General features: G+C 43.7%; 1 protein-coding gene across 1 annotated transcript; it reads right to left on the minus strand.

Moving 5' to 3' along the window:
* Positions 1 to 4,596: 4,596 nt before the first annotated feature.
* On the minus strand, positions 4,597 to 58,099 carry LOC147612953 (chromophore lyase CRL, chloroplastic-like). The gene is made up of 9 exons (XM_086782227.1): positions 57,798 to 58,099; positions 42,392 to 42,441; positions 42,137 to 42,197; positions 41,952 to 41,987; positions 41,717 to 41,767; positions 41,456 to 41,548; positions 27,755 to 27,859; positions 5,157 to 5,249; positions 4,597 to 5,053 (listed from the first exon to the last, which is right to left on the minus strand). The coding sequence occupies exons 1-9, from the start codon at positions 58,017 to 58,019 to the stop codon at positions 4,931 to 4,933; spliced, it is 834 nt and encodes a 277-aa protein (XP_086638353.1). The 5' UTR covers positions 58,020 to 58,099; the 3' UTR covers positions 4,597 to 4,930.
* Between the last annotated feature and the right edge of the window lie 13,990 nt (positions 58,100 to 72,089).

Below are 72,089 nucleotides of genomic sequence, written 5' to 3' on the forward strand. Positions count from 1 at the left end.
CAACAATTCGCGTAAATGCACTACGCCATTACCTTGAAGGTGATGACACCAATGCAGCCTTGCCCATTTCCTATAACGGACATGTGGTCAAAGGCATCCTGGGTGGAGGTGCTAGTGTAAGCATCCTCACAAGAACATACTGGGAAAACTGGGGCCAATCACACCTTGATCATACCACATTGGTGATCAAGCTTGCCAATGGAAAATCTACAAAACCCCTAGGCCTAGTTCATGACCTCAAGGTAAAAGTCTATGACATGACATTCCACCTCACATTTGTAGTCATGGACTTTCGTAATGCCACATATGATAGCAGCTTGGGTAGACCCTTCATATTCGACAAACACAACTCATCCATGATTGGGACACACATCATGTCTACCTTCGCAAAGAATCTCAAACACTCAAAGTCAATTTATATACCTCATGGCCAAAGCTCCCTTTGCCAAAGATTCTATGACCACCGCCATGATCTCTTTGTTTGTGATTCTTGTCATCAAGCCCTTGATGATGCACCGGTGCCATGCACGGTTTCTTCTATCTCAATAGTGTGACGAAGTCGACAATGTCTGGCTGAAAATCCTTGCTAAACTTGGAAGCTGGGTCCAGAATGCTACAAGTACAATCAACCTAGCTGACAACACAGCTATCCTCAAGCTTCCCCAGGGCAAGGTAGCAATGATCCGCTATAGGAAGGGGAGTGCTTCGAAGTTGATCCGCTATAGGAAGGGGAGTGCTTCGAAGTTGATCCTCTGCCCCCACCAGCTACTTCCACAAAGGGTATTCTCACACCCCCCATAATAACTAGTATGTCTTCCACTGCCCTTGAACTACCACCAAAACTCAACCCACCAAGAATCTGGAAAGGGCTCCCGACCAAAAATGGTCTACAATGGTGGCAAGCACACATATATCCTATGGTCCACACCAATCTCATATTCTTGGAGGCGTGGAAAACTCTTGGGAAATGCACACTATCAAAATAAAACACTTAAAGTCAAATCTTACATGAAATGTGTCTTATGAGTATTGGGTATTTCATTCCTAAAATTTCTATAGGAAATAACCAGTTGGAGTGCATATTTCATGTTATCGATGCAGTAGAACTCCACGCTCAAGTCCCATCCTCCTCACTGGCAGTCTCCCTTGTTACCACACTCCATGCCTCACTAAAGCCGGTTGAAAGGCCACTGTTGACACCATCTAACATAAACAATCAACCTTCTTTTCTTTACCAAATCATGTGTCGTTGGATCTTGCCTTTGAGCTGTAAATGCAACTTTTCCATTGTGGGTATGCTAGCTCGTCCGTTACGTCCTTACTCCATTGTCACACCAGAATGCTCCTTGCTAAAGCGGTGAAGGGAGATCTCTCAATGCCTAGATGGAGGCAAGAAGAGATGTTCCTTCACGATGGTTCTCTCTCACAAAAAGCAAGGGAAGAAGAAGCTAATCGAAAAGGGAAACCTATAATCAAACTTGTTCAAGCATGCATCCATGTAGCAAGCATGAATTCGAAACTAGACAAACAAGTAAGAAGAGGAAAGAAGGAGAGCTCACAAGAAAACTATTACAAGAGAACGATTGTGTATTGCTGATTATCAAAAATGACTTATATATAAAAGACTAGTTTTTGCACTAGGTCTGCCAAACTTAAAAATAGTCCGGCCTCTATTACTAGTCTTAAGCAACTAGGTACACTAAGTCTATAGACTTTCTCTATTAAGCATGTGGTAAGACTGCTTTATATGTTCTAGCCCCGTCTTATAAAAGTTAAGTACTCATTCGTGCGGGTAAGATAGCAAACACCTTATGGTAGGTCAAGCGAGTGAAACCCTGTTAACCAACAGAGTGGTTAACAACCTATTAGGATGCTCATGGCTTGACTTTAAACATATACTTGAGGAAAGTAGAATCATCCCACGTGACTGCATGAGAGACCAAAGAACTTTAGATTGCAACCTTAACCTTTCTTGGCATGTCTGTATGACGACACGAAGGCCTTAGTGGTATTAAAACTTTAATTTTAAAAAAGAAGAGAGATAGCTTGACTATTTGGTGGAAGTTAAGCTTCATTTCTCTAGATTACAAGGCTCTACTTTTTGTCAATGTAACATATTAAGTCAAGTTAATTTTTCCTCATTAAACCTAGGTCTAATATATTGTCTTTTCACCTCTCTCTCTCTCTCTCTCTCTCTCTCTCTCCACACGCCTATACCAGAGAGAGATGACAGAGATCAGAGCTCAGTTTCACAGAGAGAGTGCGGAGCTACTGGCTCGCTTCAGAGCACACCCAAGCATGTTCTTCAGGGAGCTGTGGACACCCCCTTCACTGATGTATACCATTTTATACCCCCAGTATGGTACAGGATGGAGCTAGCTAGGTTGCATATCATGATTGTATACTCCATGCATATAGCTTTGCATTCTCCTAGTAGTAGAGCTCCATCCCCTGCACACCCAGATTCAGCTTTTTTATTCAGTACTTTTTCGTTTTGTTGGGATGACAGAGGATACCCCATACAGGTACTCCGATTTGTCTCATAGGCCGAGTTCGGTCTTTTGGAAGACGTTAATAAAATCTTTCTTTCTTTCTTTCTTTCTCTCTCTCTCTCTTCATGTGTGTGTGTGTGTGTGTGTGTGTGTGTTCAAAAGGAAAAAGGGAGACATACCTCCATTGCACTCTTCTAGCATATTATCATGGTCTGAGGTTTGTAAATCCCAACCATTGAATCAACAAGCTTTATTTTACCTCATACTAATACAAATAAAACAAATGAATTAAGGACACATAAGCATTATGTTAAAACAATAAAGGGCTAATTATGAAAACTTGACTATACACTTTATTTTAAGTTCTACTCTCTCATACCATGGCAATCTACAGAGGACAAGGGTGTCTTTTCTGTTCGGAACTCTTGATGACATTGCTCCCAACCATTCTCATCGTGAGAGAATACCTCTTGCCCTTTCCTTCCTACTCTGTCTTTTCATACCCCTCTCTCTCTCTCTCTCTCTCTCTCTCTCTCTCTCTACACACACACACACACACACACACACACATACATACATACATACATATATACATATATATATATATATATATATATATATATATATATACATATACACACACACACACACACACACACACACACACACACACATATACATATACATATACATATATATGCATACACATATATGCATATATATAGGGATGGCATTAGGTGTTGGGACTATCACTTTACTCTCTTTGTCTTAGGATGGTGTTAGGGTGTGTTATGGTGAAAATGGCAAGGTTTTAGGGACCTAAATAGAATGGTCTCCCTCATAGAAGCCTTGAGATTCTAACACCTTGCTAGGAATCCAATGGGGCTTGGGTTAGGGATACAACACCAACACCTTTTTCTTGAGACCCCTGCTTGTTGGCATATTTATGCTCATAGGAAGGCTTCAAACTAAAATCAACCATGGAGTCACAACCATTGTAGCTACATTACCATTTCAATTGGGTGTGTGTGTGTGTAGAAAGGCAAGCATAATGGAGAACCCTTCTCTTGCACTCTTTCTTTAACAAAAGAAGTCTATGTAAACTTTTAAAGATCTTCTTCTACATTATTGCTTTAGCTATTATTATTATTATTGCGACTCCTAGCCCTTGATAATGGCTCCTTTTTTTATTATAATAAGTAAAGCATGGAATAGGGTGACTAATCTCAAAGGGTATACCTTAGCCTTGGGCTAGGCAATTGACCTTTGAAATACCTTAGTCAAGTTGTTAAAAAGTTGTTCACCTTTCTTTAAAAAGTGGTGCTAAATGGGATTTGAACCACCATTAATATGTTGTAATAAAAGCTACACAATATTGGTGTAAATATAAAACGTTTGTTTCTAATTAGGATTGATTTCTTTACTAGAGCAAATGATTTTTGTTGTCTAATTTAGTGGAACAAGGCAATGTCATAGCTGTCATCATCATTGTGCATGTGGATAGAGTTATTGATGTGTTTTTTTCTTTCCACAATCTTGTTCCCTTCATTGTACCATTGCAACATTTTGTTGGTCTCATAGACCCTAAGGGTCTTTCAAAGACATTTAAAATAGCTATCTTTTAGGTAGTCTAGAAATCTAAAGGGCTCCACCCTCTAGAATTTGCAAGAACACCCATACGGCAAGAAAATGGCTAGTGATGCATGAGGGGTAAGCACATGTTCAGGAGTTTAAGAAACCAAAGCTAGTGGATCTTCATCGTTCAAATGAGTATATGTTTGGCTTCAATGAGCTTATCCTTTTCCATTACAATCCTAATGAAAGTAAGGTGAACCAACATGGTATTCTGGATAAAAATAACTTCTTTCAAAAGCCCATGAAGCATAGCCCCCTCTACCTTGACCTCAAACTATTAGTACAAGGTGGGTGCAACCCTACAGTGGGATCTTGTATGGAGCCCATGAAGCATAGCCCCCTCTACCTTGACCTCAAACTATTAGTACAAGGTGGGTGCAACCCTACAGTGGGATCTTGTATGGATATCATCATAATGGATTTAAACACTGCATCTTGGTGACACTGTCAATGGTAAGCAACAAGAACAACAATATAAGGTTCATGTTTGCTTTGATTTCCAAGATGCTTGGAGATCAGCTTGTAGACATCTAAATTTCTCATACACCCACCACATTTACATGTATTCGTTTCACTTATTGGTGCACATTTTAGTCAATTTTTTACTGAGTTCTTTCAGCTTGAAATGAAGGTCAAGTATACTACTGATGGAACCCAAAACTCAAACAGCCATTGATGCAAGCGCCACTTCAAAATACACTCAATAAACATTTCCAAAAGGTGAGATGCTGGCCCAATTTACACCCTTCTATTTCCTTCTATACATAGATGCTTTCCTGTATCGATATGGGTTGCAAATATCTTTAAGTAGTGTTTTCATCCAGCTTTTTGCCACTGTAAGAGAGCAGTTCGGAGTTTTGATATGAGCCAAAAGTTATTGAAGAGGTTGGTTTGAACTCGTAAGGTCCTTCCCTTACCCCCCAAATCTGTCTTGGCCACAACAAGACAGTGAGAAACTAGAAAATTGCAGCAAAAACTTCTTGACCCCTGCAGAAAACATCCAATCCATTTGCGTGAATATGATGTCACCTGGTTTTCTTCATCATCATATCCACGGTCCCAAGAATGGACTTCGCCATTTCTCAAAATTGAAAGCTCGGAAGTGCAGTGTGTTGCTCCATTCTGTGCATGTAATAGGCCAGCAAACATGTTAATCAAGTCGACCTTTTCCAGTGTGTTTGTGAGTGTGACTACGTGTAAACAAGCCACTATATTTCGTGGCATTGCATTGGTTTATGTGGGGACTAAAAAGAAAATCTGACAAATAAAAAATCTAAAATCACCCTAAAACCAGAGCGAAGATTCACTTCAATGTCCCTTGCAGGAATGAGCCTTGTAGCTCTTCTATGGCCTTCTGTGCACTGTTAGGAGTTAGCCACCTCACCTTCTCTTTTCTTGGAGCAGTGTCAGTCCGTACTGTGAGTCACCCTCTGGAATGATAGACAGGTATTCCGGGCATTGATAGGCTTGTAGCCAGATGCAAGGGCACCTAGGAAGCATATAGCCGCATGTAGAAATGCATAAAGTGTAGGGGCAAGGGTTTACCCATGCTGCCCCACACTTGGTCCACCTAGGGCAGCCCATGGGCCATGGCATTGGCCCACAAGCCCCCATAGCATTATTGGCCAGCCCTTACAGGGCATAGGCCCAATCAGCCAGCCTCTAGGAGGCATGGACATGCTGTTAGCCAGGCCTAGAAGGCCTGGGCAGCAAGGTAGCCACCCAAAGATGGCTGGGCATGCAGTCGGCCAGCCTTCTTGGGCCTTCACAGCAGTCGGCCAGCCTTGTGGGGCCATACCATAGGCGGCCAGCAGCCTGAATGGCCACATAAGAGAAGGCGCCTCCTTTTGGTGCATATGAAAAAGGTCGTGGGAATAAATCTTCTGTATAACTCCCTTGTAGCAAACCAACCAGCATATATTTATGCCTATAAAAGTATGGGCCACTCTAGGGTTTCCACCATCTCATAATTTCACAAAGTGCTGAAGTGCTTCAAGGGCCAGGACAGCCAAGGGAAGTCTAAGCAAGGTGAACCTGAAGGCCAAGAGTCAGGTCACTACAGGGTGCAGATTTACAGCCAAGAAGGACCTACAGAAACAGTCTTTTTCTCATCATTCAATAAAGCAAATACACCAGTCTTTGGTGGGGGCCCTTCAGAGGGTATTTGGGACCCAATCGGGTGTACTTTATCTTTGTTCTTCTCTCTCTCTCTCTCTCTCTCTCTCTCTCTCTCTCTCTCCTACATTGTGCAATTGTCAGGAACCAAGGTGCCGAATATTCCTTATCCCTTTTTTTTCCCCCTTGCAGAGAGATCCTACTATTAGTTAACGTTACAACTCGCTCATCATCCCAGCCAAGCTGGTGACAAGAGCTACGAAGTCCATCCACACGGCCTCAGAAGAGAGCGATGGCCGCACTCAACCACGGAGAGCGGAGTGGCTGCACGGGAGTCCTCCTGGAGGGAAGGGGTCAGAACACGAACGACGTCGACAATGAGGCTTTGGAGGGCACGGAGGAAGATGCCGCTGAGGGGTCCAAGCAGGGTTTGAACCCAAGGCCTCTCGGTCCTAGGCAAAACACTTTACCGCTTGAACTACCACCTCATTGGCATATTCCTTATCAAAGTATAATCCTATCTGTAAGCTTCTGCATGTTACAACACTAGACATATGAGCTGTCCACAAGAGGAGGGGGAGAAGAAGAAGAAGATATATTAACGTCTTGCAAAAGACCCAATGGGTGAATGTAGATATGTATGGATCATCATCATCATCCTCCTCCTCATCATGGAGGAACACCATTGTCACATGCACTCTACACTATAGTGCATGGTGACAAGATGGCTCATCATCAATGCTTCATTGTACAACAATAGGACCCTTTAGATATGATATTGTCGAATGCCGTGGCCCCATTGTAATCCTCAATGTCAGTTAGTCAGTCAAGTCCCTTAACCCACTCGGAGAGAATCATTCATGCATATAGAGTCAGTAGAAGCCTTAGGGTTTGCATTAGAGCATGGTTGCATTTGCATGGCATTCATCCCATATGCATATAGACCATTGCAGAAGCCTTAGAATATTATTCCGCATTTTTACCATATGTTCTAGCATTTTATACACATTATTTCAGCATTTATCACATAAGAACAAGTCATGTTGCATTAATGATGCAGTCGGCCAGCTTTGTAGCCAGCCGACCAGCATCAAGCTCATATAAATAGCATCATTAGCTCCATTCCATAGCATCTCATCATTGGATCATAAGCGATACAGCCCTCAGCCTTGGGAGCATCATCGCTTGAGCATACAAGCCTTCATCAGCATAAAACGCATCAACTACAATCCACCAAGGAGGAAAGCGCTTCAGTCCCTTGCGTTTTTCAGCCTACAACAGATTTCAGCATTCATCCACCTCATCGTTTTCTCCAACCATCAAGGTGAAGGAAAATGCAGCATGTTCATTCATTCATAGTGCATATTCTCAGCCTAGAACAGTCCCAAAACAGCCCATCTCTCAGCCACAGTTTGCAGCCTTTCTACATTCCCTCGGAAGAGTGCATCGGCCTCAAGATTGGACATCATTGGTGCTTCTACAACCGTGTACAATTCAGCTCGACTCTTGGTCTTTCGAAGGTCTTGTGTTTGGCTTATGATCTTATCTACAGTCCCAAGTTAGTCATGCAGTCATTCTCTTCAAAGTAATAAAAGTAAATACTCCTAGCAATAGGAGGGGACCCTTCAGTGAGTAATTTGGGACCCAATAAGGTGGACAGACCTATCTCTCTCTCTCATCTCTTAACGTGTGAAGTGATAAAGTGGATTGCTAAAGACTCGTGAAACTCAAGATAAAGAAGGTAGTGTGAGACTTTGTGTGACAGGATCCATCATCTACACATAATTCCGTTGCATGTTACATTGGTATCAAATTCAGATTGTCCACACACACCGTATCCTAGCATGAGAGCATCCTTGGATGGTCATACTTCGCTCCGGCACGACCACCGACTTCAGTAAAATGTCTATAGAGGAGAGTACACATCAGCAGGAAGACATCTACCTCGAAGAAGACCATGCTCTTCCACCAACAGCAGATACCATAGCTCTACTCCGAGCACAAAACCATCTTCTCATGGAAAGTCTCCAACTCTTGGAGGCAACAATAGCAAAACCCACTCCACCAACTACCCCAGCTTCGTCTCCCTCTTCTTTTAGATGGAACAACAAAGACGAAAGGATGACGCCAGATGGCGGGAAGAAAAAGTTCAAGCAGAAGTAAGAAAACAATAAGAAAAAATAGACAGACGGGACTATGAGGAAGCTCAACGCACGCTTGAAGAAGACAATTTTAGGTTGAGCTCGCAGCTCAGGAGTACCAATGAGAGCTCGATCGAGAGTGAATGTTACTCGAACACCAACGGGGAAAAGGAGGCTATGCATCTAAAATTTCAGCACACCCTCTCTCCAGTTTCCCCACCCATAGGTGCCACCAGCTAGACTCCCACGACATCAACGACCGTCATCCGAACTCAACCAAATTTCAGTAAGTATGATGGTAAGTGTGATCATTTAGCTGTCAATCAATTTATTCATCAGTTTAATGCATATTTTCCTTTGGCTCCCCACCTTACGACTGAGGCAGTCGCTTGGTGGCACCATTGGTCTAGTTTACATGCAAACTAGATCACAAGTGTCCCAGAATTTCCACTGGGATACCTTTAAAGACCAAATTTCTCCCTTCCCAGTATTTGACCAACCTAGCAAATGAGTTCTATGGACTCAAACAGAACGGGTCGCCCGTGCTTCAGTTTTCCAATAAGGTTATCACTTTAGCACAACAGTTAGGGTTATCTGAGCGGGCCAAGATGGATCGATTCATTTGTGGATTAGATCCTAACATCCGGTTCACAATTCGCAACTTTGAACCCAGCACACATGACCGGGCTTTGACTCTTGCTCAAAATGAAGAAATGAGAATGAACGGAGGCAAGCCAAAACAACCGCAATCTAGTACCAAGCCCAAGCCGGGGAAGGGTAATTTGTCTTCTAAAGATGCTAAGACAGACAATCGTTCTAGCTCTAGTTCAAGGGGTAAGGAACCCAAGCCTAAGAAAACCCTTCAGGAAAAGGCTAAAGCAGGCATCATTGGAGGATATCTTCCTCCAGAGGAGCAAAGGAAGTACCAGAGAAGAATTGTCAAAAATGGCAAGCAGAGAAAGCCTCCAAAGAGCCTTCTGCCACAGTGTCTCCCACTCCTCGAGCACATCTACTCCGCCAAAGCGGTTCAGCTCTTACCTTCTATGCATCCCATGCCATTCGTGGTGCTCTGCCAAGGGCTACCAGTTTGTAGTTTGTAGTCTTATTTGACATGGGCAGTTCTGAGGACACCATCTCTCCCCAGTTGGCTACCAAAATGAGCTGTACATTAGTGCCCTATCATTTGGAGGTGGACGGGTTTACACTTAGTCTCCGCACCCACATATCTCAAAAGACACAGCAGTTTCCTTTTCAAGTTCAAAAGGCCTCATTCCAGCGAGATTTCATTGTCTCACCTCTATAGGGGTGTGACATGATTTTAGGAATCTAGTATGAACCCATTCCCAATTGGAGGTAGGACAATTTCATTATCTCTAAAGGTTTTCCTGAGCCTGTCATGATTCGGGGGGATAGGAACATTCTTGGCATTCCTTTGATTTCTCATCTCCAGGCTCGACGAGCTATCCGCAAGGGAGCGGAAGGGGCATTGATTTATGTTCATGCTCAGACAACTTCTATCTCATCGATAACAATTGTCTCATCTTCTTCTTCAGTCCCTCGGTTGGCAAATCTCCTTTCTCATTCAGACATTTTGTTTAAGGACGATCTCCCACCTAGTATCCCACCCTCTCATCCTGAGGATCATCATATTGATTTGGTCCCTAGGACAGAACCTCCTAGTAAGTTTCCCTATCATCTTTCCAAGACTTTCAAGGACAAGCTAGAAAAGCAATCAATGATCACAATACTCAAACATTGGAAGCCTATTCTTTATGGATGAGTTTTCATAGTCAAAACAGACCACCAAGCACTTCAGAGGCTCCAGACGATGCCAAGTGCCCAGTGGAGTGATCAACACACCTGTAAGACCAGCGGGGCGTGCCGTGATAGACTCAACCACATGTCCAAGAGATAAAGATATAGAGAGAGAGAGGAGAGAGAGAAGGGAATAGGGATCTTGCACAATACACCACATTGAGTGGGGAACAGGCCCTGCCCCCTTTCAGGAATTTATTCAGGAACAATCCACGGGCACACTGGCCAAGATCAATACAATCAATGAATACAAAACAAACAGATATACCGATGTAGGATATCCAAGTTCAAGTAGTCCAAGTTCCCATGAGTTATCTCCACAACTCCTACAACCTTGTCGATGAAGAAAACCATGGAAAAGCTCTTTCTGGCAAGAAAACTGATATAAAACCTGTTTTAATCGTTTTTGGGCGATAAAAACATCCAAAAAGCAGTTTTTAGGGTTTTGGAGCAATTTTAGGGTTTCTGAAATTTCTGTCAGTACAGCTCTATACACGCGTCCAAAAAGCCTTCATGCTTTTGCTTTGTCTTTTTATGCTTTGCTTTTCTCTTTTTGCCTTTGCTTTTGCTCTTTTTACTTTTATTAATAAAATATTACTCAACTTTTGGTACTTTGCTTTTCTGGCTTTAGGACCTTAGAGCTACTTTTTGAGAAAGCGCCTTTCAGCTTTTTGGTCCGGCTCAGTCTCCTCTTTCCAATGGTGCTCTTGGCTCGCAGTCAAACTTGTTTGACTTTTTACTTTTTCTTTCTTTTTGACCAAGAATGGTGCTTTTTCTTAATCAAACCTTATGGACCCTGTCCCCATGTCTTCTTCCACATGTCTGATATCCGGGCATGGGTTTCATCATGTGAAATAGAGCTAGGAGGGCCAAATAGTGACATTCCCTCCCTCTGGTATCGCAGTTGTCCTCAACTCCAGACTGCAAGTGTTCCAAGCACCTCTATGTATTTCATGTATATCCATGTGTTCCAAGTACATCATGAACATCCATATGTTTCAAAGTACATCAAGTACAATCCATATGTTTCAAGGTACATCAAGTACATCCATATGTTTCAAACTTTCAAGATACATCAAGTATATCGATATGTTTCAAGGTACTAGCCCCATTTGGTGAGCTTGTGCATCTGGTCTTTCCCCATATCTATGGTGTCATCTACTAATCTGGCAACATCTCAATGCCTTTTCTTTGACTGATGTCCTTGTTCTTGATGGTACATCTTCATGGCCTATCACATGTGTTAGATAAAATAAATGCATAACTTACCTCCTACAAAAACTAGACACAAGCTAGTCAACAAACAAGTATGCATCATTCGCGTCTACTAGGTACTCCAGGTACTGTCCAAGTAGTCTGGAGTCCAGGAGACTATCACATGCCATAAATCTAAGCATTGTCCATACATCAAAAACAGCACACAAAGTCAAAGAAATTCAAACATACATGAATATGCAATGCACACGTAATGATCCTCCTGCTCATGGATTGTCCTGTTTGATTTCATCGAACTAAGCCATCTAGCCACTAAGACTGCTCAGACTATCCTCAAGGCCATCTGGTCACTAGGACCACCCGAGAGTTCATCAATAGTCATCTGGGTCATCTGGTCGCATTGACCGCCCGACTATGAAATCCAATATAGTCATCTGGGCCATCTGGTCGCAATGACCGCCCGACTGCGAAATCCAATACAATCATCTCGGCCATCTAGTCGCAATGATCGCCCGACTACGAAGTCCAATATATCTCGCATCGTTGCCGTCCAATGGGTCATCTGGCATCGTTGCCTTCCATATAAATCTTGCTCCTTGGGCTATGGGGTAAGTATCTAGCCCTATAATACATCAGTAGGGAGCATCCGGAAGCAGCAACTAGGGAGAGTGGGAAGCTAATGCTACTAGTCAAAATGGGGTACATGAGTACATGGATACATGAATACATGAATATGGGGGGGGGGGAGTACAAAAGTGACAGTGAGTACAACAGTATATGGCTGGAGTGGTAATCATCCTAGGAGCTCTAGTATGGGTAGATAGGGCGCAGGTAGGGTAGCGAAGCGAGATAATGTCACTGATGAAAGAGTGCACAAAGCGGAAGCATACAAGCACTAGAGTGTGATGAGAGAGAGTGCAAATGCACTCCAGCACACAAGCTCTATTATCATTTCATAACAACCTCCCGTTCCAAATAAGATACTGACCTCCAACCCCTTGACAAGTGAATGATCCTTGAGCTCTAGTTTGTAATAATGGAGCTCCATGCCTAGACCATTGTCACATCAAAGAAGAGTAGATCCGGTAGAAGAAAAGCCAAGTTTTCCCAATAATCTCCGCAACCAAATCGCCTCACATGTAGCATAACAAACTGTACGATACTCCGCCTCTGTAGAGGAAAGCGCCATAGTAGGGTGCTTTTTACTGCTCCATGGAATGGCTCCTGACCCAAGTGAAAAAACACAACCAATGATCGAATGCGGAGTATCTGGAGATCGAACGCCGAGTATCTGGATCTCCAACCCAATCTGAATCAGACCATCCATGAAGAGTGCACCCTTGGCCATAGAAGATGCCAAAGTCCAAAGTACCACGCAAGTACCGAAGAACCCTGAGAGCACACGCCAATGCTACTGATGGGTTTGGATGTGAAAGAACTCAATAAGCTGACTGCAAAACAAATGTCCAATCGGGAGCAGGTCAACCAAACCAAACAACCGACAAGAACCCGATACTGTCCCTGATCAATCCCTGGAGAAGCATCAAGAAGAGAAAGCTTCTCACTAGTATCCATAGGAGAAGATATTGATCTGCATCCACTCATCTCAAACGTGTCAAGTATCTCCTATGTACTTCTGCTCAGAGCTCAAAAGGAAAAAAAAAACGCACGATCTTGGAAGAAGTGTCCATCACAGGTACCGGATGCCACCAATCCTCAAATCAGAACACCAACAACTACAAGAAACACCTGTAGAGGAAAAAACGCAGCACAACAAGTGCTGCTGCCCTGAAACAGATCAGCCAACAGGGGTACAGGGGGTCTCAATGGTCAAAACCAGTGATGGACGAGCAGAGGCTGCAGTGGAGAAGCACCGGAAGAAGCCAGCCGACCGGCAGTAGAGCTAAGAAGAAAAAGCGCAGAGATAAAGGTGCTGAAAACTGAGGAGAAAAACTAGGGCAGCAGAGTCACTCTGAACCCAGAGCGATGATACCATGAAAGAGTGCACGGAGCGTAAGCATACAAGCACTAAAGTGTGCTGAGAGAGAGAGAGAAATATGAAGCAACTATGCTGAATATACTGCAATGAAACAGTCCCGAGCAAGAGACATAAAAGGTCTCATCAGTGAGGGATACAAATCAAGACTACAAGATGAAAAAGAGGAGGCAAGCCTGCCTATAAGTAGGGCATGAGTGGGCTGGCCGACTGGAGAAAAGGGAGCTAGCCGACTGGGGACATGGAGCTGGCCGACTGGACATCAGTCACCCAACCTGGGAAAAATGCCAAAAAATAATAGAAAAAGGGGTGGCCAGCCCACAACCAAGGGCCATCAAAAGGGACCAAAAGGGAACTCCAACCATGAGTAGAATTTGGGGATGAATGTGCTAACAACTAAAGCATCAAAATACAGGTTGCTGATATGCAAAATGCAACACGCAAAACAAAAACCCCCCCAAAAAAGTGACATGGTGTTGATGACATGGCAATGGTGACATGGCATTGACACGTGGCACGATAGCAACACAAGGCCACCTTACAGGCTTGGAATGATACAACTAGCTTTTGGAAAGCAAAAGATAAAAAGATAAAAGAGGAGCTTTTATTATTAAAAAGATGCTTTTTGGACTATGAGTTTTAAAGCAATTTTCTTAAGTGCTTTTGGGCAAGAACTATAAATTCAACTATTCTCTCATTGTTGAGACATGTAAAAAGACGAGAGCGCTCTCTAGCTCTAAGAACTTGTACTCAAGACTCCTCCAAGGGGTTTTATATAATATAACTCGGAAGGGGGGCGCCGGGGGGGTGTCGGCCCAAGGCTATTCTGACCCCTAGTGTGGTGTCTTCTCTTTGTACTCTCTCTTTTGTTTATTTTCAAAGTTTCTCAAGGTTTTACATGTGAATTTGTTGTTTTCTTGAAGATAAGCTAAGTACCCATGCCACCGTCCTTAGGAAGGCCTGTTACAGTGGTATCAGAGCGAAGGTTATATCTCTCTCCTACGAGGAATAACGATCTTTACACGCGGTGCTTTTTGCTTTTTCTTCAAGCGATGGGGAACACTCACCACCAAGAAGAGGACCAAGCCACCAAAAGTGGAAAGCCAATCCAAGAAGACCCAAGAACCCACATGGTCAAAGAAACTATGACCAATTTGGACACTATTCTTCAAGATCTCGACTTGATGAGAATTTTTGAGCAACTATCTAAGAAGATCGAGTAAATGAAGAAAGGGGATGGGCAACCAACAAAGAAGGATGCAGCTGAAAATCAAGATTCTTCATCAAAGAGATCACCCACTCCTCCACCTTCTCAAGGAAGGAAGAGGAACCATTCCAAATCAGCCCACTCTCATCGTGGGAAAAGCCGACATAGTCGGAAAAGGTCCAGGAGCCCACCTTCTTCATCAAGTCTTGCATCTTCCTCACATTCCTCTTCTTCTTCTTCTTCCCCTTATAGGTCACCCTCTCATGGCATGGAAAGAAAGGAAAGAAAGGTAAGCGCAAAGCTAAGGAGCTCAAAGGAGGAGGAAGGACGATGCTGTTTACACCACATGATGGAGCTTATAGTTACACAAACAAAGCCCTCACTTTTATCCGCCAATTTGATATTGCTTTGGTTTCGAAAACTATTTGGAATCATCTAAGATTCACATGGCTAGTTTACATCTTACTGAGATAGCCAATGCATGGTGGGGTGCACTCATGATTAAGAAATGGAAAGACTTCAAGAAGCAGTTTTATGATCAGTTTTTACCTAAGAGGTTTGAAGATGATGTGCACCTTGGATGGAAAAGATTGTCGAAACAGGTGAGATAGATGATCACTACAACAAGAAATTTTGGGATGCATATCTCAAGATTACTTCTCTTAAAGAGATTCCTGAAAAGTCTAAGTTAAGAAAGTATCGACCAGGTTTGCATGACAACATTCGAGATTTTCTAAACGTATGCCCAAATGATACCATCCAAGATTTGATGCATTCAGCTTCAGTTGACTGCCAGGGTCTACATGGTAGACGAACCAAAGAAAAAGACAAGTATTGGAGATGAACAATCTTCGGTACTTGAGAAGCATGAGAACTCCAAGGATAAGTTTCAGCCTATCACTATGAAGCCGAGGGGTATTCCAAACTCCTGCAAAGGAAAACACAACTTGACCAATGAGCAAATAGAGGTCTACCGCAAGGAAGGAAAATGCTTTAGATGTGGCAAAGAGGGACACATGTCGGCCCAATGTTCGGATCATCCTAAGGGACCTAGAGAGCAAGTAAAGTCCAAGGAAAAATCTAACCTGGTGGTTGGTGAGATTCCTGATGTATTGGAAAACACTTCAGAACCCGAGACGAGAGAGTTATGCCTCTCTTGAGGCAAAGTGCGGGACAAGAATGCTCTAGTGTTGTTTGACATGGGAGCCACAGATAATTTCATTTCCATAGAGCTTGCGGAACAGTTGGGTATCAAATCAGAGATGGGACTAGCCTTGCATGTGGAACAAGTGTTTCATGGTGATGCAGTGGCAGAACACCTATCATTGGTAAGTTGAGGATTCATGTCCAGGGTTATGTGGTGTCACATAGCATGACTCTCCCAAGGCTATGGTAGCAGATTTAGGGCACGATCAGCACGTAGAGCCAGTCGGCCAGCAGATCTAGAGCATACAGATCAGGTTGGCAACAGTTTATGTCAGCGTAGCATTTTATGCTAGTCGTGGATATAATAACAGGCCGACAGTTTAACCTGGCCGACCAGCAGCATCTAATGCTATATAAACCAGACTCATTCATTGTTGAGAATCTCATTCCTTGGGGAATGTGGTCGTAGGTTAGACTTTAGATTAGGTGTTTCCACCTTTTGATGGGCCAACCAATGGCTAGCCATGATTTGTACACCTTATTGTACTTTAGAATATACTAAATACTCAGCTCTCTCTCTCTCTCTCTCTCTCTCTCACAGCTGATGTACCACGTGGGGTGACCGCACAGAGAGCAGAGGAATTGAGAGCCAGGAGGAGACCTCACTTACACTCACACTTGGAGATCATGCTCCGAGGTATTTTTGCCTTGCCATCGCCTATGTATCACATATTACACCCCCATTATGGTACTGGTTGGAGCTAGATAGATTTGCATTGCATTCTTGTATACCCTACGCATATAGGTTGCATACTGAGCCTCTAGCAGTAGTGCTCCATCCATCACACCCCCACACTAGCTCAGTACTTTCATAGTTTATTTCATGTTCATTTTGTCCCTTTTTTCTGGACATCCAGAAGACATTGACAGTTGCACATTGATTTGTCTCATAGGTCGAGTTCGGCCTCTGTAGACGTTAATACAGCTCTCTCTCTCTCTCTCTCTCTCTCTCTCTCTCTCTCTCCCCTGTATGCGTTTTGCATCAAACATGTTCCACGATGGTGTTTAGGGCTAAAAGAAGACTCCTAGAGCTTCTGCATGTGACATGTGGACTATGAGGATTTCTATAATTCACCTTTGAAGCACTCAGATGTCATCTTGGGAATGCAATGGTTCCACAGGAAGAGTGATATTATCCAGATTTCAGAGAGGACCATTTCTTTTAAGCATAAGAATAAGGATATCACTATTGTAGCAAAGAAAAAGGGAGATACCATCCCTATTGTATCCCATGTATCTATTACATGGATTCCGTGAGAGGGGGAATGATGTGACAACGATATGCGTAGGAAATATGCAGAAGAACCCTTACGAAATCCTAGTTTATTCTCTCATTAACTCCCTGAAGAGCTGCAATTTTTACTCAGATACCTACCCTTGACACGTACCACCTACGTGTAGGCAAGGGGATAAATTTTGATGACCTGAACCTGCGGCAGAGGGTTGTATAGCCTGTGCACATTAGTTAGCTTGTTGTGTGGGCAGCAGACGAGTATCATGTGAAAAAAAGCATGACACACCAGTTTCCTATAGAGCAGGAACAGGGCGAGGATGCACAGCAAAAAGTTAAAAAGAGTGGACCAGGTGGCCAGCAGAGAGAGCAGTCAGAGCAGAGTCTGATGTGTGAAAGTGCATGCAGGTATGGACAGCACACTGCCAGCACAGGCCACCAGAAAGGCAGAGAAAAGTGAGTCGCTATTTTTGAAGGTTTTTCTAAAAAGAACCAAAACAAAAAGCATGTGATGTTTTTTTAGAGAAACCTTCTAAATAGAGAGACTTTAGATGTTTTTGGGGATTCTAGAAGGGGGACGCCCATATTTTTGAGAAAAAAGCAGTAAGGGCGTTTTTTTTTTTTTCTTTACACTAGAGGTTCACTCCTTTCTTCAAGCTTGGGACAAAAAACCCTGGGAGGCAGATTTCACAATGCTCCTCTTGTACACAGAACAGGGGTAAGTTTTTCCTCGCCATTATTCTTATATTTTCATGCATAAAGTCCTGCTTTTTTGTGGTTTCCACAATCAGCATGTATTTTATTATGACACTGTAGCAGCAGAAGGATCCCTTTTCTCCTTATCCATGGCAAAGATTACCTCCCTTTCTTTCTCATATGATCTTTTTGATCATAAGAAAGAGTAGATCACTGCTAGGGAACTTGGCCACGATGACTAGGGACTAACATGTCCATTAGATGGTCATTTGAGAATAAGATAGGCACTTGGGGCTCGGCAGTTGTGGTCAGGACAGGAGAACCACCTTCTTTCACCTCTTACGAATTTGTGGGTGAGAAGGAGCACACACAGCAGGAAAGCAGCCATTGGCAAGCATTATTTATAGCCTAGGCCACAAGGGAAGCTTGGTTTGCTTCTATAGGACATATTGTGCTCTCGAGCATTTGTGGGTGAGAAGGAGCAGACACAAGGGGAAAGCAGCCATTGGCAGACATTATGTTTTTATTCATAGGCCAGTGGGGAAAGCTTGATTTGCTTCTATAGGATATGTTGTGCTTCCCTGGCACACGGTCGTTTGGGGAGTCACTTGATCCGAGCAGATTTTTGTTTATGGAGATTTCCGTTTATGCACAGATCAGTTCGAGTTGCCATAGGTGGAGGGAGAGTTCTTTGAGTATGTAATGAGAAGCAAATCTCTTGATAGCTTCTTGATTTGTATGCGCTCGTAATGCCTTAGCTGAACAACTTGGACCAGAATTCTCCTTGATTACCCGGACTCGTAGTAGACCGATCTGAAGGAGTAGATCCGGAGCATTGCAGAGGGGTGATCTGAGAGGGAGGGGACCCAAGAGTGGTTGATCTCTTAGGAGGTTCACATGGAGATACACACCTTGGAGACAATATATAAATACCTAGATGAATCCAAGAACATGCCCAAATTCACCTTTTAGGAACGTGCATGTTATATACACATGGTAGTCAACCCACAAGACTATATAACTATCAACTCCATTATGTATAGTATGGACTAGATACCACGAACACATAAGAGCATATATTCACACAAAGGCCTTCGTACTAAGTTTCTATCAAACCTCCGGAGATGCAGGGCATCAGTGTAGCTTCATGTAGGTAGTTATTTTCTCATGAGTTTCACTCATGAGGGAAGCGTGTCTTGACTTTTGTTGGAAAGATTACATTGAGTTTGTTTAGATGAACTCTTGAATGCGCATGCACTTTGGTGTTCACGGTGACCTGTGTGTTGCAAAGTGGAAACCCACATCTTTTGTGGAGATCCTAGTGATTGCAGGCTACCTCGTGTGAACTAGGAGATGATGTGAAGGATCGATAGCATGACTTCGATAGCTATGTATACTATTTTGACGGCAGAGTCGTTGTGATCGATAGTCCCTTCGTGCATCTAGGAATAACAATCAAGAAGCCTCGATGAAGGCATTTTGTCAAGCACTCGCTTCGATTACAATCCATGTGTGTCATGACGGAGTGCTAGTGACCAGATTTGTGACTACTTGTAGTTACTTGTTCCTTTCCTCTACGATCATTGATCTTGCCTATTTTGAGTTACCAACGGTAACCTTAGTTCATTATTTGATCGAGCACATTTCTTGGATGTAGTGCACAAGATCTCAAGGAGACAGTTTATTCAGTCATCTTTTGACAGAGAGTCTAAGCTAGAGATTCATTGTAGCTTCATGTAGGTAGTTATTTTCTGATGAGTTTCACTCACAAGCGAAGCATGTCTTGACTTTTGTTGGAAAGATTACATTGATGAGGTTTCTCTATGACCATGGATAACTTATTGTCGTCGCCATGGTGAGAATGGGCCATTGTGCCATATTTTCCTTGAGGTGCACTAGGTTTACTAGTGATTACACTGGTACTTTTACAATGTGTTGGGTTCTGTAGAGTAGCAATCCCTTTATAGACCTAGATTCAGGTTTATCATACGGAATTCGATCGGTACTAGGTTTTAGTACCACAGATGTTACCCGAGGAAGGCATAATATGCACATGTGTGATATACAGAGCATTGATGGCATGACCTATGCTTGATTTTCCAGATGCCTTTCGCTCACATATGTACATTAGACCAGGATCATAGCAAATGTTGGATGGCATTTGTTGTGGATTTCTTGCATGCTGCAGGTTTCCTTAGGCACATTTTGGATGCACCTTTGTTTCATCTCATATTTCAAGATGAGAGAGGCTCACTTATTGCATGTAAGATGGGGTTCTTGGATAGAACTTGATTATGTGGGGATTTTATCTTCAGGATGGGGCTTGAGTTTCTTTTTAGTGCACACGTAGAGTTTCTTTTTAGTGTGCACGTACAAAGGTGGAGGTGGATATTATGGTTGGTTCCTTAGGAGAGTTTAGCAAATTCGTATGGGATTTATGGTTTCTTTCGAGAAACAGTGCTATTCTAGGTAGAGGTCGCATGCCGTAAGACTATCCTCCTGATTTTAAATTGAGGTTCATAGGGTACATGTGGTAGCCATACACAGGATCTGGCCAGCCTTATGTAGGTGTGATTGCCTTATGCGCCAGTGAGCTGCTATAGACACAGTATTACTTGAGGCAAGATTTTCGTGGATGAGTGTTCTACACTTACAACAGCCCCATGATCTTATTTGGGGCATGATTGCCATAGACGAATGTTCTACACTTATAGTAGCCCCATGATTATGGGAGGAAGTCAGAGGGAATATCATATAGGGCAAATTGATGTGGTGGGCTAACGTGAAAGTCAACATCCTTTAGATGGGAATCTGGTTGTGTCAAGATGATTAGGAAGAAACTGATCACTCCAACTTAACCTTATGTCTAAAGGGGATCTTGTATGGAGTGTATCCTAGTGGTATGGGACACTAGGATCTTCTGCATGCAGGGCTTTTGGATACATCTATATTCCTATTTGGTGGATTTTGGATTGAGGGGAAGCGACACTTGATTTGAGAAATCAAAGGAAGGAATAATGAGACTGTGGATTGCAAATGATCGGAGAGAGTGTTATGTAGTTGCTTAGTATTTGCAACTATCATTGGGTTTGTGTGTTTTTTGGGTAAAGCGGTTATGCTTTGCTAGATGCTGGGTTGAAATCAATAGGTTTCTCAAATATATTTATTCTCTCAAGAAGGTTCAGTTTGTATGCTGAAAGAGATTGCTAGCAACCTTTGGTAATCTTTTGGAAGACTTGCAAGCTAAGGAGCGATGGATTTGTAAGACGCTTATGGGGTATGTTCTGGTGGTATGGGATGCTAGGATGTATTACATGTGCGGGTTTACGAGGTTCCGTTGAGGCAGATGTTTTCACTTCTGATAGGATAGTTATCCAGAACTAGAACTCAGGATTTCTGGATGCCTGGTTCATGGGGTGAGTACGCTAGCCTATGATATGGCAGATGTCCAGTTCATTAGCCACACCTTTGATGTGGCAAATGTACGGTTTATGGGCCATGCCTCTGACGTGGCAAATATCCAAATTATCAATTTTTATTATGGCTAATATCCAGGGCTATGTAGCTGGGTATTGACTGAGGGGGTTATTCTATATCGACCTCATTCCAATGGAGCATTGATGCTGGCAGATTTCCCTTGCATCTTGATTACCTTGACACAGTAGGCTTAGTTGGAACTTGAAGTTTTCTTCAAGCAATCAGAGATTGACCAAGATAGGTTTCTACTCATGATAATTGTTCTCAACCTGTCAAAACAAGCAGCACAGAGGAAAATCAGTTCTGATGGGACATTGCACATGTTCAACACTTAGAAATCATTTGATTGATCATGATCTGCCTATGATAATACTAAACAGGTTATGTTTGGTATGGGTGTCAACCCCAGTTTCCCTTGAGAATTAGAACTTGAAGATGTAGTTCTAGGTGCAAATAGCCCTAGAAAGAATTGACCAGTTGTACAACCAATTCAACAATTGTGCATTTGGCAAAGGATATGGTACAGAAGGAGAGTTATATCATGGGTGTTCTGGTTTGGAAACGGTCTTGATAGGAATACTTTCAGAGGTCATTTATGACGAAAGTATTCAAATATCTGAAAGTTTTGTGGTTCTCAGAGAGGGAAGGTATTTTTTTAATATCCACTAGGTACGATGAATAACCCAATCCTAATAAGACAGGTAAGTTGATTGGCTACGACAATTCTCTCTGATGTCAGATTATCCGATTCCTTGGGAGTTGGATCCAGGGGTTATTGTGTTCCTCACGACTCTAATGCGAGTTCATCTGTCTTGCGTTCCACTAAGATAGTTATAGGAACACTGGCTACAGATTTAGTCTATTCCTATGGCAGAGTTATGAGTGGAAAGAATATACATGGTGAACCAAATTATGAAGTCAATTGTCAATCTAGTATGAGTTTCCTTTGTTTATTTCCAAGAGTGGGAATGTCTTAGGAGGGATGTCTAGTCTTTTATGTCAGTAGATTGAAAGAGATGCTAGGAGCTGAGGATAGCATTGTAACTCCTCAAGAGCTTGTTGAAGTTGAGGACTTGTCTTATGTTCCACATGAACTAGAAACGGTGATTGATTTCAAGGAAAGGCAACTTAGAAATAAGTTGATCCCTGAGTATAGAATTAAGTGGAAAGATAGGACAGAGGAGGACTCGACTTAGGAGATAGTTGCTAGTTTATAGCATAGGTTTCCCACTTTTCTTTCTTAGACAGATTTAATTTCCAAGAGCGGAAATGTCTGAGGAGGGGAAGTATGTTACATACCTAGTGCTAATCCTAGGGGTTAGGGGAGCCCTAGGATTAGGAGAAAGTAGGCTAATACGAACGGCTAAGGTTGTTACTAATAAATCCATGTGTAATGGCTATTTATAACAGGATGGTTATTTATACCAGCACTGGGCACTATATAAGTGAAACATGGGTTATTATTGTCATTGCCTCACTATTGGTCAGAGTTCGACCAAGACTCCAGCCACACATGTGGCAGAGCATTGATCGGCATAACAAAGGCCTCTATAGGACAGACTGGCATGGATCTGTGGGGTCAAACCTTAGCCCCTAGCTCGGGGGGTGGTACAAAGCATAGAACCTCCAAATGGGAGGTGAGCTAGCTTGCACCCCTCTTAGAGGGTTTGTACTAATCACTTGTGTTTTGTCTTTAGGAGATCCATGGGATTGTAACATATAGCCTCTGTCAATCCAAGTAAACCCACGCTCTGCACCCCAATTGACTCTTTGTGAGTCACTAATCCAAAAACCAACAGACTTATGCATGCCAATTAATGAGCACCCCTGCAACTAGGCAAAATTCCTCCAATACAATCCGAAAGGAACATGAACATGTGCGAGGCTTTGCGGAACATAGCAGAAACATCAACAAGCTCACAGTCCAAAAGCTCATCGTCATCATTGCAAACAGGAAGACTCAAACCAAAAACGTGGACCGAAGAAAGATGCTCTCGACAACAATGAGATATAACAAGGGAGCTAAGGGGTATCCTTGTCGTACAGAACAAGAGATCTCGAAGCGATCCTCGACCACCACATGCGAGCACACTACTGGGAGCATCCCATTACAAGCATGAGAAAGACCACTAATCTAGTTGTGACTCCTAAGAAAATCCCATGCATCTAAGGGTTCCTTCAAGGAAATCCCAAACAACTCTATCATAGGCCTTCTCAAAGTCCAACAATAAGATGGCTAAGGGCTGGTTGCTTTCCTTAGCCCATTCAACCCCCTCCCAAAAAGAGAAGATATTATCAAAGATGCTTCTTCCTTTAAGGAACCCATTTTATGTATCATGAATCACATCTTGCAATACTAGTTGCAACCCCATGCTTACTGCCTTGGAAAGTACTTGGTAGGCAATCCCAAGCAATGCAATAGGCCTCCATTGACCAATATTCATCTTATCACCACCTTTTGGGATAAGGTGAATAAGACCCTCGGTAAGAGAAGAAGGCATACTCCCTCTATTTGAGAGAACATAGGGATAAAGAGGCAGTTTGCATGCAACAACACCCCACAGCAAAATGGGGTCACAGACTCACAGTGCTTGACCTAAGAAATGAAAAAAGCTGAGACGGACACAAATGCATCTCCTTCACACTCATCCTCTGGTTCTGAAGGAGCCTCCTCCTTGGACTACTCTTCTAGTTTTGAAGAAGCCGCCTCCTCGGATTGCCCCTCCAAGATCTTCGGACAATCCTTCGTGACGTGCTCAGTGGAGTCACAATAAAAGCATTGTCCATTAGCCATCTTGGTGCGACGCTCTTCGGGGTGAGGCGAGTCACAGAGGCTTCTCCACTTGCCTTGTCCTTAGCATCCTTGGCCTTGGACTGGCTACCCTTGTCTTTTCCTTTCTGTTGCCCCTGTTGTTGAGTCCCAGGCTTAGAACTCCCCAGCGTCTGGAGGGTTGTAGCATATGAACTGCATCTGAAAGATTACAGGACCGATGTGGACGAACGTCTCCTCAACCTACTCCGACCGTCGGACGGTCCTTGAGAGCATCAGCAAAAGCTTCCAAAAATGAGCGAGAAAGTCGGTTATCGATTTGCCATGTTTCTTCATAAAATGCTCCCACTGTTTCTTCAATTCATGTTGATAATCTACAAGAATAAACTGTTTCAAGACTGCCTTGCAGCAATCATCCTAGCAAGTCACGGAGTGGTGCCTAAGGTGATCTTCCCACCACAAAAGAGCGGCACCCGTCAAAGCCCTAACGCACCAAATGGAGCTGAAAAATATATGAACCACATGCTGCCAATGTGGCAACCATCTCGTGGGTCCAATTGGTGACGATTTCTCCATCCATCTTCCTGTTGAACTTGGGAGGCTTCACAAGCTTCAATAAAAGAGCTCGTTTACGGGCAGGGTGAGGATGACAAGCAGGCAAGGTGAGGTGAGAGATTGGAAAGAGGAGAAAAACGCAGAGGAGGCAGCAAGGAGAATGGTGGGAAGGAGAAGAAATGGCAGGCTGGAAAAGAAAAGTGCAGAGAGGAGGGGAGCGAGTAGAATGGCGCAAGAGAACAAAAGCGCGCAGAGGAGGGGGGCGAAGTGAAGGGCAGGCAGGAGGAGAAATACACAGCAAAGAAGGGGGGGGGCTGGGTGATGGGCAGACACAAAAGAGGGGGGCGATGTGAATGAAGACGAGCAGGAGCTGCTGCACAGGTGCACAAACAGGGACGGTGTGCAGCCGCAGTACGGGGAGCTTGTCCTCCTCTGAGCCACAGAAATTCACTCTCTGTTTTGCGAATCACTTTGAGAAACTTTGCTCATAAATTGCTGGTTTCAAAACACAATCCACAAGTACTGCTAGTCGGGCTGGCATCAAGCGGTATTTCTAGGTTATTATGCTTTTCATAAACTCTATACTCTACTGTTCAGTCCCCTTGTGAATAGCCCTTCTCCCTCGGGGTAAAAGGTTAATACACTAACTAGCCTAATCTTTGTAAAGATTGAAGTTCAATGTACCTAAATACAAACAGAACAAATCTGTCGTATTGTGAAGAGGTGGAGGAAACCTATCCGGTTAGATCTTCTGAGCCTCTACACCCATTGCACATGGATCACACCTCCGGAGCTCCCCACGAAGATGCACTTCTATAGAGATCACTTCCTCACACTCACTGAGGACGTATTCATCCACCAGCAGCCGAGCTGCTTGAGTGTTCACATGTCCCATGCCATACAAATTGCGATTGGCTAGATACAGGTTTCATCCCACCACCTCAAAGTAGAGACAGGTAGAGCTAAGCACATCTTCAGAACAACCGGGAAGCTCATACGGAGACCCAGAGAGAAGAGGATATGCCGATTATGCCACACAAAGGTTGAGACGGAGAAGCATTACATATGGCACTGCCCAATATACTATGAGATCCGCGGGAGGTTTCACTGTCTATTTTGTGAGGGATTTGGTCCACTCTCCAAGGTCATTGACTTCCAGGACCAGTGTTGCCTGGGCCTCTTCCTGCTTGAGCTCCGCAGACACTGGGACACCTTCTTGAGAGTGCTTTGGCCCCGGCCATCCCTCCCTCGCCACCCAACCATCACCAGTTTCTTCCGGACCCAGGAGGTGGAGGACACTGATATAGTGGATCTTGTGGACCCTCCATGAGCTACTTTGGACCTACCTCGCCTGAGAGGAGTTACCTCGGACCGAGCCTCCGCACTCCAGCGAGTCCATCACCCCCGGCCCCCTGGCCGTCAACCACGATCACCTCATCAGCTCTAGATCCAAGACATGCTCCACCACAATCGAGCTACCTTTCCACGTGACATAGCTGAGGGAGACCTCTCGGCCATACTCATTAGCCCCATGCTTGATATTTTGGAGAGTGCTATACCATCTACTTGGAGCTGATGCTGCTCTCATGTTTCGATATGCTTAGTATTCCATGATAAGTTTCCATCGACAGTTTTGTATCACCCCAGTGAGATAGCTATGTTTATGTTTTCTTTCGGTTCTATTTTCCATTCCATGATGAGATATGCCATGGACATTATTGTGTCACTTTGGTCTCATAGGCCCATTGGGTCTTTAGTAGACGCTTAATCTCTCTCTCTCTCTCTCCACGAGTTGCTTTGGACCTACCTCGCCCGAGAGGAGTTACCTTGGACTGGGCCTCCACACTCCAGCGTGCCCGACGTCCCCGGCTCCCCGGCCATCAACCACGATCACCTCATCAGCTCTAGCTCCAGGACATGCTCCACCGCAATCGGGCTACCTTTCCACGTCACATAGCTGAGGGAGACCTCTCGGCCATATTCATTAGCCCCATGCTTGATATTTTGGAGAGTGCTATACCATCTACTTGGAGCTAATGCTGCTCTCATGTTTCGATATGCTTAGCATTCCATGATGAGTTTCCATGGACAGTTTTGTATCACCCCAGTGAGATAGCTATGTTTATGTTTTCTTTCTATTTTATTTTCCATTCCATGATGAGATATGCCATGGACATTATTGTGTCACTTTGGTCTCATAGGCCCATTGGGTCTTTAGTAGACGCTTAATCTCTCTCTCTCTCCACGAGCTGCTCTGGACCTACCTCGCCCGACAGGAGTTACCTCGGACCGAGCCTCTGCACTCCAGCGTGCTCGACGCCCTCGACCCCCCCGTCGGCCACCACGATCACCTCATCAGCTCCAGATCCAAGACATGCTCCACCGCCATCGAGCTACCTTTCCACGTGACATAGCTGAGGGAGACCTCTCGGCCATACTCGTCAACCCCATGCTTGACATTTTGGAGAGTAGTATACCATCTACTCGGAGCTGATGTTGCTCCCATCTTTTTATGGTTTTAGTATTCCATGACGAGTTTCCATGGACAGTTTTGTATCACCCCAATGAGATGGCTATATTTATGTTTTCATTCTGTTGTATTTTCCATTCCATGATGAGATATGCCATGGACATTATTGTACCACTTTGGTCTCATAGGCCCATTGGGTCTTTAGTAGACGCTTAATATCTCTCTCTCTCTCTCTCTCTCTCTCTCTCTCTCTCTCTGTGTGTGCACCCTAAGCATTGTACATTACCTCATCTATCACGACGCTTAATATCTCTCTCTCTCTCTCTCTCTCTCTCTCTCTCTCTCTCTCTCTCTCTGTGTGTGTGCACCCTAAGCATTGTACATTACCTCATCTATCACTTAACTATATTATTGTACCCAGCTGTTACCCTTCTACATTCAGTTCATTTCATTTTTGTACTACCTAGGATGAGATATATCATGGAAACACTGTATCACTTCCGTCTCATAGGCCAATTTGGCCTTTTGTAGACGTTTAATAAAACTTTTTCCTCCCTCTCTGAATCTGGTCTGTTGGAAGCCTTGTCACTTACATAAAACTACTCTGAACTAATATTTTGAGGCTTACAAAAAACAGTTTAATGCCATCTCACAAGCCCCCCACTTTCCATCTTCCAATTTACAAACAAAACACCATTTCCCAAAAGAGTTGTGAAAAACTGTAAAAACTCACCCATGAGTTTGGAAAGCCGCCGGGTGGAGTACGCCCTTCATAAAGACATCTTTGACCCCGTTTACAGCGAGATAAATAGACAGTTGTAAGATGCTCTGCCATATCCTGCAAGGAATGGTCATAAACTGTTACAAACATCGATGCAAGCTGTAAAACAAAACAATAGAATAAACTGGACAGAATGGTCATAAACTGTCACAATACCAATACAAGGTGTTAAACAAAGCAAACGGACGAAAGAATCAAACAGCTTCCCAAAACTGCTACATTAACACTGTAACCACAAGTATCTCTTCACACTAGTATGCTTAGACCAACATTCCCCTGCTTGCTTGGTCCTCCCTATGTCCTTGTGGAGCATACTCCAGATAATACGCCAAAGAAAACACTCCATCGTCCAAAGCTGTCTCTGATGAAACCTCGTCTTCTAGCACGACCTCTTGTGGTGGAGACATATCCATTGACATGTCCTTGTATGGTGCCATCTGTGCAAAAATCACCTCCATTGTTGAAGAAAGTGAAGACTCCTCAACCAACCCTTCTGATGGCTTTGAAGACTCCTCATGGGGAGCCTGCTTCTTAACCACTATTGCCTGTAATAGAGTCGTGGACTCCTTGGACCAATCTTCATACTCTTTCTTGTACTTTTGGGCAAAACGTCACTCCCCAGTAGAAGGGGCCTTACCTATAGTGGTTGAAACTGTTTCTTGTGGGTGACCATCCATACCTTTGTGCTGCTGATGACGACTACCTTGAGAGCTTCAATGTCTACTCTCGTGACGCTCTTCCCTACTGTAGCCATGATGATGATGCCTCTCTATGCCTACTCTCATAATGCCTCTCTGGATTGTAACCAGTGATCACAAAGGGATGGCAAGGGTTGCAGCCCTTCACACTGAGGAAGGGTGGATCGGGCAGGGAGACACACTACCTAAGCAGCCAGCCCACACAGATGATAAGAAAACCCAAATAGTAACTTTTCCCAACCCCGACTTGAAGACGTAAGTACACACCCACGCTCTTCTGTAGAACCTCTTTGGCCAGCTCTTACACTATAGGCTAGATATGTATGTGTGTGAACAGCCTCTTAAGGCTAGATATTATGTGTGTGTGTAGTAAGCACTGATGTCATAACCTATGCCATGTGTCATTGTTATAGTGTTTGAGTAGTGCAATGTATCTCTCTTTGATCTTTGTTTTCTCTCTACCTCTCTCTCTATCACAGTGAGAGCCATGAAGATCTTCGACCCTCCATAGCTTGCTCTCTACTGTGCTACCTCTATTCTTCTATAATTGGTATCAGAACTACCAAGCGATCTATGCCCCCCTTCTCTTTGTCATAGTCTATAGTGAGCTATCCTCAGAAGAAGGCAGTCCTTTCGCATCTCTGCAGCAAGCAAGTTCAGTGGGCGACTCTTAACATCTTTTGAGAGGGCAACATAGTCTTTGCAAGGGATCTCCACCATCCATGTCACAACTGAAGTTGACGACCACAACAACAAAAGTAATTGTGCCTGCAACGAGCAGCCAAAATACTCGAATCCTCATCCCTCACAGCTTCCATCAGAGTTTTGAGGGGCCCTGAATAGCAGCCAACAGATTAAGCAGCAGTCATCGGCAATGAGCAGCAATGTTCTAGACTCCAGCAGCAAAGAAAACATTGCTCATTTAGTTGTGCATAACGTCATTAATAATCTTATTATAAAGTTTTTTTAGCCTTCACCAAAGGCTTCTATAGCAAGCGCTGCTACAGGTCGTGAGCAGCCGGGTCTACAGCTCTCCACGGTAGCATTAAGTACTGGCAGCTTATCACAAGATGGAAGACAACTTTTGTGATGACAACTGGGCTTTTTAGTCCAAGTTCTATATTGTTTTATTTTGTGTGTATGATCTAAATCCCTGGTTTGTTCCTACCCTTGGGAACCCATAACTAGTATGTGAAACTAGAGCCATGTGATTTATCCTTGACCAAAAAAACCGGCATGAGAAACCATGATCCTAAGTTTATCCTTGACACAGTATAAGGCAATCCCTTGAGGCAAGTTGAGGGGGGCTTTTTGGGATCAAGATCTTGTCTATGTATGTATGTGTGAACAGCCTCTTAAGGCTAGATATGTGTGTGTGTGTGTGTGTGTGTGTGTGTGTGTGTGTGTGTGAATAGCCTCTTAAGGCTAGATATTATGTGTATAGTAAGCACTGATGTCATAGCTTATGCCATGTGTCATTGTTACAGCGTGTGAGACTGAGTCAAAAGATAAGGCTTATGCCTACAAAAAGCATGTACTTGGTGGAGGATAAACAACTAATCAAATGTTCATTTTGAGTAGTGCAACGTATCTCTCTTTGATCTTTGTTCTCTCTCTATCTCTCTGCACACACAGCGAGAGCCATGAAGATCTTTGACCCTCCATAGCTTGCTCTCTATTGTGCTACCTCTATTCTTCTATAACTGGCATGTGGCACTTGTGTGGCCTTAGTCTGCTACTGGCTCTGCCCACTGCCTGTACATAGGTGAGGTGTGTCACAAGATCTTTCCATGGTTGCATACCATCCCAAGATCTTGTTTGCAGCTTTAGACCACTTTTCGAAAACACTCACCTTATCCCAACTTAGAGAAGACCATACAAGATGGCCTCACGTGGCTCCTTGCTACTAGCTATGGAGGATGAAATATCATCATCATGGTGGAGTGTGTAGAAGCGAGAGAGGGAGAGAGGGAGAGAGATATTCAAGCCAAGAGAGCAAGTTTGCACCACACAAAAATGATTGTATTATGATTGATAAAACAACCACCATGTACAATGTTTTTATAGGCACAAGGCCTTATCTTTTGACCCTAAATAAGAGGGTGTTCACACCACTAAGGACACTTATAGTAGGCACAAGGCCTTATCTTTTGACCCTAAATAAGAGGGTGTTCACACCACTAAGGACACTTGACTAGACTCCAAAATAACTCCGAAATACCCAACAAACCCCACTTCGGAGTGATGGTGGAGTTGCACAGTGCAAAGGACTCAGAGGTCAAGTCCTGCCTGCGGGGGACAAAGGCAGCCTACATCAGCATACCCAAGCAAACCCCCCCCCGCCCCCCCTCTCGGCATCCGAAATATGTAATTCAAATTTTGGGGGACTTCCTGGGCAGAGAACCCAAGACTCAACATAAAGTAGGAAATAGATAATTATGGAAAGATTAAGATCCCCCCTCGAACAGGTGAAGAGTAGGCATCCTCTTTCGACATCGTTTCCAAGCTATCGACGCTTGGGCCAACATTTTAGGCACATGGGCCAAGGCAAATTACCTGAAAGTGGATGTGAATGTCAGTCCAAACACATATGCCTTGAGATAGGCATCAATGCTGAAAGATCCCATAACTCCATGGAAGAAGTATAGGATGTAGACCATGTGGTGGTCTCAGCATTGGTTGAAGCACTTGTTGATGCATCCTGTGCCTCCTCCTCTTCATGGATTAGTGTAGAGGAACCTTGTTGACAATGATTTTGCAGAAATGTGAGGCACGCAGTTGCTGCCAGGGCTACAGGTACATGACACCATGTGTAAGCACAGAAGTGGTACTTTGTGATGAAGAGGGTTGACAGCAGGCTGCACTGTTGGAGAGGCTTGGGTAGGAGGCGGCCCAAAAAAGCAGGGCAGAGAGGCCACGGAAGGTGCCATGTGGAGAGGCTATGGCGGGAGAGGAGGCCCAAAAAAAACTGACAGTGCTAATGCTGGAAAACGCAGAGCAGCCGCTGTGGAGGCTTTGCCAGTGGCAGGGGTGGCATGGCCAGAACAATGGCAGAACCTAGCGGCTCAGCCAGCGGCGGTGGACTCCTCCGCACTAGCGCCACCCAGCTGGGTGGGCGGAGGCCGCACACTAGCGCCGCCCAGTTGGGCAGGCGGCAAGCTCTGGGGCGGCTGAGCTTGCCGGCGGAGCTCACAAACAGAGGAAAACGCAGAGGAGTAACACAAGGCGCTGCAGAAAACGCAGAATGATGATGGCGTGGAGGCCTTCACATGTAGAAAATGCAGAAGCAGCTTAATGATGGCTAAAGCATAGCTATGAACACATGACGCAAAAGAAACGCAAGGCTTAGCAAAGTAATCCATGCTCTGATATCATATTGGATATTACACGAGACCACACATGGAGCTATGGAGGATGAATTATCATCATCATGGTGAGTGTGTAGAAGAGAGAGAGGGAGAGAGGCAGAGAGATCTCAAACCAAGAGAGCAAGTTTGCACCACACAAGAATGATTGTAGATTGATAAAACAGCCACCATGTACAATGCTTTTATAGGCACAAGGCCTTATCTTTTGACCCTAAATAAGACAGTGTTCACACCACTATGGACACTTGACTAGACTCCACACTAACTCTGGAATACCCAACACTTTATTGACATCAAGCTTACCATAGATCTTGAGCTTGATGTTCTTGTCACTAGTCTTAAACTCTTCCTTTTTGGCAAGAAGCATTCTTCTTTCTTTTCTCATCCTCACGAGGAGAAAGTACACAAGTCTTCTCTCCATGCTCACCCGCATCATTCTACACTCTTCCAAGAGTATGCTTAAATTCATGCCAATTATGTGAAGATGCATGGCTAGATGCTGAAATTTCTTCGCATACTAACCGTAGACTTTTGCCATTATGCGTGTTACGTACCTAGTACTAATCTTTAGGATTAGTGGTCTAATCCAACAAGGTTAGGGAGGGCCCTGGGATTAGAGGAAGCACGCTGATACAAGTTAAGGTTCATGGTTAATGATACCAAGTATATTGGCTATTTATTACCGGACAATTATTTATAGTGGCAGTAGTCACTATATAAGTGAGACTTGGGTTATTATTGTTCATGGAGAGTTATTCACTCTGTGGTCTATGATGGACCAGGATTACCGTCAGGAATATAATTGGATTCGACAGATCATGGAGGGTCATGCCAAAGGCCTCAGCAGGCAGGTGTTGGTGGTGTACCAATATATATATATATACCTAAATGAATCTAGGAACATTGGTATATATGTATATATATACCAATGTTGGCTCACATGATTTGTGGGATTGGAGACTTAGCCTCTGGCTCAAGGGAGGTGTCCAGATGCAAACCTACGCTTGGGTGGTGAGCTAGCCTGCACCCTTCTTAGGGGGGTTGTACTAATCACTCGTGTTTTGCGTTTAGGAGATCCGTGGGGTTGTAACAATAAACCAAGCAATTATCAAGATGTCGCGGGTATGAGATTGTTTCCACTAGTGTGAAAAACTGAACTCTCGTAAAAATGTAGCGGGCATGCATGTCCTAAAGACCTTGATGATTCACTTAATCAATAATACAATGCACAAATGAACAAATGCAAGATTTGTGCCCATGTATGAATGTTGTGAATTTGTGCTCAGTACATCACACTAAGACGGACCCCACCTCAGCTGCCCCTTATGGAAATTTTAAGTACAAAGCTTTGCACACACCAAGACTGCCCACGGTACCGAATTTTAAAGACAACGGAAATGAAATATCAATAAGCTCAATGACGATTCTCATTCACCCACAACCTACCAAGCAAGTTCTCCAATGCTGCTGACAACCTACAACGAAAGTTCTCTGAACTTCGTATTCTTGGCCGGCTCAGGCCACCTACCCGACAAGTTTAAAAAATCCGCTACAATCAGCCAGAAACCTATTGGGGTGACTGCTCAGCGGCTTCACGACACCAAAAATGGAATCAGGTCACCAGACAATAATAACAGAGTGCCAGGCAGCAAGTACAGTGTGTCCACCAACAAGCACACACTGGGCAGCAGGAGATGGCCATGCAACCGTACAGCACAGAAACAAAACCCCCCGTACAACAACTGGTACAGCAAGTGCAACAGCACCATGAGGGACGTACGGCAGGCAGGTAGCATCATACAGGGCCAAACAAAGATACAGCACAACCATACAGCAGGGAAACAGGCCGTACAGCTGCATTAGGGTTCCATACAGATCATGGCTGCTAGGTCTTCAAGTTGGCGCTTCCTTCTTCTCTGCAAAGGCTGGTTGACCAACACACCTTCACCCCTTCATGCATGGCAACCTCACCACATGCCAACCTTGCCACCCATTTGTCAAATCCCCATAGGATCTCCTCGTAGAACGCTCCTAGTTCGAGACTCGAAATCTGCAAACAAACAAACAAACAAGAAGGAGGGGTGAAGGTCTGACTCACCACCCAACCATGACAACCGTGGGCAAGCCCACAAACTTGGCTGTCCCCACCGAGCCACGAGCTGAGCTAACTAGGTTGACGTACCGACCAATCTCTACCTCGCGACGTCCCATACCGCCACGAAGCTACCCTCACGGGCCTCGAGACTACTGCCGGCCTCGGCTACGTAAGGCAGGTGCACGTCTGCACTAGATCCAGGCTCCACCATAGAGCTCTCACAAAACATGCAAAAGACTCTATATGACTAATGACTAACCTTGGCCACCCTTTTATAGGCTCTTGGCCGGTCATCGGGCGTCCACACTTGGGCGCCCGCCCGTTAGTCTATCCTTAACTCGGCTCGCCAATCAGCCTGCCTAGCTCCAAGCTTCCCCAAACCTCGAAGCTAGTCTTGTGTGCGTGTAGCACACGGTAGATACACACTGTGCACATGACATACTTCCCTTCCTCTAAGAGCTCACTCCTAAGCTCATTGAAAAGCCAGGGTAATCTCTCTGAAGAGTAGTCAATGTCTCCCATGTAGTGTCCTCCTCAACACGATCCTTCCACTTGATCTTGTATTCCGTGCTAAGCGTACTACGCAATCTTCTTTCACGAAATCCAAGAATCTTTTCAGGTTCGTGTGAAACAAATGTCATGTCTTCGATATCTATGATTTCTTGAGGAGTAACTAACTGGTCTGTTCCACCCAGTACTTCCGTAAGTCTACTGACATGAAATACAGGATGAACTTTCACATGAGAAGGCAAATCCAGTTTATATGCAACTGAACCAATCCGTCGTGTAATACGAAATGGTCCACAGTATCTAGGGGATAATTTCGGAGATTGACCTATCCGTAAAGTCTCGGAATCTTTCGGAACTCGCAAATATACCATCGTTCCTTCAAAGTACTCTCTGGGTGAACGATGTCTATTAGAATAAAATCTGTCTCGATCTTAAGCACTTCTAATAGATTCCTTCGCAACTTGTAATATTTCTTGCATATCTTGCAAAAAAATACATGTTGCATCATGCTAAAGTCTTTGGAATCCCACTGTAACAGGTGATCTAGGTTGAAAACCATACATAAGCATGAAAGGACTAAAACATGTACTCGTATGCTTAGTACTGTTATATGCAAATTCTAACATAAGAAGATAATCCTCCCATGAACTCTGTCTTTTGGATGCATATGCTCGAAGCATATCCTCCAAAATCTGATTCACTCTTTCAGTCTGGCCATCATAGTAAGGATGATCTGAGGAACTCAAATTCAAAGCTGTTTCCAATTTCTCAAAAACAAGTTTCCAAAACTCGCTCGTAAACTTAGAGTCCCTATCATTGACTATGTCCTGCGGTAACCCGTCCAGTCTAAACAATTGCTCGATAAACTGCCTTGCTAATTGCGTAGCTGTAATAGTCTTCCGAGTCGGTAAAAATCTAGTCAAGCGATCTACCACAACCCAAATAGAATCGTAGCATTGATGTGTTCTTGGCAATCCGGTAATAAAATCCATGGAAATACTTTCCCATTTATTACCTAGGATTTGCAAACGATGCAACAACCCAGCCTGTCTAAAGCGTTTAGCTTTACTTGCTTAACAAATTTGACACTTGAGAACATAATCTTCTACATACCCTTTCATCTTTGGCCAATAAAAAGTGTGTTTCACTAACGATAGTGTCCTGTGTACCCCAGGATGTCCAACAAAAGGGGCGTCGTGACACTCCTTAAGAATCTTGGACCTAATGTCCGGGATCAGTGGTACACAAATTTTGTCATTACGGAATAGTAAACCATTCCGAATCATCCACTGGCCTCTTGCAGCCTGAATGGTAGGCTGTTCAGTCATTGAGTCTTGGTCAATCAATGAGCTCCCATACTGGATCTTCTGCCAAAATGGACCAAAATAACTATCAGTCCTGCAAAGCCCTCTCAATGACTGAAATAAGTCAGTAGAAATCTCGGTGAACGACAAAGTATTCACCTCTCTAATTCGACTAAGAGCATCTGCAACACTATTCATGGACCCTTTCCGATAACGAATCTCAAAATCAAAATCTTGCATTAACTCAGCCCAACGAGCTTTCCTTCCTCTCAAATTATCCGCATCACACACATACTTGATTGACTGATGATCAGTCAATACTACAAACTTAGAGCCATATAAATAATGTCTTGTCATTACGGAATAGTAAACCATTCCGAATCATCCACTGGCCTCCTGCAGCCGGAATGGTAGGCTGTTCAATCATTGAGTCTTGGTCAATCAATGAGCTCCCGTCCTGGATCTTCTGTCAAAATGGACCAAAATAACTATCAGTCCTGAAAAGCCCTCTCAATGACTGAAATAAGTCAGTAGAAATCTCGATGAACGACAAAGTATTCACCTCTCTAATTCGACTAAGCGCATCTGCAACACTATTCATGGACCCTTTCCGATAACGAATCTCAAAATCAAAATCTTGCATTGACTCAACCCAACGAGCTTTCCTTCCTCTCAAATTATCCGCATCACACACATACTTGATTGATGATCAGTCAATACTACAAACTTGGAGCCATATAAATAATGTCTCCAAACCTTGAGAGCATGAATCACAGCATAAAGCTCCTTCTCAAGGGTTGGCCAACGAGATTGAGTGTCGTCTAGCTTTTTACTTTCAAAAGCAACAGGTCTACCATCTTGAAATAGATCAGCCCCGATGGCATAGTTACTAGCATCAGTTTTCAAGAACATAAGGCCGACTAGAATCGGGTAATGCCAAGATAGGTGCTTCCTTGACTTTATCTTTCAAAAGTCTGAAGGCCATATCCAAATCGTTATTCCAAGTGATAGGCTGATTTGACTTATGTCCATGACCTTTCAACAAGTGTCATCGGTAGTGTGAGCCGAGAGTACTCCCGCACAGATTTTCGAAGAAAAACAACAAAACCGAGAAAAGAACGAAGTTGTTTCACTGTTCGCGGTATAGGCCAATCTAGAACCTTCTGAACTCGGTCATAGTCAATGCTCAATCCATCTCTAGTGATCTTGTGTCCCAAGTAAATGATGTCTGTCATAAAAAACTCACATTTACTTAACTTAGCATATAGTCGATTCTATCTTAAAATAGATAAGACAATCGTGAGGTGTCGAACATGATCCTCAAGAGTACGACTATATATCAAAATATCATCCAGGAACACCACCACAAATTTTTCCAAATGTTCACGAAAAAGATCATTCATCATTTGCTGGAAAGTGGCTGGAGCATTGGTTAACCCAAAAAGTAATACGAGAAACTCGTAATGGCCATACCTAGTCCAAAAGGCGGTTCTTTCGACATGCCTTTCATGAATACGTATCTGGTGATAGCCAGTACGTAAATCTATCTTCGTGAAATATTTCGCTCCTGCTAACCGGTCAATCAGGTCATCTGATCTAGGGAGAGGATAACAGTTCTTCATTGTCAGCTTGTTCAATCTCTTGTAATCTATACACATTCTCCAGGTGTTATCCTTCTTTCTTCTAAGCAACACAGGTGCACCCCAAGGTGATTTACTTGGATGGATCTGGCCCATCCTTAGATAATCTTCGAGTTGTTTAGCCAACTCATCTTCCTCAGCTTGGCTGGTCCTGTAAGGTGGAATACTAACAGGATGAGCACCAGGGATCAAGTCAATACGATGATCTACTGCCCTTTCAGGTGGTAAACCCGATGGCAGTTCCTTAGGAAATACATCTTGAAACGAATCAAGTATCTTTTGTAATTCTTTGCTTTCAAATACACTTAATTCATTAACATCCATGGAAGGTATGAGAAATGAAGAAAGTGGAATCAATACACAATGAAAAGTAGTATACAAAGAAGAATCCATTATATTTCCAAAATCAACTGTATTTACAAGAGGTCCCTGAGAGGGATGTATACAATCACCTAAAATACTATACTGGGTGTTCCTATGCTGAAAAGAAAAAATATGACTAGACCAATCTATCTGGACTTGAAGAGTCTTAAACCACTCAATCCCTAATAACAAGTCTACATGTTCTAGGTGCATAACATAGCATTCCAGGGTATCTTTGTAGTTCTGAATCCGGATTGGTAGCATCTTCACCTTTCGATCCCATACTTGCCTTCCCGCAGGTAGGCGTACCTCATAGGTATGATCGATGGGTGTCGTATCAAGACTCAAGTTCTACACAAGTTTATAGTTAACAAAATTGTGTGAGCTTCCAGGGCCTAGAAGAATGTGGATTCTATAGCCATTCACTTCTCCATAAACTTGGAGAAGATCATGTAAGCCAAAAACTTTAGAGTTGAACAAACAATCAGAACATGAACTAGGGCGAGAAAGTACAGTAACTGACGTACCTGTCAAAGACAACTGGTTAGCTGTCTTTGGCTCGAGTCCTACGTTGGTCTTTGCACCCTTTTGTTTCGGGCACTCGTTACGCACGTGTCCTTTTTCTTCGCAGATGAAACAACGTCCCTCCTTCTTGAGCTTCAAAGCTTTAAGGAGTCGTTTGTTCTTCGCTGGTGTCGAACTTGAATTCTTCGAAGGTTGGTCCGAAGACTTTCCTTCAGTCGTGTTAACCATTGATGCGGAGAACTTTCTTTTGTGCTTGTTCCCCTGCTCGGTAACGAGTTTAGACTTGGAAGAGACCATTGTATCATCATAGATACGAGCTGAATGAATGGCCTCTCCAAAGTTTTCCATTTGTTATTTTTAACCTGTAAACGGTATGAGTCCGGTAAACCGACTACGAAGAACCCCAAAAGAGTTATGGGATCCATCTTTGTAGCTTTCATCTGCAAGTCCCTAAACTTCTCGAGGTAAACCTCATAAGTGAGGTGCTGCGAGGTCATGGTCAAAGCTGTAAACCGGGCAACAAAATCATAATCATCCTCTTTCTTGAGGAATTCCTTCTTGAAGACGTCTTCGAATTGTGCCCAAGTCGTTGGCTTAGGGTTAAGTTCCTTCCACCAAAGCAAAGCTTTGCCTGAGAGGAAAACTGCTGCTAACTGGATCTTTTTTCCATCATCATATGGATGAAACTGAAAATGGACTGGATGAAACTGAAAATGGACTTGCCACTTATGTAGCCAAGTGTGCACGATCTCCTTGGTACGTTGCTTTTGCTCGCCCCCGAACTGTTCCAGAGTAATGTTGGGGTCTAAAGCAAAGGCCAAGGTATCCATACCCGAAAGAGTAGATAGGGTAGTGGTCAAAAGAGAGATGGAGTTCTGCAAAGCTTGCATCTACGCGGCGATTTATGCCAGACGTTCCGAAGGAGAAGCTTCGAGAGCTACTTTGAACTCTTGGAAATCAGATTTGGACACATAATTGTCAAAAAGATCGGCATCAATATAGAAAATTCGATCTTGCACAATAATAGTGCGAGAGAACTTGAGAGCTTGAGAGTTTGAAAACTTGAGAGATGTGTGGCAAGAAGCCCACTTAAGGGGTTTATATAATCTTCCCCAAAAGCAACTATATATATATATATATATATATATATTCTGTTTTCTTTTTTTTTTAAACACACCTTTAAACCTTAGAGGGGGTCTTTAAACTCTCCTTTTTTTAAAATTAATCTAAAAAAACGAAAACAATCCAAATCGACGGAATGCTTTTACTGTTTTTTTTTCTTCGCTCCCCTCTTGGATTTAGCGTTGTCGGCGCCACATGCTGTCGTCACCTACGCTGCTACCGGCGCCGCCTCTCGTGCAGGTGTCCGTGGCTGTCTGCGCCAACCTGCGCCTGGGCTTGGCCGCCTGCCTGCGTAGACCTGGCCGGCTACCAGCCTAGCTGCCTACACGCCTGTGCCTACAACAGCCGGTAGCAATGCTTGTACCCAGTCAGCCATACTCGACCAGCACCCGCAAACAGCCAGCGATCGCTTTTCTCGCTCTCTCATTCAACCAAAAACGAACATGCTTTTTGTTTTTTCTCTCTCAAAACTGTTCATGCAACTGCACAAACACCTTCAGCCTTCTTCTTGCAAAGCAAACAACCTTGCTAACCACCTACACCCTCATCACGGGTTTCTTTGATGAAAAAGCAACATACTATCTGAAAAAAACAGCAGCATGCTTAAACAAAACAACAAGCTTCTTGAACACATACCTTTCTTCGACCTCATCTTCTCTACCTATCGACTTGCTCGTTCACAAGGCACGCTCTGATACCACTGTCAAATCCCCGTAGGATCTCCTCATAGTTCGAGACTCGAAACCTGCAAACAAACAAACAAACAAGAAGGGGGGGTGCAGGCCTGACTCACCACCCAACCATGACAGCCGTGGGCAAGCCCACAGACTTGGCTATCCCCACCGAGCCACGAGCTGAGCTAACTAGGTTGACGTACCGACCAATCTCTACCTCGCGACGTCCCATACCGCCATGAAGCTACCCTCGCGGGCCTCGAGACTGCTGCCGGCCTCGGCTACGTAAAGCAGGTGCACGTCTGCACTAGATCCAGGCTCCAGACCATAGAGCTCTCACAAAACATGCAAGACTCTATATGCCTTGGCCACCCTTTTATAAGCTCTTGGCTGTCATTGGGCGTCCACACTTGGGCGCCCGCCCGTCCATACTTGGGTGCCCACCCGTTAGTCTATCCCTAACTCAGCTCGCCAATCAGCCTGCCTAGCTCCAAGCTTCCCCAAACCTTGAAGCTAGTCTTGTGTGCGTGTAGCACACGGTAGATACACACTGTGCACATGACACCATGCAGCAATATTTGTGATTTTTTTTGGCCCACGACGACGTTTCTTGTGTCGTATTGGTGGCCTCAATAACCTTTTCAAAAAACTTGGTACCTACACATTACAAGAAAAGGTTAGCCCACACAAAATACTAATAAATGTAAGGGCATGCAACCCCATATGAACACTTTGAGTGAACCATAAAAGTTAGACCATGCCCATCTTTGGGATTTTCAGGTGTCCCTGAAGCCCATGGACGTTTCACAAGCATTAAATCAAAGCGATGTCCACATCCAGAAACAGTTCAAGCGTACATCATGCTCAAGATGGTTTATGACATTTTAATACATGACTTTTGAGCTATCAATCTAATCAGACTTGTGAGTGATGGATCCCATGAAGTTTCATGGTTCATAATGTCAATGACATTTTAGTTCTTGTCTTTAAGGTAACTGATCTAATCACAAACTTGTGAGTGATGGATCCCAACTACTAATCTAAAACTGAGGCTCTCCACCTATATGTAAGACCCCATAGTAGGCTGGGTTATTAACATTAAGGTTAAAGTATTAATTGAGAGCTGATGCCATGCATGATGCACCACAGCATTATGGGATAGGAAGTGCATGCTAGATGGTAGGCTGAGGATAATGATCAGACTCTTGCTTACAAGACTAATCAACAAGGTGATAGAGTATGTTATTATATTATAACAGGAACTCATAAGTATAAAACTTGGCATCGACAAAAGTAACTTCCCACAATGACATCTGTGAATAGATCGTAGGGCTCAAAATGTGTGGTATCTCACCCCTACAACTTCCTCAGGCTGTGGTCGTTGATTCTTTGGCCGATCACAAAAATTTCTGTATTCCTCAATGTCCCTCACAGCAAAAGATCCCACCTACCATCCAAGAGTAGTTTAGAAGAAACTCATTTTAATACCGCAATAAATGGGGGTCCAAAATCTGTACCATCAAAGTGCCCTACAAATATTCTAAATATCAAACACCTTCAATAATTCAATATGCTCTTTTACAAAGAGCAAGAAATTTTTGGTCTCAACACTAACCTCAACATCGCACTTCATCTCATTCGGGCATGGCTTCACCTTGTAAAATCTCTGCAACATAAGGCGGTTTTGTTTGTTATGAAAATTCTCATCACGCAACTTTCACATGAGATGAAGGAAACTTCAACATAACTATTTCATCAAGTCCTAGCATTGAAATCGCAGGTCCAGCAAAAACACTGCAACAACATAATCCACTCTAGAAACCTAAACGTGAGTTGCTGAGTTGCTGTACCTGCCGATAGGGTTTTTCAGGAGTCCTCCAAAATGCCTGACAGTTCCCCCACCAACAAAAAAAACAAACAAAATACTTGTTGCAGTGTAATGTGTGATCAGAACCAGATATCAAGAAAGCAAACACAATTCATCGAACCACACCACAATCAGTACACAACTCCAAACACAGTAACGAAATTTAACCTGTTCAAAATATAGGACTCGAGATCCGTCTGCGAGAACTGTTGCAGGGCATGTGAGCATCCTGGATACATGACGACAATAAATCTCTAGAACTAGTAACCAAAGAACATCCATGAACTGCTAAAAGGGTTCAAGACAACTCAGACAAAAATTAATGAACCAAATAACTTCAGAAAGAAGTCAGTGACTCCTTGAATGAAATTGAAAACTCTCAAACTAAATCAAATTGCCAAGTCAATCCACCACAAACTTAACCTGAGATTGAAATATATCATTGGATCACGAGCGGCCTGCTCAGTTGAGAACTGCCAATACAAAAAAGAAATAGTGATTGTCAATATCTTTTGGAAACTTGCCAAAGTACTAATCTTACTAAGCCATCTCTACAGAACTCTTAATGTAACAGTGTTGCATAGAACCAGCTTTAGCCAAGCCTTTGATAAAGGGCTGTAATCCCTTTCAACTCTGACAACTCTTAAAGGGCATTCAGGATTTTTATAGCACTAACAAATCAATTACAGCTAAAAATTGACGACATTTGAAATTTGAAACGGTCTTTAAAATGAGAACATGATGTTTCAGATGCAAAGTCACTGAACACAAAAGTGATCACCAACAATCAGAGTATATCCCAATAGCCTGCCTCTTACCACTTATGAAATAATGTCCCTTGTTAGAAAGTACCAGAGAAATGAGGATCAGATACCATCCACTTTCACCCAAGATGTTTTCCAAATAGCTGAAATGGTGTTTAAAATGAGTAAATGATATTTCAGATTATTCTGCCCATAGTTTTGCACAAACTCACTCGAACACAAAAGTGATCACCAACAACCACATTACATCCCAAATAGCACTTCTTATGAAATGATGTCCCTTGTTAGGATGATTTCGAGTTGAACATTTGTGGCTATAAATGTTTTACTTGGCCTCACCTAGATTGATTAAAACCATATGCAGGTCCGATCCCTTCAGAAGTTAAAGACGAGGCGGAACCAGATATCATTGATGAAATTGAAGTTATGGTTTCAGAACAGATCCTTTTGCACCGCTTCAAGCATGGCTCAGGCCGAAGACAAAGACAGTTCCTCACAAAGTTTCAGGACCGAGGGACCCACAAAGCTGTATGGCTTGACAAAAAGTTTTTCGACAACTATCCAGCGTTATTGACGGATTGTTTGGAGGGTATGCAGCTTCCATCAAGTTAAGCAGAAGGGGACGTCACGTGCATCCCACACTTGGATGCCACTAGACATATATGTACAGAAGGTGCAAGACCTGGGGTGGAAAACTGGTCCCATGTGAGCCCAGTCCAAGACGAGTCAGCCAGGGTTCCACTCCACTCGTCCGAGGTCAGGTGTGCATTGTCCTGCACATGAAACAATGCCAGTCTGCGCTGTGAGTCTCCCTCTGGAATGATGTCTGGTTCTGTGTATCTGGTATGATACTGGATGCCAAACCTCTATGTAGACATGTACGTTTGCATGTAGAATAGGGGCCAGCCCATAAGGCTACCCCAGAGCCAAGCCTAAGGCTCATGTAGTGGGCATGGGGAGGTTTGGAGCCACCCCAAGGGGCCAGGAGGCCCCATGTTGTGCCCACTTGCTCTAGTTTGGGCTGGAAGGGCTGTAGACCTGCCCTAGGGCCTCTGGACAGGCAGCCGACAGGGCATCCAGCCCTTAGAGGCCTGTCGGCCAGGTGTGGGGCAGCCCACACAGGCTGCCCAGCAGCCAAAGGCCATGCGCATAGGGGCCAGCCCTCCATAGGAGTGATGCGCAGGTTTTTATCAGCATTAAATATTATTTAATGCAGTCGTGAGGCTTTTAATTCAGCCACTTGGACTTATACCAGCCGACTAGCACACAGTAGGGGTATAAATACCCATAGCATAAATTCAGTCCATTGATCTCATAATTCACAAGGTGCTACAGCTACTCAAGGGCCAGGACAGCCAAGGGAGAAGCTAACGCAAGGGTGAAGGTTTGAAGGTCAAGGGCAGAGATCTATCTCAGCCAAAACAGGTTCAGTCAGTCTTTTATTTTCAGATTTTGCATCATTCTAATAAAAGCAAATACACCATTTGTGGTGGGGGCCCTACAGAGGGTATTCAAGACCCAATACTGTGTCCTCTTCTCCCTCTCTCTCTCTCTCTATTTTTCTGCACATCTACATTTAGTTTTGTGCGTTAATTTCGTCACGACAAGTGTGCTGATTTCTAAGCATTGAAGTTACCGATCTCCCCCGAAGCTTCTGCATGTTACAATGGTATCAGAGCCCACTTCAAGTGTAAAGTTTCAGCAAGAAACCAGAAATTTTTTCTCGCCCGTGTGGTTGGTTTTCAGACTTTGCTGGACCACCCCTCGAAGGACAGTTGGTTTTCAACCTCCGGAAGCCTTCGGAAGTCTCCCGCACACATAGTGGATGGTCAGATTGTGCTCCAGAAAGGAGGTGCATTTTCTTGCTATGGTGAGCTTTGACGACGAGAGAGACCAAGAACCTTGGGACCAAAGTGCACCAGGCAGCCCAGCTAGGGCATCAAGCATGAGTGTTAAAGAGATGTTCCAACGGATGATGCGAGCAATCACAAACAAGAGTACCAAGTTGAAAGAGCAGAAGACGCGGATACTGGCTCTGGAAGAGTGCACACATTCTCCAGCTCCACGTTTTCTGTCTCCTTCTCCCTCTCCTTCCGTATCCCAGATTCCAGATCCTCTACACAGGGACCCTCTCGAAAGGTCACGACCGCAGCCGGAGTTCGTTGCTTGAGTTGCAGATGCGTGCATTGGAGATCCGACAATGCAAAGACGAAGCCATGCGACGCGTGGAACATGAGCGATACTATGCGGCTTTAGACGCAAGATTGACACCAGCGGCTTCCTCAAATCATTTTCTCGAGAAAATGTATTTCAGTAAGTATAATGGTAAACTCGACCCCACAACTCTTTATTCATGGTTGCATCAATTTGAAGCTTACTTTGCCGCAGTTAGAAAGAATGATATTGATAGGGTGATCTTAGCCAGTTGGTACTTGGAAGGTGAGGCCATTCCTTGGTGGACCCAGTGGGCTCATGCCCACACCAAATTAGGTATAGCAGCTTATGTTTGGGACGAGTTTGTCTGCGACCTTAAGTAGTGGTTTCTACCGCCCCATTACCTTAAGCAACTCGAAGACGAGTTCAGGAGGGGAGCGCATCAGAATGCGCAACCAGTCCTTCAGTTTGCCAACAAAATTTTGAATTTATGTTTGCAATTAGGCTTGTCTGATACGGACAAGAAAGGGCAATTCTTGTATGGCCTGGACACGCAAATCCAGTGGGAGGTGCATATGTTTAGGCCAACCACCTTCGAAGACGCACTCTCGCTTGCACATAGCGCTAAAATGAAGCACAATGGTGGCAAGCCCAAGACTTCCCAGCCGGCTACTCCCAGGGTTACCACCTCGGGGGGAAAAGCCAAAACCAGACAAGGTCTTCCCCAAGACAGAGCACGGGAGCCTCTGGCTCCAAGAACTCGACCAATGCACCCAATATTACTCCAGACCAGAAAGCGGAGGCAGGCAAGATAGGTGGCAAATTGAGTGCTGAGGAGATTGCTCAGTACAAGAAGGAAGGTAGGTGTTTCTTTTGTCATACAAAAGGACACACTTCTCGGGAGTGTCCTAAGAAGACTACCGCTCCAAAGACCACCGCCTCAACCTCCACAGCTTCCATGGTGAGCCCAGCTCCCACACAGACCCCAGTGTGGCTGTCCCTAGTTCTTTGAATCCCATTCTTTCTTTCTCTCTATTCTCTGAATTGGATGCTAAAGATTCTCACCACAAAGGTATAAAGAAGGCCCTGTTGTGCGTTATCACGACCAGGCTCAGTGCATGTAACATTGGTATCAGAGCATCAGGTTAGTGACCCAACTCGGCTACCTAAAGAAGTGAGAGCATCTAGTGGATGGTAATACTGCGGTCCGGAAAAAACACCCAAGCCTCCACCATGTCGGGAGAGAAATTACATCAAGAAGAAAGCTAGCAAGAAGTGATGGAGGCACAAAGCTTCCAAATAGAAAGCACACTTCTACCAAGCACACAAGAGCTTTTGAGAATAATGATGGAGCGAATAAATTCTCTAAAGATGCAGCTTGCCGCCGAAAAAGAGAAGCCCAAAAAAGGCATCTTAGATCTGGCACAAATCCTTCTCACTATGGAGGAACAAAGAAGAAAAGACAAAGATCGACGTGAAGAAGCAAAAAGAAAAGAAGAAGCAAGACGTGAAGAAAAAAAAAAAAAGGGGAAGAACCAAAAAGAAAAGAAGAAGCAAGACGTGAAGAACAAAGAAGAAAAGGCAAAGAAGCAAAAAGAAAAGCAGAAGAAGAGAAAGAACTAAGACGTGCGGAGGAACAACAAGATAAGGAAGCCACACACAATTATGAGGAAGACTAGCGCCGTCGAGAAATCGCCGACCGAGAGTTTCAGCAAAGACTCAACTAGGAGGCTATGCAAATCCAGCATTAGTAAACAATGGCACAGATTCTGGCATCCCTCTCCCAGCCGGCTCCAAATTCCTCGTCCTCCACCGCCCCTACCACCACCGTCATACAAACCTCTCCAAATTTTAGTAAGTATGATGGTAAGTGTGATCATGCTGTTGTTACTCAATTTATTCATCAATTTGAAGCACATTTTCCTTTAGATAAAATTACAGATCCACAAGACAAAGTCTATGTAGTAGCACCCCAACTCACTGGGAAAGCTGTTACTTGGTGGCAACATTGGTCACAACTTCACACAGACCCCATCATAGGCCAATTCAACTTTCATTGGAACTACCTTCGTTGGCTGACCTCAAAGCCCGTTTTTCTTCCACCACAGTACATGACCAATCTTGAGGACGAGTTTTATAAACTCACTCAGGGTGGTTCCCCTGTTTTGACCTATTCCAACAAAGTCATTACAATAGCATATCGGAAGAAGAAGATAGGCTCAAATAGTTCATTCAAGGTTTAGACACTAACATTAGGTACCGAGTTCGGAATTTTATAACTCAGACTTATGCATGGGCATTGTCCCTCGCTCAGAATTAAGAACTGTCCCTCGCTCAGAATTAAGAACTGATGCTGAACAGAGGTAAGCCCAAGCAAGTATAGTCTTCCCCTAAGCCCCAACAGCAGTCATCTACCCAGGGAAGGGGACCCAGAATAACAAAGACCAAAAGAACCAAAAGAAAAACTCTCCAAGTCAATCGGGTAATAGGAAAGATTCTATGCCCAAGAAGACTCCTAAGGAAAAAGCTAAGGAGGGCATCACTGGAGGTTATCTCCAGCCGGATGAATAGACACAGTATAGGACAAAGAACCATTGTTTTTTCTATCACACTGTGGGATATGGAAAGAAAGATTGCACTAAGTTTCAGTGCTGAAAAGTCTGCTAAGGCATCCATTTCCACAATAGCAACCGTAGCAACCTCATCCACACCTCCACCATCAACCTCAAATGCCGTTTAGCTTTTGCCCTCTTTGAATTAAATGCCGCCAATGATATTTGATGATAAGCAGGAGAGTAAGGCTCAAGGAAAGATAAAGGCTCTCATCTGTGCCTATGGCACTGCAAAGGGACAGCAATTCATTGTCCTCTTTGACATGGGCAGTTCTAAGGATGCCATCTCTCCGCAACTGGCCAATACGATGAGCTGTACTTTGGTTCCTTATCATACAGATGTTGACGAATTTACCCCTGGTCTACGTACACACATTACTCATACAGCTCAACAATTTGAGTTTCAGGTTCAGAGGGCCACATCCCAACGGGATTTTGTCTCCCCTCTTTTATCCAGCCCTAAAAAGGGTATTTTTTTGGAGTTGTATGTTTTATTTCATGTTTTGTGGGTCTTTGCTGCTGGCCGACCGGCAGCCCCACACACAATATATAGCCTTGCCTCATCACTTCACCACTTGTACCACTTCATAGACATATTCAGTACCACTTTTGCTGTTGTCACTGCTGCCGAGGACTGCACATCATCGGCTCTTCAGGTCAGCACATTTGATCTGATGGCATATCTTTGATCCTCTGTATGAAGCAGATCGTCTGGAAGAGGGCCTCTACTAGCATAGGAGGTGCAGCAAACTCCCTCCGGACAATGTCATGTGGGACGGAGGGTTTGCTGCGGATCATGCGTGAGAGCATGAGAATCTGAGGCCTCTCTATCTGAGACCATGTGGAGGTGGCGAGCCCAGGTACCCAGGTGCCCATACTGCTGCAGCATACATCAAAGCAGGGGTGACTAGTGTGTCAAACAACCACCCTTGTGCGAGGGTCCTGGAAGTGTGCCTGGTGACGCTGTCTCTCTAGCATGGCTAGAGCTGCATACCCTCATGTGAGTCTATCCCTGGCTGCATGTGCCATAGTAAAGCTTCCTGGCGGAGTCGTAAATGTAATCCCTAGGTACACATGAGAGTCTACCACCTCTACCTGTCCTCCTGCTAGTGTGAAGATGGCCTGTCTCGTCGAACCGGCCCTGAGGTGTGGAAAAGCATGGCCTTGGTTTTCCCAAGGTTCACTGTAAGCCCCCTCTGTGTGCAGAAGTCATCGAGTACATGGAGATGGTGCTGTAGTCCCATCCGCGACTCAGAGACCAGAATAATATCATCTGCATATAGCATAATGTGGACTGTGGTACTTGAGATGTCTACCCCGTCCCCACCACCGTGACCAATGAAGTCAGCCACCTCATCAATGTATAGCCCAAATAGTGTAGGAGAGACAGGCGGTCTTCACTTCTATGGTAGATTGTGTATGGCTACGAAAGTTACTTGCAGATCTTCGTGAGGGTTAGCTGACACCCACTACGATACTCATTGACAGCCAGAGTGCTATGGCCATGGTACGGAATCTAGTTTTTCATGCATGTACAAAGCACACAGAGATACTGAGGTCACTAAATGGAGTCAATTTTTGCTACTTATTTGTCAACTGTGAGAGCTGCCATGTTGTGCAATGTTCTGAGCTGTGCGTGGAGATGCATGGACATTGTGCCGCTTGGAGCTGTTGAAGATGAAGACGTGTATCGGTGTATGCACGTTGGAAAGGCACTGTACTGTAGACGGGCTGTCAAAAGGCTTGCGAGCATGTGATTTTCCCACACAGTGTTCTAACGTTACATGCACTGAGCTTGGTCGTGATAACACGCAACAGGGCCTTCTTTATACCTTTATGTGGTGAGAATCTTTAGCATCCAATTCAGAGAGTAGAGAGAGAAGAGAACGAGAATGTCCCAAATACCCACTGAAGGCCCACCCCCCCCCCCCAAAACGGAGTATTTGCTTATGTTATTCTTTGGAGAATGATGTACAATGCTTGAGTAAACAAGTGATATGAATGCCCAACGCAAGGACGAGGAAGACCGTACGTCGCCTTAGTATCCACCAATCCAAGGCTCTGCTGAAGACTCTTCGGGCCACTGCTACAAGTCCAGATAGCTGTAGGACTACACATACGTTGGCTGAATGTTGAAGAGGTCCAGCTTGGATAGCTTGGAGTTGATTTGGATGACTATCTGCTTCTGCACTTTGTTGAATACCTGAATGCATGATTGATGGCTGAACCAATGCTTATATATGTCTCTATGTTGCTGGTAGGCCAGCATTAGTTGTCAGTGACGAGTAGCAAAATGGACATTATTAGCATTAAATGTTACATAAACTATCTTGCACATGGAAAAAAGGCTGCCCAACTGCTGTAATACAGCCAACTGCTTGTTGAGCATATTGTATGTTGGCCGACCAATGCTGGTGAGCATTTGATGTTGGCCGACTGATACTCAATAGCCTTCCAAGCTGGCTGACCCCTGATAGGGGCAAAGTGAGGCAGCCGACTGGCTGCCTAGGCCCATGGATGATCCTATTGATTTCTACATGCTTGCTAATGCTTGACCTAATGCTAAGGCTGACTTCTACATGCACTAACTGGTGAATTCTCCAAGTGGGTTAAGAGGACTGACACTTGACTGACCTCTAAGGCTTAGAGATTGACCTATGTAGCTCATGCTTGACTGTCCCTGGACTGAGGGCTCACAATGGGGTCATGGCGTACGACAAATATTCCTATAAAAAGGTTCTACTTCTGTACAAATGTTGCACTGATGATCATGCCAGTGTGTAAATTGTCAAACAATGCTCTCCAAAAATGGGACGTAAATTTTGGATCTCTATTTGATGTGATAGTCCATGCAAACCACCAATGGGGTACCAAAACCGAATGAACAAGTGAGCTATGTCCTCGGCTGTGGCTGTTTGCTTGCATGGAATGAGCATGCAAAACTTACTGAATCTGTCAACAATTGTCATACACTGTGTTTCTAGATCCAGGTGATGCGGGTAGAGAGCCTACGAAGTTCATATTATGTCGTGAAAGGGTCCCTCAAGAATAGGCAAAGGCTGAAGTAACCTTGTCTGTTTGGTATGAGGAACTTTCACCTTTTGACATATCTGACATGATTGGACGCGTTGATAGACATCCTGTCGCATCTTAGGCCAATAGAATGACCTCTCTAACTTCTCCAAGGTACTATTGATACCCCTATGACCCCTGAACAAGAGAATCATGGGCATCGTGGGGAAGGACTTGGTGCTTTTCTTTTAGTACACAAAGATGGTTCTTGAAAAACAACATCCTGTATACTTTAGTGGTGTGATTCTAAATTGTGGGCCACCTGATTTTGAGCCTCGAACTCTTCCGAATCCGGATACTGTGCCTTCATACTATCCAAGTCTTTGCCTTGAATTTCTAGCATAGTGGACTCCTGCAATGTCTGAATAGTGCCCTTTTGAGTAAGAGCATCGGCAACGGGGTTATTTTTGCCCGAGACATATTTAATCATTCCTCTAAATTGTTGGAACTATTGACTCCACTTGGACTGCCTGTCACTCCGTTGGGCACTGGACATGGTTTGCAACCATTTAAGTTCCTGGTGATCTGTCTTAATTGTGAAGTCCCTCTCGTAAAGGAAGTGCTTCCAATACTTAAGAGCGGTCATCACCCCCAAGAGCTCTTTGTCATACACTGAATAATTCTTTTCGGCGTTATTCAATTTGCAGTTATAATAAGTCATTGGCTTACCATCTTGTTGTAAAACAATTCCAATGGCAAGGTTACTGGCATTGGTAATCACCTCGAAAGGATTGTCCCATGATGCCAACTTCAAAACTGGTGACTCAGAGGCAACTTTCTTCATTGCTTGGAACGCTCTAGAGCCTTGCCCATGACGGACACTTTTTGACGATGAGTCTTCACGCCCTTGAGCAAGTCGGTGAGAGGTGCTGCAAGGTCAGAAAACTTGTCCATGTGTGTGCTGTAGGCTTGACAAAGACCCACAAATGAGCTGATATCCTGGGCTGTAGTGGGAACATCCCAACTGAGAATGGCCTGTACCTTTTCAGGATTGAGGCTAATACCTGATGAACTGATGATGTATCCCACGTAATGGATTTCCTGTACTCCAAACTCACTCTTCTTGGCATTGATAAACAACTCATTGGGACTTGTCACTTATCTTTTGGACAAATAGAATGGGAGCGGCAAAAGGTGAGGATGACGGTCGGATAAATCTGGACCGGAGTAGTTGGGCTAACTGCCACTCTAGCTCGCTCTCCAATGCCTTAGAAAGGTGGTAGGGAACTTGCTTGGAGGTTCTGAACCAGGAACCAACTCTATGCGATGGTCCTCAAGTCTACTGGGGTGGGAGATCAGATGGGAGGTCGTCTTGCAGCACGATGCTGTATTGAGACAAAAGGCCAGCCATCCGCTGCTCCCTTGCAAGTGCTATTTGAACTGCATTAGACTGAGAGCAGACATATAGTACCACACACTCTACTTCTTTTTGGATGGCTCGTTGGACCTAAATGTGGAAAATGAGTGAAATTCTAGAAATGTTCCGATCCCCGCAAATCATGAGAGGCTCAGGAAAACCTTCAACGATAGTGAAAGTGTCTTGCCTCCAATCAAGAATGGTTGCATTAGTACCACACACTCTACTCCTTTTTGGATGGCTCGTTGGACCTAAATGTGGAAAATGAGTGAAATTCCAGGAATGCTCCGATCCCCGCAAATCATGAGAGGCTCAGGAAAACCTTCAACGATAGTGAAGGTGTCTTGCCTCCAATCAAGAATGGTTGCATACTGTCTAAACCACAGGATCCCGAGGGTCATTGTGAGGGCAAAAGGACGAAAGGACCAGATGAACAAGAGATCAGAGCAAAACAACACAACATGAAATAGGTGAATGACTCTATATATAATGGTGAGTGAACATATGTACAAGAGCCCTCTAATGAGAGGTGACTCTGAGTGGAAGAAGACTAGTGCAGAAGCAAAGACGATGTCGGAGCTGAAGCACGGTCGGTGACGAAGGCTTGCGTCGATGTGAGGCAAAGGCACTCCGTGAGGTGGTTGGTGTCGAATGATGAAGAGCAGAGAGGGCTGCCGTCCCAAGTGGTGCAAGCTCTAGTGACAAGGGTGCTGCAATACTAGAGTGGTGGTAAGGAGCAGAGAGGGCTGCCGTCCCGAGTGGTGGTGGTGCAAGCTCTACTGACAAGGGTGCTGCAATACCTGAGTGATGGTGAGGAGCAGAGAGGGCTGCCATCCCGAGTGGTGTTGATGGTGAAAATAAGCAGAGAGGGCTGCCGTCCCGATGATGTGAGATGGTGAGCAGAGAGTGGGCTGCTGTTCCAAGGTAGGTACTGATGATAAAACGCTGAAGTGCTATACTGTGTAGCTGAGAGTGGGCTGCTGTCCCATGAGCTGAGGAAAAATGCTGAAGTCCTCTACTGTAGCAGAGAGTGGGCTGCTGTCCCAAAGTGTGGCCTGATATAGAACGCGGAGGTACTGACCTGTAGAGCACAGAGTGGGCTGCTGTCCCAAGGTGTGGCCTGATGTATGATGCATATCACCCCCAAGGCATAAGGCCCAAAAATTCCATAAGATAAATTTTTTTTTTAATTGTTTTAAAAAAATAACCATCCTACAGTTACAATTTATGTAATGGATCTCATACCCACACACCCCCTGCAGATACACAAGATTTGTACCAACATTCCAACCATATGATCTCCATCAATATACATTCATATCAAGAGTATGTCCTAAGCATGTGATTTTGCTATAGAAAAACAGAGTGTGCCTCTTTATCATGCACCAAAAAAGAACCATATGTCTTAAAAATGAACAAAGCAAGCCCCAATGTAGGGTTATCAAGCTATTCTCACATAGAGCTTTTGAGGCGTCCAGGCAGCTCGCAGAGAGTGGAGATAGGAGATCATGGTATTCACAGATGATACAGTGGCTCACTCAGCATGGTCTCGACATAGATCACCTACCACCTTTCCAGTATGATATACATGCACCACACATCCAGCTCTCTCACAATGAGAGGAACAGTGTCCTTCGGCAGGATTTATGGCAGCGATACACTCAAGAGACTTGGATTACACCCAGTCAGCCTCTACCGCCGAAGATGCTATACTACAGAGATCAGTTTATGCGTATCCTAGCGGATGGATTCATACAGAGACCTGGATACATGGATGTGTACATGCCTCACAGTGCCCGAGTGGCGATTGGCCAGCTCAGAGTGTCATCACACCAGCTTGAGATTGAGGCAGGTAGGGCAGCACAGATCCCCATAGCAAAGAGGATATACAGACTATGCCAGGAGGAGGTTGAGAGTGAGGAACATTATGTATACAGATGCAGAGCATATAGTGTCAAAGATAGACCATCTTCAATGGGCATCCCTCACTCCGCCAGATCATGGAGTCCGCAGACCAGCGCAGATTTGGCAAGTTCTTGTTAGAGACACAGCCCCGTAGAGAGACAATGATACGGACTCATACCACAGGGAGAGGTGGGTGACAGCTCCAGCTCACTTATTTCTTCCAGAGATCTATCCCAGTGCCTACCCTAACACAGGAGGGGGTTACACTTCAGAGCATTGCGGACCTCCGAGCCAGACGGAGACCGAGAGCACCAAGCTACATCAGACTCCCAGACTACATCAGAGGGAGATCATAGAGATACGGGCTCGACATCAGCACCATATCCAGGAGTGGCTAGCTCACTTACACTCACACCCGGAAATCATGCTCCGAGGTATTTTTGCCTATGTATCACATATTACACCCCCATTATGGTACTGGTTGGAGCTAGACAAATCTACATTGCATTCTTGTATACGCTACGCATATAGGTTGCATACTGAGCCTCTAGCAGTAGTGCTCCATCCATCACACCCCCCCCACTAGCTCAATACTTTCATACTTTATTTCATGTTCATTTTGTCCTTTTTTTTGTAGACATCCAAATGGCATGCTCTCTTTTTTTTTTCGTGAAATGGTGTTTTATATTATGGCATGCTCTCTCTCTCTCTCTCTCTCTCTCTCTCTCTCTCTCTCTCTCTCTCTCTCTCTCGTTTTTATCTCCTGGAATTCCGCAGGCTCAAAGAGTCCATTATCAGGAGCAGACGCCCGACTGGCAAGGAGTCCACAAACAGACAGATTACTGACTTCTTTAGAGGGACTACCCGAGAGGACACAGCCGACAGCCCAGCAATGGGCACCCCGTGGGACTCTAGTTGAGAGAGCTATCCAGTTGGGCAGATCCAGACGCCCGAGGGTTCGCGGATCCTTACATCGGAGACGGTGCCTACACCGGAGGATTCAGAGCATCATTGCGAGGCATCGGGCTCGTCCGACCAGGCATCTCACTATGGCAGATATCCAGGCCATCCGGCAGAGACCCCTGCTAGAGCTCCTAGGATGATTACGACTCCAGCCATATACTGTTGTACTCACTGTCACTTTTGTACTCCCCCATATTCATGTATTCATGTATCCATGTACTCATGTACCCCATTTTGACTAGTAGCATTAGCTTCCCACTCTCCCTAGTTGCTGCTTCCGGATGCTCCCTACTGATATATTGTAGGGCTAGATACTTACCTTCAGTTCTTTCTTTTCTTTTCCAGACAGTGTATCAGATGTCACATGGTTGTAACTTTGGTCTCATAGGTCACTTTGGCCTTTTGAAGACGTTAATATAACATTTCATTTCTCTCTCTCTATCTTGTGCATTATCTTCGTCACGAAAGAATGTTGAATTCTATTGATTGAAGTACCGATTCTATTCATCAAGCTTCCAAATGTTACATTGCCCTTGCCTTTGTCATTGGCAGCAATGGCCTGATCACTGCCACACATAACGAAAGACTTAGTCTGCTCTTCCTATAACACCAAACCTGCTAATTCTTCCAACTGAAGTGGTTCCAGGTTGCCCCGCATGGACAGGGTGAAAGATGTATGAAATTTCAAGTAAATCTCTGGCAATGAAGACAATATTCTAGAAACAAGTTCCTTTTCCAAAATCACCTCATCTATATTGAGCCGCAATTGCTCCTGAAGATCCTCAACCTTTGTGATATTCTTAAGATCCTCAACCTTTGTGATATGATATGCCATGCTATAACCTTCACTCATATCAAGATTCTCAAGCTGCTTCTTGAGATATGAGACTCTGGCCGCATTCTTAGCTTGATAAATGGTTTCCAATACATCCCAAGCCTGCTAAGATGTCTTACAAGACCTAATGTGCAGTATAATTGATCTCTTTATTACCAACAATGACCTGGACATCTCTGGCATCCCATCTTTTATGTTCCTAAGTAGGAGGAGCAAGTACTGGAGCCTACCAAAATCACCTCACCCAGAAGTGGCAAGTGCAGTGTCTGAAAGACGGGGCTCATCACCATTGGCATACCCCCACACACCCTTGACAACCAGCAAGTTCTTGACCATAAAACGCCACAAGGAGTAATTGTTCCCATCAAGTTTGTCCTCCTGAGAAAAACACCAAATACATCTCCTGCATTTTGTGCCATTACTTCACATATTCGGGCACCAACACACACGTCTCTATTGCTTTTGCGAAATTTCCCTTGAGAACCACAAACAACTGGAAATTGTGTTTTCACAACAGATGCCTGCTAAAAGGTCTTATAGGGAGAGAAATTGACATTTGAAAGCAAAATTGACAAGTAATTTTGTTGCCTCGAAGGTTGAATGTCCCAATTTGAGTTGAAATTGCAAAAAGCCCCAAATTTGCAGAAATGGTTTTGTTATAGTAGGTACACCTAGTATGGATTTTGCAAGTACAATTGAGTACAAATTCTGCACGTACAATCGCATACAAATTTTGCAGGTACTCACGTGACAATACAGGCAGTACGGAGAGTACAGGCGGCACGTACGGTCACTACGAGGGGGTGTACAAGTAGGTATGGACATCGAGCTGGGTGTGTGCGCAAGTACAGGCGTTGTGTGGGTATCCAATGTACGGAAAATTGGAAAAGATAGCATTTAATGCTAATTTTTTGCAATCGTGGGCATATAAAAACAGGCCGACAACTATAAGGATAAACTGACCAGCATATAGAGGGCCCTATATAAGGCGCCTTCGGTCCCATGCTAAAATCATCTCATTCTCCCACAATTCAGCAGTCATCAAGAGTACAATTATGTGTGCCTAAGTCTCTTGACTTGTGCATGCATACTTTTCAAAAACGAAGCACTTCATTGTGCTTCAATCCAATGCATTCCAAAGTCTTCTCGCATTCAGCCTTCGTTCTTGCATCTCCTGCAACAGATCTGGGTGTGCATAAAGGCTTCAAAAGTGGCTTCAGAGTTGTCTTCAGTCTGCTTGATGGTTCAGCGGACTATGTTTGGTCTACCTCCGACCTCGTACTTGCGTTCGGCAATCCTCGGTCAACCGTCATGAATAAGTTTTTCTACTATAAGGAAGTTCTCCAAAAAATACCCGTGCTTGTGGGAGGGGTCCCTTAAGTGGGTAGATTGGGAACTGATCTGGTGTCAACTCTTCATATCCTCTCTCTTGAGCTCTATCCCCTATGAATAAAGATTAAAGTGGATTGCTTCATGCTCACTAACATAAAGGTATAAAGAAGGCCTTGTTGTGCGTTACACCTTCATACCAATTGCATGTTACACGTGAGCTCGCTACAGCAGATGGCAACCTTGCCCTCTCATCGTGCACACTCTCCTTGTAATGCATATCTGTCTTTGTCTCTCTCGTCTTCTCTGTCACATAAACACTGCTCTGATCCGTTTCTTTTCTGTGAAGCATTTTTCCTCCTCTCAAGGACTAGATCGCTGCAGCAGGAAATCTCACTCTAGGCCATAGCTGTGCAAAGCCTAGGTATGAAATTTACATCATCAAGATTGATGATGGGAATGGTGGGTTGCAATCGATCATCTCAAGGTTTGAAACTCTAGTGCCATTGGATTTCCGAAAATTCTTGGCAGTCTCCATGGGTTTTTATCTGCAGCTTTGTGTCACGGAATGTTTTGCAAAAGCTCTGCACAGAGCCAATGTTTGATCCCTGGCACCCTCATGTATGATTAAAATCTACATATATATCATCAGAAAGGCATACTTCATACATGAGCATGTCTTTCCACGTGGACTCTCTCTCTCTCTCTCTCTCTCTCTCTCTCTCTCTCTCTCTCACACACACACACACACACACATCAAATGATCTAGTCAAGTGGCAACGAGCCATCATAAAAACTAATCTCCAAGTTGAAATGCATTTGGGATTACAAGAGAAACCTTCTCGCCGCTGAGAGCTTGAGCGACCGTCTTGGCATGATCCCAGCGAGTAGTGGTCTTAGTGAGCTTGCGGAGAAGGAAGGCACCTCCCAGCACGCACAGAGACTTCACAACAAGACTTCTGACGATGCGCCCCCCATTGTTGTTGGGTTTTCCAGCCCCTGAAGGCCCAGGAGCAGCTTCATCTGTATCGCCTTTCCTGAATGCTGAGCCCCCCGCCATCGCCTCCTACGAAGCTGCTGAACTGAGTGTGCATTCAGAGTAGAGGCCCTTTCCACATTTGGCCGGACACACAATTTTACACGGGGGGTGTGGCCATTCTATTAAAATTTCTTTGCATTCAAAGTTCCACATTTGACTGGACACACAATTTTACACATGGGGTTAAGTAATAGGTCCACGTGGCCATTTGATAAAAAAAATTCGTTGCCAAGAAGTTAAAGCCAAGCTTGTACTACATGGTCTAAATAAGGCACACTTCTCTTTCAAAAAAAGCACACCTACTACACAAACGCTCAGAGTTTGAAAAAGACATTTTCCCCAACCAATCAAATTAAATGGAATGTTTAAAAGCAATTTGATTTCGGAACTAGAGAAGAGAAAAAGTGTCAAGATAATAACTAAAATGTATGATTTTGTCCCTTGAAAATTAAGCCAATGTTGAAATTTAGCCAACTTTCTCTATTTTCAATAGGGAAAAATGTACTACAAATCGGATTTTTCAAGCACTGTATCCCATCACATTTTTTGTAAAGCTATATACATCTATATTCTTCATAGATTCACCCATAGTAAGTCTATATACATCTATATTCTTCACATATTCACCCATAGTAAAGTTGTATCCCATTGCATTGTTTGTGAAGCTATAAACATCTATATTCTTCACTATTCAGCCATATTATAGCTATATACATCTATATTCTTCACATATTCACCCATAGTACTAGTAATGAGTTAGACCTCTCTCTCTCTCTCTCTCTCTCTCTCTCTCTCTCTCTCTCTCTCTCTCTCTCTCTCTCTCTCCAAGCTGTTGAACTAGCTGTCCATTCATAGTTCAAGCCCTTTCACATTTGACTGTGCACAAAATTTTATACATGGGGCTAAGTAGTAGGTGTGGCCCCTTGATAAAAATTCCATTTAAAATTCCTTGACAAAAAGTTAAAGCCAAAAACTTGTACATGGTAATAAGGCACAGTTTTCTTTTGAAAAAAGCACACCTACTACATTAATGCTCAGGGTTTGAAAAAGACGTTTTTCCCAACCAATCAAATTAAATACAATCTTTCAAAGTAGTCGGGTTTCAATACTAGAAAATAGCACATGCACGCATTTATTTTCATGTAGATGGCCTCACGCATTTAATTACATTGTCATTTATTTCAGTACTATAAAATAGCAAAGGCACACATTTATTTCAGTACTATAAAATAGCAAAGGCACACATTTATTTTCTTGTGGATGGCCTTATGCATTTAAATACATTATCATTTGTTTCTAGTTTGTAATAAAGTTTTAAAAATTAAAACTTTTTGGCATGTCTTGGAAATAATCTTTCCTCAAGGGAGGCTAGGAAAGATTACTTTAGATTCCCATAATACTTCACTATGTACTCACTAACAACTTTCAAATGGAAGCTATGCATAAGTTGTGGACCCTTACCGATAGAGTTGGACCCTTTCTAGTAAAAGTTAGGTATGAGGAATTGCATCTCTCTCTCTCTCTCTCTCTCTCTCTCTCTCTCTCTCTCTCTCTCTCTCTCTCTCTCTCTCTCTCTCTCTCTTCATAATAGAAGATATATTACCAAATTTACTTTACAAATGTCCACATGGCCACCATGTGATGTACTAGCTTTCCCTCCCTAATTACTCCGAACCACAGGTGTAGCTCGGAGTACCCTTATCCAATATATAGCCATGTCATTCCCCACCAAATGAGTTGTAACCACAAGGAAAAGATTTGCCACAATAGTAGCCCTTTTATACAACCTATGTGAGCTGTAATACCCACTTTTGCATGAAATATAAAGGCATTCCTAGTTAACTAGATATGCCACAAACTTGCCCACCTTAAAAAATGAAAGAAAACTGAATGTTCTGGGTTATCCGGCCCATTTAAAATCTTGCCAACATCCAATCTTTAACCTTTACGGGCCTATCTGACGGAATCCATACGTGAGAAAGGAAATCCCACACCTTTTTTGCCATCGGACATGAAATGAAAAGATGCAAGCATGTTTCCAAGCATGTAGTATAAAACACACAATTACCAAAAGCAATATGCCGCTTTCGCAAAATGGTACTAGCATGTGCCATAGGAACACCTTCCCTTGATATGGAATCTTAGACCACCAACCCTATAAGATTACTTCCTTCCACCATGCCCTACTTTTTCTGATGTTCCATACCCTATTAACCTTCTCAGTGATCCAGCGCTTGTCTTCCACCATCATATAGTACACTTGATTTGTTGTACGCTAGACATATTTTCTGAAAAGACAATAAGTGACCTCTATGTGGCAACAAAGCATCCATAATTCTCACTATCCCAATCAAGCCATTCTATTGAATTTTGGCCACTCAACAAGTTTGTCAGGCCACTCCAGAAGACATGAAGTAGCCAACACCTGACGTGCCATAGAATTCAATTGCAACCGCTGATCTGAAGGCTTCCATTTAGTGTGTGCCAACACCTCCTTCCATGAGATCATCAAATGAGAAAGCAGAGGTGAAGCCACCACTCAAACCTGTTGGGAACCATTCACTACACCCCACCATGTACCATCAATCATGGTATTACCATGCACAAGTGTGACCTCCTCCATGAGGGCCTTAGCCATTACCACCTATGGCTCTTGAGATACACACATATCTTGCAATAAAGGCTATCTCCTAGAGCGACCATATGTAATTTGACATCTAATAAGGCTGCCCCTCCACTCCTCGTAAGAGTAGTAACATGCTCCCAAGAAATCCACGTCTGCCCTAGTTTATTTCCTGCTCTTTTTCATACCATAAATCTAATTGGTTGTTGTATCTGATATGCAAAGATTTGCCCATCCATGGCAATAAAGACAAGAAAAAATATATCATGCTAATCATAATGGATTTTGCCACTTTGAGCCGAATATGTATAGGCCAACCTTGAGATTTTTGATACACAAACTTATCATTTATCCTTGTAGAAATCCATGCCAACAAAGCTTGTGAATCAATATCAACTCCAATTCGATAATCCAAGTAGCATGATATGCATCCCCTTTGTATGATCTACCCATTCCATCCCAAACCAAGCAAATCGCTCTCGGTATAGCTTATCAAAGCAAATCTTTGCATATTAATGTATAACCTTGAAGCAAGACCAAAAGTATCCCAAACAGCCATAGCCTTCTGAACATTATCCCATTGAGCCTTAAGGAACATGAAAGAATCATCGCCAATGCTTGGCTGACCATCTACTCTCTGCTTGGAAGAGTAAGTCCTACAACTTCACTGTCCTCCACTAGCTTATCCAGTCGAGATAAGATTGGATGTGTAACAATTGGAAAACAAGAGAGGGCTAAGTGGGCATCCCTACTTGACCGATCTTGTCAAATGAATGGACTTAGTCACACCACCATTAATCATAAGCCTAGCCACCACTGCATGTTGGCTAATAGTATAAATCAAAGAAGACATGAGAGGGCCAAATCCCATAGCTTACATAAGCTTTGAAAGAAAAGACCAACTAATGTGATCATAAGCCTTTTCAATGAATCATAACCATCTCTTACCTCGAAGCCGTTGCATAATCAATTCTAATTTGTACATTCAGTATATTATGCAAATATTGTGGCCTTTAATAAATCCATATCGCCTTGAATGAATCAAAGTAGGAAGAAATCGTTGCAACCTGTTAGCCAAGACCTTTACATGGCCCCCATCAATGTGATTGGTCTCCATTGACTTAGATTAACTGGGAATGGAACTTTAGGCAATAAACGTACAAGCCCAATCTTCCAACTCGCAAGCATGATGCCTGTATTCCACATCTCCTGAAAAATAAAAGTGAGAGAGACCTTCAACTCATCAACATACTTCGTGAAAATCTCATTGGGGAGCCCATCCCATCCTGGACTTTTCCCTTAGACAAATGCTTCAATACATCTTCCACCTTAATTGCAAAAAAATATCTCTTCCCAATTCATTTGCAAAAACATCTGATACCTGGTGATAAACCAAGTGAAACAAAGACTCTCTATCTGCAATGACATTAGGAGATATGACCTCCTATGGACCCAACAAATGGCGATAAAAGCACATACACACATCTAGAACACAGTAGGATCAGTAATTAATACTCCTTATGTATCTTGCATCCTGACAATATTCTCACGTGCGTGCTTTTGCTCTGCAAACAAGCAAAGAACATATGTGACTAACAATTAGAATCCATAAGGGCATCCATTCAAGCCATAAGCTTATATCTCACATATTGATTCTCATGCAATGTTGCAACCTGATGGGACAACCAATCAATAGCTATCTCAATGTCATGGCAAGAACCATCCTCTTGAACCACTTGGTTCAAATCAACCAATAACGATTATAGGTTCCGCAACTTCTCCCTAAATTATGATGCATTATGAATCCCATACTGGCAAAGCAAGCTTTTGAATATTGAACATACAACCTCCCAAGTGACACCCCAACAGAGATTACATGGCCTCAAAAGTTTTGTAACACCTGCAACATAAACTGATGGAAAGCGGTATGCTCCAAGAAAGTCTAGTTAACCTTAAGAGAAACCTTTCCCAATAATGGCCTATAAGCATCCACAGAATGGCTATGCATCTCTAATACCAAAGGGAAATGATCTGACAAAATATGATTATATTCCACCTGCATGAACAATATCTCTGGCAGAAATAAATCATGCTGGCAGATATACATTCAGCCCAAATGAGCTCTTGTACCCATGTACTATTGAGAGGCATATGTAAATCCTCTCTCATGCGGGTGTAGCCATGACCACATATCTTGTTTCAAAACTTGATTTTGGCAAACCCGTTCTAGGTGAGCCTCTCTGGCCCATCCATAATAGAGTGAGGTGTAGAAGCATGCTCTGGCAATTCACATACATTAAAATCGTCCAACACAAAGCCAAGCTTAGCATCACACACAAACACAATAAATCATCCCATAACTGACGACGTTGTGCAACACCATTAGGCATATATAGCCCCATAAGCCATAATGTTTCATCCATAAATTCCACTTCTACAACAATGAACCGCCCCATAACCAATGATGGCTTAAACTGAGATTTCAATGCAATCATGACCCCTGATTGTGTAGTGGGGTGCCCATTATAAAACACACAAAATTCCTTGAGTTGTGATCATTCACTTGTCCAGCCATGGAATGTTGTTTATGCTCCACAACACAACATATCCCATTGACCTTGAAACATAGTACGCCACATGCGATATTTCTTGGATGGTGAACATACACCTTTTACATTCCAAAGAGCAATCTTCATAATCCATCAAAACAAAAAGCCAATCAATGAGAGGTACCACCATCGGCCTACCTTTCCTTTAAATATTGCATAGGATCCTAAATGCCTTCTCTGCATCTATTCCCATAATCTTCGCATAGAAAAACATCCACCCATTCCTTCTCACCTAAATTACGGGCATCATTAGGTTATGTATCCTATCTCCACTTGACATCCGGATACTTCTTTTCCCTAAGGTGAGACCAGAGCCCCTTTTTTTATCAAATAGAAGAGGAAAATTTACCTAATTTTCTTTCATAGCTCGAGGTCTTAGATTATATCGAGTGTGATACCCTGCCTTGGTTATCTTTCTCTCAAGTCCATCTTGTGGCACCAGGATAAAATGATGAAGAGGCACCATGACCAGCACCCACATTTTGATTACCACTAGAAGTAGATATCTGGCGAGCACCTCTTTTTGCCACCACAAGCCAAGGTCTATCTTCTATATTTGCCAAAACTTGTTTACCTTTATCCTGCCAAAACTTGTTTACCTTTATTTACCACTTGCTCACTTTGTTTTGCTACTTGTTTACCCTTATCTATATTCAAACCAGATGGAAAAATAGGATTTAATGTATCCTTATGAGTCGGACCCTGGGACACATTCGGTTGTGGCTGAGCATTCACCTCCTCTAGACACTCTGAAATGAAGTGACCCATCTCTCCACAATGGAAGCAATAGCCTGCAAATAATCCCCACTTTAATTCGAGATACAAAGGGTCAAATCCATCCATGCATAACCTCAATTGTCAAGGTCAGGGCTTCCCATTATCCCACAGCATGCAAACCCTGTTTTTATTATTGGACGACATTATGGGCTCCACCAACACCTCCCCACCAATAGTACACATGCCCAACGGTAACAATTCCCATATAGTTGTTGATGGAAAGTCTACAACCTCAACCTAAATAGTGCATGCATGGCACAACACATCTCTATACTCTACCATAGGGCTCCCACTAACTGTCCATCTAGAAATAACGAGACTTTTTGCATAACCAAATCTCAAACTTCTTTGGATGAGAATAGGACCTCATAGAATCCTCTGGGATCGTCAAAGATCTTCTCCACAAAATTACCATCTAAGAAATCATGTAACCAATCGTAATCCTATTGAATAATGGAATTCGTCCAGTAAAAAAAAAAAATACAGCCTTGTTATGAAAGGATTCCACTTGTGGCACAAACTGCCATGTTTCCACTCGGGCATCTACCAGTTCCTCTATTGGAACCTTTGTAGCCCTGACATGATTTGCCATCACATATGGTTGCAAAATCTAATTAGCTTGTGCAAATAAAAAGTCAAAAGCCACCTCATGGTTCTCTTCCTGAGGTACATCAAGAAGCAAGGTATCCTGAAGCATCCGACTAGCCTCCTTCCCTCCATATTCACCTCCGTTCAATCTTTGCCTTTTAGCCTGATCTTTAGGCTCTGGCTCTAGCCCTCCACCCTCAAACTTATGTGCATCTTCTGTTAAGACATGTGCCTCTACAAAATCCATATCTATGGTTCCCTGACTCATTTCCACTACTCAACATCGAATATTAATACTTCCACCAGAAGAAGGAGAAGAGTTATGTTTCAGCCCTGCAAGCAAAGGGGAGAAGATCCACTTCCCGGATGGAAAATCTATATGTACGAATGGCTCCGAAAGCGGGCCAAAACTCCAGCACAGCTATTGGAACCGCTTCAGGCTCACCCGCATAGAAATTAGGGCAAACACAAACATTGTGCAAGCTGTAAATATATGCGCGGCCACGATCGCAAATTCTCCACTGCCCGGATGGAAAATCTATCTGCACGAATGGCTCTTAAAGGGGGGTAAAACCCTAACACGATTGACACAGCTAGTGGAACCGCTTCAAGCTCACCCACACAAAGAAATTAGGGCAAAGACAAACACAATGCAGGGTGTAAATTTGTGTGCGACCACAATCGTGAATTCTCCACTACCTGGATGGAAAATTTGCTTACATGAATGGCTCTTAAAGGGGGGTAAAACCTTAGCATGGCTAATGGAACAACTTCAAGCCACACAGAGAAATTAGGGCAAACACAAACACTGTGCAAGCTCATCTCTCTCTCTCTCTCTCTCTCTCTCTCTCTCTCTCTCTATATATATATATATATATATATATATATATATATGCTAAACTAAGTGTGCATTTAGAGTTTAGGCCCTTTCCACATTTGACCGGACACACAGGTTTCATTGACAAAAAGTTAAGGCCAAGCTTGTACATGGTATAAATAAGGAACATTTTTCATTTGAAAAAAGCTACCTTCCTCTTCAATCAAATTATATGCGATGCTTCAAAGTAGTCAAGTTTCAATACTACAAGAAAAGCGCCAAGATTATAACAAAAATGTATACCTTTGTCCCTTGAAAATAAAGCCAATGTCAAGATTCAGCCCACTTTTTCTATTTTGAATAGGGAAAAATGCACCCACAATACTTCACCAATCAAATTAAATGCAATTCTTCAAAGTAGTCACGTTTCAGTACTATAAAATAGGAAAAACGCCAAGGTTATAACAAAAATGTATGACTCTCTCTCTCTCTCTCTCTCTCTCTCTCTCTCTCTCTCTCTCTCTCTCTCTCTCTCTCAATCTGTTGAACTAAGTGTGGATTTAAAGTTCCACATTTGACTAGACACACAGTTGTACACATGGGGCTAAGTAGTAGGTGTGGCCATTTCATAAAAATTCCATTAAAATTTCATTGACAAGAAGTTAAAGCCAAGCTTGTACTACATGGTACAAATAAGGCACACTTTTCTTTTGAAAAAAGCACACCTACTACATCGATCCTTAGGTACATCGATCCTTAGGGTTCGAAAAAGGAAATTTTCCCACAACCAATCAAGTTAAATAGAATGTTTAAAAGTAGTTTGATTTTAGTATTAGAATAATAACAAAAATGTATGATTTTGTCCCTTGAAAAAAAAGGCAATGCTGTAATCAAGCCAACTTTCTCTATTTTCAATAGGGAAAAATGCACCACAAATCGGATTTTTCAAGCATTGTATCCCATCGCATTGTTTGTAAAGCTATATACATTTATATTCACCCATAGTACTTTGTAAATTGCAATTCTTTAACTAGGCTAAAATCTTTCTCACCCCACCTTTTTGTGAGAATGGGGTTGTAGGAGTGACTTGTCTAAGGTGTATCCGAAGGATTGATTTTCAAGTGGATGGCCTCGGTTATCTAATTATATTGTCATTTGTTTCTAGTTTGCGATGTAGTTTTGTTATTTGAAAATTTATGGCATGTCTTGGAAACAATCTAGTTTTACTTTTCTCAAGGGAGGCTAGGAAAGTTTACATCAGATGCTTCTTGCAATACTTCACTATGTACTCTCTAATAGCTTTCCAATGGAAAGTATGCATAAGTTATTGACCCTTTATTGTACCCTCTCAAGTAAACGCTAGTACTTAGACACCCCTCTCTCTCTATATATATGTGTGTGTGTGTGTGTGTGTGTGTGTGTACTAAGCTAGATCTCTCTCTCTCTCTCTCTCTCTCTCTCTCTCTCTCTCTCTCTCTCTCTCTCTCTCTCTATATATATATATATATATATATATATATATATATATATATATATATATATATATATATATATATATAAAAGAAGCTGCTGAACTAACTATCCATTCATAGTTCAGGTTATTTTTAAATTTTATCATACATAAAATTTTATACATGGGGCTAAGTGTTGACTCTCCCGCTGACTGGTGGGACTTGAAGAACGGGCCAGCAAACATAGGCCGACAATAGATGTCAACGCACATACGCGCACATTGTAACCACATATAATTATTGTACCATCCTTGTAACAGAAAGGCTAACGGCGGAACAAGAAAGAGAATCCTTCCAAGATAGTAAAGTAGAAAAATAGTTAGGAGTAAGATATAGACATAATAGAGAGTTAGACATAGTAGCATTATACGAGTTTGAGCAATACAGAGTGTCTGCACATTATTCATTGTGTACTGTCTAAGTGAGCGAGTGAGAGAGTTAGCTTCTGTGCTTTTTGTGTGTTACTTTGATCAGTTTGTGAGTTCTGAACCCATTAGGCTTAGGCATTGATAGACCCCTCTTCAATCAATAAGCGATTGTCTTATCCATCAGATTGACCAACTTTGACACTTTGGCGATCCTATTGGATTCACTCTCACCATTTCTCTCACTAAGGTACCATTCTGGCGCAACACTCCAAAAGGGGAGAGGAACTTCTTGCAGAAGATATAGCAAGACAACTTCTTGCCAATTCAGTGCAAAATCAACTGCAGCACCAGCACACCCTGCTAGGGTTGGCAAATCCTCCCCAACATCAATCAAAACCAAACTGCTAACCATGGAGGAAACACCAAGTACCCGACCTATAAGGGTAAGAATGTTGAGGACTTGACACACACATCACGAAGTTCAAGGCTGTGTGGAAGGTGAATCACACTTATGCAAACGTTCCAAATGAGAGAAAGAGGGATCAGCAGTTCTAGGCCACATTCGGAGATATACCAACTGCATGTGTATCCCAGTATGACCCAGACCACTTCTTCACCTTCCACACGCTGAAAGAGGCATTCCTGATAAGGTTTTGAGAACTGTCAAAACTAACTTTGAATGGCAAGACAAGCTAAGAAGTCTGAAATAAATGACGCTTTGAGTGGAAGACCATGCAACCAAGTTGGGCACTCTACATGCAAGGTTTTCTCTAGCAGACAGACCATCAAAAGCACTTCTTTGTGGACTGGTTCCTACATGGTTTCAAAAAGGAATTGAAGCCAACAGTGACACATGAAGGGTTTGACGGGATTGTCAAAGCAATTAAACTAGCAAAATGAAACATGGGCTTGGAGAAGAAGTCCAAGAAAAAGAAAAGCAAGAAGTATGACTCTTCAAACAGTGACTTTGGAAGCGAGTTGGAATTAGAAGATTTAGAATCTAAGTTAGACACTGAGGAGGAGACCAGGTGCAAACAAGAAGGATGAGGTAGACATCCTAGCCAAGAAGGTTGTGAAGAAGCTTTCTATGGGCTTTGGAAAGACCTCTAGCTCATCTAACTATTGGGTCTTCTGCCCTATCTGCAAATGAGGGACATCTGAAAGAGGAATGCAAGATGTAGCTCACCTGTGCTATGTGCCAAACCTTCACACACGACCAATTTTGCAGATATAATGTCAGGAATCGGGCAGGCACAATTGTCAATACAGTAACAATAGCAACACCCATGGCTACCGCACAGCACCATACAGACCTTACCATGGCGAAGGGCAAGGAAGAGGAAGAGGTGGCACTGGGCACTCAAACGGATTCCAATGCTATTACTATCAAAAGCTTGGCCATAGGTAGAATGACTGTTAGCTGTTCTAAAAGCACCAATAAGAGCTGCAGGAAAAATCAGGAGGGGTCAATGCTGTTGTAGCACCATCCATCAATGTTATTGAAATCAAGGAGCTAGAAGATGTATAGCCAATTGTGGCAGTAATCACCAAGTCCCGAAAGGGAAAAGAGAAGTCGACTATGTCAGACGAACTAGTCAGTCAAAAGGAAATCACCATGGGATGGAAAAAGAAAAAACAGGTTACAGACATCGTAACAAAGGAGGTGCAGGAAGCAAAAAAGGGAAGCTGGAAGAAAACCTTTCAGATCGGACATGGTCTAAGGGAAATAGAGGAAAGGTTGATTCAGAGTTTGCAGATGACACAACAGCCTTTCTTTCAGGAGATGTTGGGAATATCCAGGGAATCTTGGAGGCGATTGAGATTTTATGCTACGCATCAGGACCGCAGATCAACTGGCACAAGTCGTCTGAATTTTGGGTAGGTTTAACACCCACCCCGACTTGGTGGACCAATTGAGGCTTTCCCCAGTGGATCCTGAGGGGAACTTCGGCTCTCTACCTCGGTTGCCAAGGTGGACATTGATATCTCTCCTGAGTAGCAGCTTCTTGCTCTGCTTCTTCAAAGTATTCAGTAGAAGCTTTTATATTGGAGCTTAGCGAGGCTCTCCCTAGCAAGCAGAGTGGTGGTGGCGAACCAGGTACTTCTAGCCACCATGTGGTACATCAGTTCGTGCTAGGCCTTTTCTCGGGCATGCATTGGTGAGGTACAACGATTGATCCGGAACTTTTTATGGCCCGAAAGTGATGGGAGGCCAACTAGGGCCAAGGTGCAATGGGGAGTGATCATTCAGCCATGTAGCAAAGTGGGGCTTGGCCTCATTGATCCTGCTATTTAGAGTCGTGCCTTGCTGGGCAAGTTGATTGTCGCCCGTGGTGGCCACAGAGTACCCGTTGGATCTTCACAGAGATGCGAGTCCATGGTTTTAGCCCAGCTTTTGAGGATAGATTTGTAGCCAACTTGCTTTGGGCTTGGGATCATCTCAGTCCAACCCTTAGACAGATAGTTCTAGTTCCTCAAAGGAGCGGCTCTGGCAGCCTTTAGTCTGGAACCCCATGATCTGTTTACCCAGTGGCCACATGTTAGGGGCTCAACCGCATGTATCTTGGGGAGCCTTAAGCAAGGGACCAGCCAGGCGTCTTGGAGATTGGAGTGCACACAAGAAGTTACCCCTGGAGGAGCAAGAGTGAGGCTTAACAGGGATCCAGGGTTGAGATAGGCTCAGCATCATCGACACTAACTCAGCTATCCCTCAGGAGTGGCTGATGCTTATTCCAGACTCAACCCCCTAGTGTGGTTAGGAGTGTTTACCAAACACGATATCCTCGTGCGGTCCATGGGGCAGATGAGGACAGTGGTCTGCACACTTTTTCTATTGGATCCCAAGGTAGACTAGAGAGATCAGAGCTTCCCTTGGAGGATTTCAGAGGCTACACCTTGTAAATGGTGAGGGTAATCGGTCTTCGGGCACAGAATGGCACACAGATTCGCACCAGCCAAGGTGGCCAGGGAGAGACTATGGCGGCTATGGATTTGGGAGCGCCAACCTCTCATGGTGACTGCAGTGGGACCCGGGAGAGTGGACTTGGCATGGGCTTGCATATCATGAGGAGACTCTAGATTCCCCCTTCTGTGCATATACAGTGTGGCTAGGCTACATGATCCAGATGCCTAAGATAGATGACGGCACACTGACAGCAGCAATAGTAGCACATTGGTAGTCTTACAGGGCCTATCACAGTGCTTCCTTTCAGATTTTTGGAAGAGGCTTTGGGACAATGTTCAGTGTCTAGAAAGATCACACTCTTTCTTTGGCTGAAGGTACAGAGGAGTTTGGCAGTCGATACTTGGCTGGCAGTTGGAGGTCGATCAACGGCTTTGTCCGTGATGTGGCCACCATCAGGAGTCTCAACGACATTGCTTTTGGGATTGCCCAAAGGCTTAGCAAATTTGGCAACGGATTCTCCGCATCTTTGCTATGGACAAGGCATCGAACTGGCATCACTTAGGGCACAATCGCTTGGGCCACAAAGGCTGCAGGCGATCAGGGCTTATGAGGAGGATGGGGGAGGATTAGCCCTTCAAGTCTCTCACCATCGTATTGCAGCAGTACTAGTCGTAGCCCCTCCTGCAGGTGACTGGCAGCGAGGCTCGTGCCATAAATGGGAGATTTACAGTAGCATCGCAGCCTAGTATATTTGGTGTGCTAGACATAGCAAAACCATCGAGGGTACCCACAGTCCGTCAATTGTGAGACCATCATGAGCATATGGCTTAATATCATTCACATCCTTCACGGTTAGTGGGGAAAGTTATAGGGAGGTTCTGATCACATGTGCAGAAGCACCGGGGAGCCTTCCTGAGACTTTGGAGGCCTGGCCCTTTCCTCACAAATAGAGGCAGTCACCCCATTCGGCATTACAGACCACCTGTGTGGTTCCCCCCCCCCACCCCACCCCCACCCCTTGTATGAGATAGCCCTCTCCTCACGGAGCGGCCAGCCGAAGGAGAAGCATCTCTTCCCCTTATGATCACTTGTTTCCCACCCTTATATGAGGTGAGTTTGTATTTAGCCCTTCGTGGTTGTACTTAGCCCTTTGTGGCTATTTTTTCTTTAACTAATTGAAGGATCTTTTCCTCAAAAAAAAGAAAGAAAAAAGAAACCCCTACATTTGGGTTCCAAGGGTAAGGAAACCCATGCCACATGCTGCCATAAAAACACTATAAACATCAAATCAAAGGTTGAATGGACACCTAAAGCCATACACTATCCCAAAAATTTTAGTAGGGAATGGCGAGTATTGGTTTCCACCTCAACTCACATGCCTCTATAAACGTAAAATCAAAGGTGGAATGGAGACCTAAAGCCATGCCTCAGACACTACCCCAAAATTTATTCAGGAATGGCAAGTAATGGTTTCCACCTTGACTCACATGCTGACAAGAGAAATTTGTTTGGCTCCAAGGCACTTTACAATTATCCACACAAGATTTTTGTTAGAACCCGACCTATGAGAAAATATATGCCAGTCCAGGAGCCTCAAGAAAAGGAGCTAGATCCCTATGAAGATGCTAGAAGCTCAAGGCTTCTATGAGGAAACCCTTTTATGTGGGTCCTAAAAACCTCGTCTCACAACCCCCTAAGTTAAAGATTCAAGTGGTGACCCCCCCAAACCTTAGTTTGAGCCTAATAGTCAACACCACATTCGATCCCTTGCTAGAATCTCAAGGCTTCTACGAAGGGAACCCCTACATTTGGGGTCCAAGGGTAAGCAAAACACGTGCCACATGCCTCTACAAACACACCAATAAAATGTCACATCAAAGGTGGATTGGAGAC

This window comes from Cibotium barometz, chromosome 44 (assembly GCF_041138505.1).
Source record: "Cibotium barometz isolate CiBa-2024 chromosome 44, ASM4113850v1, whole genome shotgun sequence".
NCBI classification, from domain to species: domain Eukaryota; kingdom Viridiplantae; phylum Streptophyta; class Polypodiopsida; order Cyatheales; family Cibotiaceae; genus Cibotium; species Cibotium barometz.

What these genes read in the sequence shown, in the direction of transcription:
- LOC147612953 (XM_086782227.1), bottom strand. Translation starts at nt 58,019, where the DNA reads ATGGCGGGGGGCTCAGCATTCAGGAAAGGCGATACAGATGAAGCTGCT. An exon ending in AAGCTCTCAGCGGCGAGAAG is followed by an intron (nt 42,442 to 57,797) that starts GTTTCTCTTGTA and finishes TTGTATTGGCAG; the next exon opens with TTCTCAACTGAGCAGGCCGC. An exon ending in AGCCTGAGGAAGTTGTAGGG is followed by an intron (nt 27,860 to 41,455) that starts GTGAGATACCAC and finishes CATTCCTTGCAG; the next exon opens with GATATGGCAGAGCATCTTAC.